General features: G+C 38.5%; 3 protein-coding genes across 3 annotated transcripts; all 3 read left to right on the top strand.

Moving 5' to 3' along the window:
- Positions 1 to 7,205: 7,205 nt before the first annotated feature.
- Positions 7,206 to 13,808, top strand: LOC116514323 (primary amine oxidase, lung isozyme-like). The gene is made up of 4 exons (XM_032225857.1): positions 7,206 to 8,778; positions 11,763 to 12,048; positions 13,182 to 13,311; positions 13,611 to 13,808. Exons 1-4 carry the CDS (start codon positions 7,206 to 7,208, stop codon positions 13,806 to 13,808), a joined length of 2,187 nt encoding a protein of 728 aa, XP_032081748.1.
- Positions 13,809 to 18,528: 4,720 nt separating this feature from the next.
- Positions 18,529 to 25,339, top strand: LOC116514220 (membrane primary amine oxidase-like). The gene is given in 6 exon segments (XM_032225694.1): positions 18,529 to 19,075; positions 21,983 to 22,081; positions 22,084 to 22,252; positions 24,423 to 24,487; positions 24,490 to 24,551; positions 25,163 to 25,339. Coding segments are annotated over 6 exon segments (1,119 nt in total).
- Positions 25,340 to 29,923: 4,584 nt separating this feature from the next.
- LOC116514219 (membrane primary amine oxidase-like) lies at positions 29,924 to 40,747 on the top strand. Its single transcript, XM_032225693.1, has 7 exons — positions 29,924 to 29,962; positions 31,390 to 31,489; positions 32,072 to 32,097; positions 34,214 to 35,792; positions 37,252 to 37,537; positions 39,693 to 39,822; positions 40,463 to 40,747. The coding sequence occupies exons 1-7, from the start codon at positions 29,924 to 29,926 to the stop codon at positions 40,745 to 40,747; spliced, it is 2,445 nt and encodes an 814-aa protein (XP_032081584.1).
- Positions 40,748 to 52,550: the final 11,803 nt, after the last annotated feature.

Raw genomic sequence — 52,550 nt, 5'->3', positions numbered from 1 at the left:
GAGCTGTATTCTTGCACTATAACATTTCTGGGATGCATTCTTTCCCCTCCTAGTAAATTACATATGCTGAATCACATTGATCATAGTCATCATCATGATGAATGTTAATTAAATGGGCTCTAATCTGGAGAGATAAATGATGAACTTATTTCTTACGATTTTTTAAAATGAAACAACTGCAGGATAACAGATTTGGGGCAGGTGATGTTTCATTTACATATATAATTGACAAGTCACAGATGGTAGTATGCAGAGATAAAGATGAACATCTTAACTCAAATGTTAATTTCATACATTATCTGTATGACCCTATTATGCCTTTCCTGGCTTTTCAAAAAGAACAAGAGAAGTGGTTGATACTCTAAGTGGTTGATACATTGTAAATTATAGTTTGTGTCCGAAAAACTCTTAATGCCAATGCCATAATATTTTTGACCAATACTAATGGTATCATAAGGATTGTGATATGTAGGGTGAGCAATGGACAGAAGCCAGTCAAATAAACTTTAACGAGGATAAATATTCTTCATCCAAGTAGGAAAAATCAAATGAATGCAAACAGGGTGGAGAAAGTGGGACAACCACACCGGGCAGTAATACATGTGAGAAAGATCTAGTGATCTTTTGGATCATAAATTGAACTTAAGCTAGGACTTGATATATTAATATATATATCTGATAACAGATAAGAGCCTGTGGCCTAATGGCTAAGATGTCTGCCTAGTATGTAATATAGCCCAGGTTCAAATCTCAATAAGGGTATGGCTAGCTGATGAGAGCTAAATAGCTTGAAATAGATCTATACTAGTCTCCCTTTATTTATTTATCAGCACAAATAAACACACACACACACACACACACACACACACACATATATATATAATTCTGAAATGCATCAACAGGATAACATGAACATCATAACATGAAAATAAACATCAAGAAAAACCATCACTTGTGTTTATTCTGCATTGGTCCGATTGCTTCTGGAATACTGCATCCTCTTCTGGGCACCACATTTTAGGAAAAACATAGGCAAACTAGAGCATGAGCTCAGGAAAGCAAACAAGAAGGTCAAGATGATAAGAAGCCTCAAAAGGGGAAAAAAAGAAAGAAAGAAACAATGATGAATGGTAATAAACATTGAGAATGAAAAGATAATAGCAACAGCACTTATACTTACAGTGCCTTACAGTCCTCTCTAAGCAGTTTACAGAGTCAGCAAATCTGGATCCTCATTTTATCGAGCTTGGAAAGATGAAAGGCTGAATCAACCTTGTTGATGATGAGATCATGATGGTAAGATGATGAGGCAAATTTGTTCAGTGTGGTTCTTAAAAATAAGAGAAAGAAAAATGGCATTACAAACATGCAGATTTGGAATGGAAGGACTATTTTCTAACATATATTTTGAAGGGCATAAGGGGCCCCTTGAGATATGGATTAGGGTTAGGATTATCTTCTCTTCATGGAAGATTTTTAATCTGTGTCTGGATAGCCTTCAGTTAGGGATGCCTTGACTGGACATAAGATTGATGATGTCCAAATTCCCTTCTAAAGCTTTCATCCTATGCATCTATGAATTGGGTAGATTTTTGATGCTATGTATGAAGTATATGCATGCTATGTATAAAAGAAGGATCATTGCCAGTTGTTCTTGCTATTAATTTGACAGTATAAATTATACTGTCAAAATAATTATAAATAGTTATAAATTAATTTGACAATATAAAAACAATTATTTTTCCTGCGCTGAAAAAACTTTCCTTGCATTGTCAAGGGAAAGAAAAAAAATTCTCCAATCATTTCTTAAGGATAGCACTTCTCATTAGCAGGGATTACGGAAAAACTACTATCTATGTAGGACCCTAGCAACTTTTAGGGATCTGAATAAAAAGCAAGCTAGAAATATTATGACCCAAACACCTCTCATGTTATGACAGTGTTTCTCAGTGTTGGCAGTTGAAGATGTTTGAAATTCAACTCTCAGAATTCCCATACTCCCACCTTGGCTGATTGGAGAATTCTGGGAGTTGAAGTCCACATTGTGGTATTACCAAAAGAGACAATCTTTCTGTCTCTGAGTTTCATTGATATGGCATTACCAGAGACCAACATTAGAGGTAGTGTAAGCATTGTTTCCCCAGAGTTACTTTGAGGTAAGATAAGCAGTCTATAAATGTTATAAACACACAAACAAACTTATGGCAGGTCATAAATGCCTTTCTTCATCCCAGTCATAATTTCAAATGGTTGCTAAACAAAAGTTTGTAATTCAAGGAGTACTGTCAATGAATGATCTGTTATGTTATTTCAACAAATTATCTTTTGTAATTTCATTGATTTTCATCTTAATAGGAATATTTTAGGAGATTTTTGAATGTATTTTAGTATACATGACAATATTTAAGTCTATTTAAATGTCCCTGTTATGATAGGTAATGGATTTGTGTGTCTTCACCCTAATAAAAACCTCTTTTACTCAATTTTAGATAATTTACACAAGTTTGGGAAGCATTGGGTAATGGGTAGAACATAGAATAACAGAGCTGGAAAAGACCTTGGAGGTCTTCTAGTCCAACCCTCTTTTCAAGGAGGAGACCCTATACCATTCTAAACCAGTGGTTGTCCAGCCTCTTCTTAAAAGCCACCAGTGATGAAGCATTTCTGAAGACAAGGCATTCTACTAGTTAATTGTTCTCACCATTAGGATCTTTTGTCTTAGTTCTAGATTGCTTCTCTCCTTGATTACTTTCCATACATTATTTCTTACTTGCTTTCTGGTGCTTTGGAAAATAGGTTGGCCCCTCCCCCCATATCTTTGTGGTAACCCCTCAAATACTGGAACACTGCTATCATCTGTCCCCTAGTCTTTCTTTCACTAGACTAGACAAACCAAATTCCTGCAACCATTCTTCATAAGTTTTAGCCTCTAGCCCCCTAATCATCCTTGTTGGTCTTCTTAGTATTCTTTCCAGTGTCTCAACACCTTTTTTATAAGTGGTGACAAAAATTGGAATCAGTATTCCAAAGGGTGGTCTTACTAAGGCTTTGTAAAGTGGTACTAATACTTCGTGTGACCTTGGTTCTATCCATCCATTAATAGAAACACAGAATGAAGCTTAAATTTGATCATCATAACTATTAACTTTCTTTTTCCCAGATTTTCATCTAAATCAAACTGTGTTGATAGTATTTCACTGTTATTTCATTGCATTTTTTGCTGATTGGGGTGAAACATCTTGGCTCATTTAGTGAGTTTGCTTTCATTCAGTTTTTTTCTTTCTGCATTGAGAAATAAAAACCCATTTTGGATTTGGAAATAAATGGAAAATACACAGCCAATGAAACGCAGACTACAAGCCTCTTCTAGACTGTCAGACAATTAAGAACCAAACAGCCTGATAACTTCAAAGGCTCCAGTAAATGCCATAAGTGATTTAAGCAGCTATTTCTTCTACCACCAACCTGCTTTCAATGCTATTATCAGTCAATCCTAAAATCCTGAAACAAATCCTATGAATCATCATTCTTATATTGGCACAAAGCAGGCATTTAAGCCCTCAACTTCTCTTGCAAAGCTCCAAACTTCCCAGAAGGCTACACATACTCAATAGCTTTGGCAACATCTTTGCCAGAAGTCACTAATGAAACTACCCTAAGATCTTCTCAACATTCCAAACATACTTACTGGCCCTCAAAAAGAGGAAAGATATCAAGAACAAAGCCACTGAATTGTCAAAATGTAATAATGTGTATGTTTTTCACTTTGACATGAAGTTCCTCACATATTTGGTTAAGGAATTTCATAGATTAAACAGTGTTTTGTATCTAAATTCCACAATTGAATAGTATTTACCTTTTTTATTAATTATTCACTTCTTATCCTATCTTACTATAAATCTCGCTTCTTCCTCATCCATCCCACAAAGAACAGAAGGATGGACTATATGGACTGTAAGATCCCTTTTGACTCTATGAATCTGTAATTTGGCTTTATTTCCTCTTCATCATATAATTTAACACCTAATTAAAAGACGTTCTTCTGACTTTCCTGGAATGATTTCTAAAGCTGTTGTTAGATTTGGGGAGGAGGAGCTCTGTTCACAGTCATTTATGCCCTAGCTACTCCTGATTTAACTAGTGTAATGCATCATACATAGGGCTGCCCTTGAAGAGTATATAGAAGCTTCTGCTGATGCAGAATACAGGGTCAGGGGCAGTTATATGTGCTTCTAGAAGAGCAATGTTACATCTCTGTCCCCAAGGCTGATTGGTTGCCCATCGGCTTCCTGGCCCAATTGAAGATGTTGATTTTAATCTTTAAAGCCCTTAATGACATGGGACTGGGTTATATAAGGGACCATCTTTCTGTTCTGACCTAGACTTCCCCAAAAAGCAGGAAGCAGATTCATGGTCCCGACAAAACCCCTTTTATTAAACGAACGTTAATTCCTCTCATTCACATTCAGCAAAGGCCTGGTAAACAGTCTTTCAAAGGTAAATTTATGACCACAGATGTTATCTAGCTTGGAAATCTGCCATGTAAGTATTTTCCACCTGCAGTGCAGTGCAAGGAAAAACTTGGCACAGAGTCTCTGAGATTCACAGACAGATCTTCACACTCCTGAAAGGAATGAATGAAAGAATGAACAAATGAATTGTTTCCTGCAAAAGCCCACTCCCTTTTCACTCCTCTTTTATTTCCTATGGGAGGGGCCATTCACCATCCACCTATGGCTTTACACCCAAGTTGACCCTGATTTCTGAGTGATTTTTTTCCTTCTGGCAGCTCTGTTCATGCACACACTGGGAACGGGCTCCAGCTGTTCCTCTGCCTCACTGTTGTCTAGCTCTGAAGGCAGCTGAGAACTGCCAGACAGCCTTGGCCCCATTTCTGCCTCTGACACAGAGCGCTCGTCTGAGTCTTCCCCAGCCTCCAGAACTGGCCCGTGTTCTTCCCCAACCTCCTCACTGTACGGCTCTGCTGGCAAGCCACAACACTTTCTTGGATTATATCTGCCTGTCAATCGTAGGTTACGACCAGTACACCCTGTTATGGGCATACCAGTGCCTGCCAGGAGCACCAGGTACTGTTCCAGTATGGTGCTCTGGAGGGCCCACCCACCCGTCCATGGTTCTTACTAGTTTATGAAATTTTCAGGGCTCCCATGTAGGCATACGGAGCGCATGGCGCCTGCGTGACACTCCGCCAAGCAGCTAGAGCGTCATAGGCAGTAAGTACGCCTACACACGCTGCGCACATGGGCGTCCATGTGGTAGGCACCCAGCCCCATTGCACCGTACCAGTTGTAACAGGATCTGGAACTCACCGCTGCTGCCTCTCCTATCAGGTCTAGCAGAGAAGATATGCTGTGGCTTCTGTCCACTATGGTCTATGCTGGTGGGTCCAAAAAGGCAGGCCATCCCTGCAGTGGCACTTGCCTTATAAAACATCTTCCCCCACATCACCCTTAATATTCAGAAAATCTGTAAAGACTTGACTCTGTTATCAGATCTGGGGGCACCAAGGAACCTGTGAAATGTTACAATGATTCCATAACTGTGGTTCATACATTCTCCACTATGTGGTTTTATTTTGTTTATAATGACTGTTTTGTATTTTTAATTATGATTGTATTTATTGTTTTAATTAATTGTTGAAACCATTGACTTTTTGATGTAGGCTTTTAAAGTAGTCATATGAAATTGACAAAGATAAATTAGTTCCACTAGGGCTAAAATCAGAAGATTGCAAAATGTAGGTGAGTCATTTTCAGGAAATCACTGGCTATTATTTGCAGCCAGGTGGGTTTCAAGTCCAAGTGTTTGCTCACTGCATAGAAATACCCTGTTTTTTCCCCATTTAGTTGTGCAATTGTTTGAATGCCACAACTAAAAATAATTTTAACAATAGAATAAATACTGATCAAAGAACAGTCCTTAAGGGCCAGGTTCAGAGGTCATATTCAGCAGGTTTTGACCAGTTCTGGAGAATCGGTAGCAGAAATTTTGAGTAGTTTGGAGAACAGGTAAACACCACCTGTGATTTGCCCCACCCCCATCCATTCTCTGCCTTCCAAGTCCCAGCTGATCAAGAGGAAATGGGGATTTTGCTCCATTCCCTTCCCCTGGAGTGGGGAGGGAATGGAGATTTTACAGTATCCTTCCCCTACCACTCCCACCAAGCCAGCCCCACCAAGCCATGCCACCCCCCACCAAGCCATGCCACACCCGCGAAGCCATGCCCACTGAACCAGTAGTAGAAAAATTTGAATCCCACCATTGGCCAGGTTCATTTAAAAAAAAAGGATAAGAGGCAATCAAAGTGTGACTCTGATTCTGGAACTTTTGTTATCTTTTAAAAAGTTGGATGGACAGACATAAATTTACCTGTTGTATATAGAAGGTAGCATCTAGCCCAACCATTCTACGATTGGGAGAAATGAATTATGTTGAACACTGACAACTTGAGAAAATGATTAAAGGGTAGCACCAGAACTTTCTTCAGCTTTTTTCAAAGCAGAAAATTATAGTTGAAAGACACATTTGCATAAGAGGTTTCCTCCCTTTTAACCTATATATAGTTTCTTGAACAAAACATCTGGCTGATTTAGAAGTGTCCAGGCATTGCCTTTTTCTGACTTCTCGGTTTTAGCTAATGAAAAAAGGAGTATCCTGTCTAGATGGTAAGATTATTGAAAATGTGAATATATGATTACCTATGAGGTTTTTTTTTAATTAGGACAACATGGTCCACCTAAATATGGGACAGAGCATACTGCTTCCTATTTCGCTCCAATCCTGCCTGCTTTTGCAGGCAGTTGCATTCGCGACAAACTATTTTGTGTTAAATTTATATTTACCAGCAAAGAAATAAAGGAAGACTAGTATAGATATATTTCAAGCTATTTAGCTCTTGTCAGCTGGCTGGTTCATCAGGTTCGAATCCCAGAAGGGTATGGCCAGCTGACGAAGGCTAACTAGCTTGAAATAGTTCTATACCACTCCCTTCATTTCTATGTTGGTAAATATAAATTTCACATATGATTGCTTATCTTTGCACAATTTCTGGAGTGTTTTGTAAACGCAAGGAATTTATACACTTGAAACTTATATGCTTTAATTTTTGTGTTTAGAATTAAAACTTGATAATTTGGGATTTAACAAACTGTTTTTTCTATGATTCTGTCAATAGGTTTGGAAAAATGAATTCAAAAGCTGTCTATTGTCTTGTAGCAATAAGCATCACCCTGGTTATTATTTTAGCCTTGAGTTTCCGAAATACAGAGGAAAAACCCACAGATTGTGAGAACTCTTCCCAAACAAAGGGGCAAGAGGAAGGTGGTCAAGATACTGACAAACAGGTATTTCAAGATTTAACCCCAGAAGAGATAATACAAGTAAAGAGGTATTTAGAGTCCAACCTGGGAGTACCACTAGTGGAGACGCCTCAAGCCAAACCATCAGACAACTGCATTTATTTGATCACTGTGCAGCTCCCTCCCAAAGCACAAGTATTACAATTCTTAGATCATCAAGGTTCTAGACCAGCACGGGAAGCTCTGGCTGTGGTCCATTTTGGAAATCAGGTGGACCCCAATGTGACAGAATTTGTGGTGGGTCCACTACCAGAACCAACATATCATGGCGATATCACGGCACAAAAATATGGAAGGAAACTGTCTTATTCTCAAAGATTTGTTTTGACAAATGAGTTTAATGAAATCAATGAATTTTTAAAGGACGAATATCCTAAGGCTCCAATATTCATGCAAGAGGTTCTAAATTACAATGGAAGCAATATTCAATACATCCATCAATTGCCACCAGGACTTAAATCAGGAGATCGCAAAATGTGGGTGAGTCATTTCCAGAATGTGACTGGCTATTATTTGCATCCTGTTGGGCTTGAGGTCCAAGTGGATCACAGTAGCCTGAATATTTCCGAGTGGAAGGTAATAAAAGTTTTCTATAATGGACAATACTTTGAAGACATGGAAGATCTTGAGAGACAATTCAATATGGGACAGGTTACAGTAGACAAGGTTATAGAGGCCCCTCCTGATGGAGGTTATTCATCACTGAAGCAAAGGATGTCATCAAATCTTACACACCCTTTGCAGTATGTACCTCGTGAACCACGCTATAGGATTCAGAATAATCAAGTCACCTTTCTGAACTGGAGTTTTGCATTTGGAATTGATGCCAGCAGGGGTCCACGTATCTTTGATGTCAGGTTTAATGGAGAAAGAATAATCTATGAATTAAGTTTGCAAGAAGCAAGTGCTATCTATGGCTCCAACAGTCCTACTTCTATGTTGATCAGATACATGAATATGGGTTTTGGACTTGGATCATTTATCTTTCCACTCACCCAGGGAGTAGATTGTCCTTATTTATCCAGTTACTTGGACTGGCACTTTTTTTATGATACTTCATTACCTGTTAGCCGTAAAAAGGCTATCTGTATCTTTGAGCAGAATGCTGAGTTACCCATACGACGACATTATGAAAGCATCCAGTCTCCTTTTTATGGAGGGTTGGCAGATTCAAAGCTGGTGTTCCGAACCATATCTTCACTTGGCAACTATGACTATGTCTGGGATTTTATTTTCCACCAAAATGGAGCTGTTGGTGTTCGAGTCCATGTCACTGGGTACATTCAAACTTCATTTTACTTTTGTAATGCCAAAGACTTTGGCAACCGAGTTCAAGAAAGAGTGCTTGGAATAATTCTCACCCACAATATTCATTTCAAGGTGGATTTGGATGTTGGTGGTAAGTAGGACAAATGCCTGCAACTTTCAAATAAATTTATTGATTTTTATGATGATTGTAAAAGTTATAATGAAGAAAGATTCAAAAGTGTGTTTACTATTCTCATTAATGTTCTTTAACAATTTTGGAGAAGAGGTTTTTTTTTAAAAAAAATATTTATTTCACTATTTATCTGCTATGAAAATGTAATTCAAGTACAATATTCACTGTCATAATAAGAAAATATGATCAGTGGCTACTCAACAAAGTATCATGGTATTAAATTCATATGCAATTATTTTGGGGGCTAAATCTGGAAATTGTTTGACTTTCAGGTGCTTTGGCAAATAAGGCTGGTTTCAGGACAGATAATATCAAAAATCTTTTATGGATTATTTAGAATACAGAATAATAGAGTTGGAAGGGACCTTGGCGGTCTTCTAGTTCTATCCTCTGCTCAGGCAGGAAACCCTATACCATTTCAGAAAAATGGTTGTCTAATCTCTTCTTAAAACTTCCAAATGTTTTCATTCTCATTCCTGAGTCTTTATTTTTTTTTAAAAAAAAGGATGTCATAAAATGAGTAATTGATGAGCTGTGTTTAGTGCTTTACTTTTAAAGAATAAATTCTGAACTAACAATAATAAAATAACGGCAATTGATCATCCACACATAGTAAACCTCAGCCAGTTTGGTCTAGCGGTTAAGGACCAGATTAGAAAGATGGGGACCCTGAAAAGTTATATTGCTCAAGCCTATACACAGGAATCTTCTCAGACTCCCAATTTATACTTGGATGAGACTAGATAAGGTTCAACAACATTCAAGGGGGGTTGTTGGATTTTACAATCTTGTACCCATGTAAGGATTCCAGACTAATTCTTCATTTGACTCCTCCTCTTGGTTTGGCCTCTCTCTCTCTCCTACATACAGCTGAAGCAATAACCACCTAGGTCAGGAGGGTGTCTTGACCTTGTTTCTGATCCAACAAGAAGCAATGGTTGGCTTGATTTGAAGATTAAGTTGAAAGCCAAGAAATATTTCATGGAAATCTGCATATGAAACCAGCAGTTCCAAACAAACATTATTTCACTCCAGTTCTTGGGTCCAATTCTATTTCTATTTCTTTCTATTGCATAGACACATTCTCTCTGTCATATTCTTTTTTACTGCTGACTCATTTTGAATGCTGATGCTTTCTGGACAATGATCCAATAAAACTCTTTTTCCAATGCAACAAAGTGAAAGTTATTATAGTGTATATAAATATTTCTTTTGTGAAGTTCTCATATTTTCTGATAGGGTAGGACACATATTCTGTGGCCCAGTTTTGCCCCTTCTGCCCTGACTGATCTTCATTGTTGAAAATGGGTAGTGGAGTTTTCTTTTATGTTAATTCAGCAAACACATGAACATTGTAATGAAAACCCTAAAATAGTTCTTTAAGGAACAACAAAAGTCTACCAGGAAAATTTTCTCCTCTGTGGCCTCAGCTATTTGCCTTAAACCCCCAGCCAATGTGGTTCTTAAGTTACTACAAAGGTTAAGGCATTCTGGATAAAAATATAGTGGATTATGCAAAATGTCTTTAAAAGAAGGATAAAGTTTACTCCTCAGTTATTCTTACTAGGTATATGTACTGACTTTACAGTGGTAGAGAGACTAACTTGATTCTGCACCTAATAACGGCAGCAAGACTGTTGGTGGCGCAATACTGGAAGAAGGAAGACCTGCCTACAACTCAAGAATGGACATTGAAAGTTACAAACTTAGCCGAGATGGCTAAAATATTGGCATATCTTAAAGATCACTCAAATGAGAGATATAAACGAGACTGAAAAAAATGGATTGACTATATACAAAATAAATACGGGACCAAGAAATTCCAGTTAGCCTATGCTTAAGATCAGAAATGATTTAAATTGTTTAAAGTTAGCTCAGCAAGAAGAAGCTAAGATCAATGTAGAGATGTCATTAATTTCTTTATTTCTTTTTTCTCAATAGATTTTAGACTGTGTTTGTTAAAAATCCATACCGTGTACGGGTTCTGGGAAGTCGGGGGGGGGGAAGGAGGAGGGGGGTTGGGGGGGAGGGTGGAGGGAGGGAGGGGTATACATTAGGCTAGACAAGAATTTGGTGGTAAACTAGAACTATTTTGACACACAAAAAATTGTACTCCGATGTCTTACTGATTGAGGAATGATGAAATGTTTGTTTTAAAAGAAATAAAACTTTTGAACCCACCCCCCCAAAAGTTACTACAAACTATCACATACAGTCTTTTGGTTCAAAGAGAGCAGTCAATGAGATGCTGCATACTTTGGATTTGCATTTCATAATGAGTTTCATAAAAGCTGTCTACATTATTTCTGGAAGAAGTGAATGTACTGAGATTACAAATTGCAGGTAGCCAAATTCTTGGACCAAGTCAGTGTATAAGAGAATGCATCAATGTAATGGTCCTGAACTAAATAATTCTAGGTGAAGTTCCTTCTCAAATAGAGAAGATGAATGTGTAGAAAATCCCTCTTTGCTAATATACAAAGACATGTTAGGGAAAGGGGTAGGTTTGTGATACCTGATTGGAAAATGTATGTTGTAAAGCCCTGAAGCTGATATTTCCCAGTTTGTTTCAATAAAGGAGAATGCATGAAATCTCTGAATGATTTGTTCTAATAAACCATTAACCCAAAATGTCTCAGTCTTATCAGTCTTATTTAGTTTTATCATTGCTGGTTTAGGTCATTGTTCAGATGGTGCTATTTAATGAATGAGCTGCTGTTTATTAAAATTGCAAAGGTTGTTTTTTTCACACCGAGTTACATTGTTCAAATTCAGTCTGGAAAAACTAATCCTGCATATTCTTATCACAATTTCATCTCCATATCAGCAAAGCTTTAGGATATAAATAACTTTGATTTTAAGAAGCTGAATATACAACAGGAATAATCTGGTTTATCATTAATTGCTCAAATTCTAATTACTATACTGATTTTCTTTCCGAGGTGTGGAAAATACCCTGGTTGTCAATGACATGGCTTTTGAAACCATGCAGGTCCCTTGGAGCCCAGAACATAACATCCATCGAATGAAGATGGTGAGGAAAGTTTTGGACACTGAGACCAAGGCGGCATTCCGTCTCCATGACAACGTGCCCAGATACATTTATTTTGCATCCAACCGCACAAACAAGTGGGGCCATGAGCAAGGCTATCGGATCCAGTTGGTCAGCTTTTCTGGAGACCATCTGCCAGAGTTGGATCCAATGGAGCCAGGCCTCAGTTGGGGTCGGTAAGTGACTATTTCTAAGTGCAGAAATAAAATGGATTCCCCCACGTCTTTGGCTTTCAGGTGCTTGAATAAGATTTATTCATTTTAAAGTAATGTACATATCCATCTCTTGGCTTCTGGCAGGCCTCCTTGCAGATGATATGTTTAAAAAGTCTGAATATTGATAAAATATTTGCTAGGGAAAATCTTTCCAATTGCAGTACTTAACAATAGAGTATATAATTGAACAAAGTGCTAGCCAAAATCTGCATAATTTCTTCTAGCTAATGTTCCTCACTACCATTCATGACAGATCTTTCAAGTCCCAGATTTTGTTTTTATTAAAAATTCATTATTGGCTTTCATAGAAATATGTAATTCCCTTGACAAATATAACATGCTTGGGTTGTAATCTATAATCATGTTTGAAAGAACAGTTAATAGTTAAAAACAGACCTCAATCGGAGAGCTATTCTTGAGGTTGATCTAAGAAAAACCCTACAGACACAGAAGTTTCCAGATGTATGGAAATAAATATAGGTTTATAGAAATAAAATTGTAAATCTTTTAGTAAATCTAAGTGATATAAATTAATGATAAATGTGGCCTGAAATACATTTTTAATTTACCCTATTATCCCAGCTATAACCATATCTGGACTAGGCAGACCAAGCTATGTATAGTTTACTCCCTTATCTGATTTCTATAATAAACTTTACAAGTGTCCTTCAATAACACTGAAAATTTCACATTGCACTGGTTGAGTATTGAAGATACCCAACCCATGTTATTGTACTCTTGCACTTTTGGACCAAATTTGAGATGCTCCTGGCAAACTTAAATCTCCTGCATTTGGGGTCAGTATATTTAATGGACCACCATGGTCCACAGTGGTCTTGGGATTCTGCGACTCATCTATGGAATTACACATGGCAGTTCATGTATAAAATCAACTCAAAAGTTATTTGTAGTTTAATAATGAGTTACAACAATGATTGTCCCTATATTTTTATAGTTGAGCTGTTCATGGAATAGCATCCTGTTGTTATATTATCTTTCAAGACTGGAACAATCATCTCTGAAAATCTTAAGAATAGAAATAATAAATTTTAATAAGAAATAAGAAATGCAAGTCCTCTTGTTTTGCCCTTTAGTTATAAACTAGCTGTTACAAAGAGGAAGGAAAACGAACCTTTTAGCACCACTGCCTACAATCAGATTGACCCATGGAATCCTCCCGTTGCCTTTGCTGACTTCATAAACAATGAGAACATTGTAAATGAGGTAAGTGACCCCAGCTACCATTGAAGCACTTTGTAGCTTATTATCCCATAATTCTGCAGAATGGATCTAAGGTCTTTGCTAACAATATTGTAATCCCAGTTTTCCATTTCTGCACATCCCTAATTCCAAGTAGACAAACAAAAAAATCACATTGTCCGATTATCCCTGCATTTTATTAAATTATCTGCTGCTTTACTTAACAAACTTAGTTTATTTCAATCCATTCCTGTACTACCTTCCGGTTTTGCAGGTCTTTCTCCTAAGATAGCACAATAATATTATCTCTTTTCCTTTCACAGGATCTGGTTGCCTGGATCAATACTGGCTTTCTCCATATTCCACATGCTGAAGACATACCCAATACTGCAACCCTTGGGAATGTGGTTGGTTTCTTCTTGAGACCCTACAATTATTTTGATGATGACCCTTCCATGTATTATCCAGACAGTGTTTTCTTCATTGATCAACAGGATTCCAATATCTGTGAGATCAATTAGTAACATGTTTGGCAAAAATAGCTTCATGTTGCCCATTTCCCCCCTTCAAAACATGACAACTTTCTAATGTATTTTACATTTTGACAGTGAATTAGAAATAGGAAACAAACAATAAATGTGTACTAGAGTCAGCTAATACTCAGGGGTTTCTGCACAGTTTTTTTGAAATCAGAATTTTAAACTGTGTGCATATATTATATTAATCTGTATCTCAATAATACTTTTGGTTTTTGCTTAAAAATGCATGGGTATAATTTATCTTACTTGCTAGAGTTCTACAATTTTCTTCTTCCTTCTGCATAATTAATGGACATTTTTTTCTAATTATTGGTACCCTTTATCTGTTTTATAAGATACCTTTAAGAAGAAGGTAAACTCAATTGGTATTACTATGATGAATATGAACTGAATGTTATTTGAAAAGATTGTTTAAAGACATGGAATAAAGTTTAAAGAGATATGCTTAGATGGGAGAAACTATAATTGATTTTGCTGGAAAGAATTTTTATACCGATTTACCATAACAACAATTATTTTAACAATTGATGCACCATTTAAACTCTGGCAGAATAATTTAAATGGCTGGGGAATAAAACATGATTAAATGATGTTACAAGATGTGAAGGAAAGAGTGGGATTGGGTTTAGATGATTTGAAATTGCATTTTGTTGTTTGGTTTTGAAAAAAGACTGCATGTTGCTGAGAAACAGAAGGCTTCTGCAGTCAGAAGGACATGACATGAGATTTTGGATAGCATGGTTATTTGTGCTACAATAAAATGAACACTAATGTAGATTTTAAAAAAGGATTTGTTGTTAGTTGCGAAGTCATGTCCGGCCCATTGCAACCCCATGGACAACGTTCCTCCAGGCCTTCCTGTCCTCTACTATCTTCTGGAATCCATTTAAGCTCACACCTACCGCTTCAGTGACTCCATCCAGCCACCTCATTCTCTGGTGTCCTTGTCTTCTTTTACCCTCAATCTTTCCCAGCATTTGGCTCGTCTCCAGGGAGTCCTTCCTTCTCCTTAGGTGGCTAAAGTATTTGAGTTTCATCTTCAGGATCTGGCCTTCTAAAGAGCAGTCAGGGTTGATCTCCTCTAGGACTGACCGGTTTGATTGTCTTGCAGTCCAATTTAAAAAAGGATAGGAGTACTGTTTTGATGTGGAATAGATAGAACTTGAGGTTGTGCCTCAAAATACCTTCTTTTTGCACTAGAATAGTTTGTGGATGAGAAATGAGAAGCAAAAACAAAAGCTATCATGAGATGCTAGAATTTTGTTCAAGGACAATGTAAGATAAAAACAAGGGAAGAACTACTTGATAGTGGTTTTCTTATGTACATTTATTATTATTATTATTTAAAAAATCAGGTTTTGAATATTTTTAAGATTGAATTTGAAATAGAATTGCATAAAATAATGAACGTGGAATTGCTAAAATGTATAAACCTTTTGAATAACCAGAATAACAAATGAAATATGATTGAGTCAGTTAAAAATTGGTTGTAATGTACAGGTGAGAAACATTGTGAAAATACATGATTGAAAGAATTGCAATTTCTATTATGTAAAAATTTTAAGGAGAAAAGTTACAAAATGAGGCATCATTGGTATGTCACCAGAGAAATTATGTGAAATGTATAAAGGCACTTCAAATTAATGTTGGGAAAATGAAAAAACAAGAAGTGACATTTTACTATGATTGGTAAACTTACAAAAAAGCCAGAAAGTTTTGGATTCAAATTCATACATAATTCAAAAGATTTTAAAGATTACTATACAATTAATTCTGGAGGCTTTTTGGAGGGACTGATAAACAAACAGTTGGGAAAAAAGTAGTGAAACTTTGTTTTTATATATGAAAACTTAGCAAGATTTTTATGTGCACAAACATGGGAAGTTTCTGTACTTATATATAAATGACATGATTCATCATTTTTATGTGTTAGACAGGATAGATTATAGGAAGAACATTTTTGTTGCAACTTTAGAGTAAAAGATAAATGTATCATTGTACTTATAATTATTGTACACAAGATCAGAAGTTACTTTTTTTTCTTTTTCTATTTTTCTTTTTTCCTTTCTTGCACTTTCAGATTTCTTTTCTATTTCTTTATTTTCTTCTTGTTTTAGTTGTATTGATTTTTATCTTTTATTTTTTTTAAATAAAATGTGTATTATATTTATTTATATAAAATGTATTTGAAATGCCTACTTCACTTTACGGTAGATACACACACACACACACACACACACACACACACACACAGAATTATATAAATTAAAATTGGCATTTTTGCTATAAATTGAAAATTTTATTGTGGGATGGTATTATCTTACTTAGCAAATCTTGAAGTATCCACTTCAAAAATATTGTGTTAGCTATGATGATATCCAAGAAAAAGCATGACTTATTTCAAATCTTCCCAAGATTAGGAACCCCATTATAAAATTATCTATAATTATTCCTTTCTCATAAATAAGGTATGTGACCTAAAATATGGAAGACGTGAGATTTAACAGAATAACAGAATACTATTCTGCTCAAAAAACCCTCTTCTCATACAATGGAGTGAGGTTTCTTTTACCTATTTAATTTGGTACATTTCTGACCAAGCTTTATTTCTTGATTAAAACTGCTGGAAGTATAAAGCTCTTTTCTTGTTTTGTGTGAGATGTTGTGGCTGAAGCAAGAATCTTATAAGGAAGGAAACCCTTTTGTATCTTTCTCTGATCCAGGTCCGATAGGAGTCCTAACTTGATAGGAGTCCTAACTCAAGCAAGTAATCAAATACACATTTTTAAACCATTATTTATACTATACTATCCCATCAGGATGCAATGCAACCACAATAAAATAATGACGTCTTTTTCCATTTTAATGAAATATTAGTCTCATTAGTGTTCCAGGTTACGTAATCTATTAAATTTAATCTATTTTGATCCAAAGAGTCTCTCAAGTTCTTTAGCTGTGGCTGTGGCTTTTATCTTCACAGCTTGGCTGAGACAGTATAAATTTTCTGTTCCTGTTCAGACTGATTTTCACTTTGCTCTGTTTCTATTGGATGTTGATTTAATTCTGCTCTACATTGGCTAATAAAGTGCTTGGCGTTTAAGACAGAATTTAATCTAAGGCTTTATAGCTGGAAGGCAAAAATTACATCTCCCTGTTTATCCCAATGAAAATGACTCTTATTCTTTCTCAAAACCTTATATAGAAAGGAATATTCCTTTCTCTTCCCTAAAATTCTGGAAGGGATCTCTTTCAAAACCATGATTTCTTTGTCATTCATCTTTAGTCTTGTGTTGTACAGCACTTGCTCTGTAGTGTTTTGCAAGAAAAAAATAAGATCATATCTCTAGGAATTATTCTTCTAGCTGCATATGAAGAACTGATTTGAACCTATCTCCCCCTCCATTTTAGACCTTTTCCATCTCAATAACTTTGACAATGCTTGTATAATAATTTTTAAAATGATCTTGCCAAGGGTATTTTAAGATTCCTTGAAATCTCAAACATAATTCTTTTTGTCTAAGCTCTAGAAATGACATTTTATCAAATTGCCTTTCTAAATCCAAATCTCTAGGGAACATTCTATTTTCCACAGAAATAGACCTCTTAACATCAGCCATCCATGCCTCCGATTTTGAATATATAGAATGGGTCATTTTTGCTGCAAAACCTTCCATAAAGATTTTTAAAGTCAAACCCTCCTGATTGCTTTCATTGTTCATGATCCAGAGACATAATAAAATAACAGTAGCACCCTCTACTGTTCCAAAGGCAAACTTGTCAGTACAAATACTATGGAACTATGAGACAGGAAATATTCAATTATAAATGTTTACAGATTCAACCCTCAGAGGAATAGATAAGGAAAAAAAGTAAAATATTACCATGGAAAGATAAGCAAAAAAATAAATAAAAATAAATTAAAATCCTCAAACAATTTTGGTAGATTTTTTTTTTTTAAAAAAGCATTTCTTAAACAGCAGTAGAGGTCTAACCCAGGAAAATACATCCTTAAAAGTCCCATTTTTGTTTGTTTGAAGTTGTTTTTTTTTTGCTTTTAAAATCCAATCCAACTTCCAAAATAATTCAAATGAAAATAAATTTAGAAAAATTGGAAATCAAACAAGAGAAGAAATATACTATAAGAAGAGAGCCTCTCTTACCCAACAAATAAATGTAACAAAAATTGTTTGAAAAATGAGAAGCCAAAATTAGTTGCTGTTCAACACACCATTGGACACGATACTCCTCCTTTTTCTTATTTCGTATTTCATCATTTGATAGCAAAAGTCCCTTCCACATCTTCTTGTCAACTTAGGCTGTCCAGAGCAGAGTCTACTGCCGGTTCGCTCACGGACATGCCACATGTGCACTTGTGCTTGATGCGTGCTGCACACGTATGCACAGTACATCCAAAATTGCTCTGTGCATGCGCATAAGCAAAAAACAAGATGGCAGTGCCATCTTCCATGGAGATCCGGACCCTCACTACCCTTCCGGCCTTTTGCAAAGCAACTAAGACCTGGCTGTTCCGGCAGGCCTGGGGCTGTTGAATTATCCAGCCCCACTTGAGGTTATGACTGTTGTTGAATTTTAAATTGCTATTTTTCATTTTTATTTTTTTGTATCCCCTCCCCTTTTTATTGTTAGTCACCCTGAGTCTCTCGGGAATAGGGCGCATACAAACCAAATAAATGGAAAAATAATGAGGTTTAATGGAGAAAGAATAATCTATGAGTTACGTTTGCAAGAAGCAAGTGCTATCTATGGCTCCAACAGTCCTACTTCCATGTTGACCAGATACGTGGATATCAGCTTTGGACTTGGTTCCCATATCTTTCCACTCAGCCAGGGAGTAGATTGTCCTTATTTATCCAGTTACTCGGACTGGCACATTTTTTATGATAGCCCATTACCTGTTAGCCGTAAAAGGTCAATCTGCATCTTTGAGCAGAATGCTGAGTTACCCATACGAAGACATTATGAAAGCATCCAGTCTCCCTTTTATGGAGAGTTGGCAGATTCAAATCTCGTGTTCCGAACCATATCTTCAGTTGGCAACTATGACTATGTCTGAGATTTTATTTTCTACCAAAATGGATTTGTTGGTGTTCAGGTCCGTGCTAGTGGGTACATTATGTCTGATTTTTACTTTGGTGATGCCAGAGACTTTGGCAATAGAGTCCAAGAGTGGGTGCTGGGTGCAATTCATACCCATAATATCCATTTCAAGGTGGATTTGGATATTGGTGGTAAGTAGAAAAATGTTTGTCACTTGCATGAAATTAAAGACTTTCTGCGTCAATTTGGCTTTTTTAGAATTGTTCTAATGGCTGTCAGAATCATAATGAAGACAAACTCAAAAGGGTATATTACTAACCTCTTACTAATGTTTTTGAACTTCAAATTAGGAGAAGAGAGGTTTTTTTTAAATGAAGAATATTTATTTACTTATTTATTTCACTGTCTTGTCACAAAACAAAGGGGAACAGAAAAGGAGAAGGAATGAAAATGGAAAGAGAGGAGGGGGAAAGCAGGAAAAAAGTGAATGGGAGAAGGAGACGGCAGAATCAAGTGGAGAAGGAAACAAAGTAAGCAGAGAAAGTGGTGAAGAGAGAAAGGGGGTGGCAGAAGGTCTTATCAGCATGTCCTGATGCCACCGCAGCACACCACCCATGCATGTGAGTAAGCCAGACATCCCAGAGGATGACCAAGATGGGTTTAGATGTGCTAATGGAGCAGAAGTGCACATGCCAGTGACAAAAGTGGGCTGACAGCCAGAGTGAGTTATAGAGAGAGGGACATTGAGATGTTTAGTGAGTGACTAAGAGCAGGGAAGAACCTCATTGCTTGGAGAAAGGGAACAGAGGGACGCAGACTCTAGTGGCCCTTTGCGATGATCTGTGGCATGGCACAGATGTAATACAGGTAGCTGGCAGTTCAACCAACCCCTTTATTTATCCAAATTTCCCCAAACGCTCCCATGTTTCTGGCAAGTCCCAGAGCAAATTGATGACACACAAACACACATCTCAAACAGCCTCTGGCTGCAAATAGTCCAACCCAATGCTATGACCACAATGGCTGCAAAGTAAGAAACAAGTTGAGGAATCTAGGAAGCAAAGGAGCAAGGCAAGTAATCCAGAAATCCAGAAAAAATGCAAGAAATCCAGGAAAATTCAAACATTGGCACTCAACACTCCATGAATTCAATGTTTGTTCCTCCCCACAGCATCTCCTTAAGTCTCAGTCCCAAGGTGTGCCTTGTGAAGAGGGGCGGAGTAGTCTCCTACAGAGTCGTCAGGTCAGTCTATGCTGTTCTTGCCTTCTCTCTACTCTCTGTGCTCGAGGATCAGGAAGGGGTGGTTCTTGCTCATCGCCTGAGCTCTGTCTCTCATGTTCACTGTTTAGCCTCTCCTGGTAATCCTTCCTCTCTTCCTCCCTGCCTACAAATAGTCCTAATCCTGAAAAGCCCTGGCCTGACTGGGCCTGCTTCTCCTCATTTGCCTCCAAAGCCAACGAAGCCGTCTCCTTGATTTCCATCACCTCCTGTTCCGGCTTATCTTCCTTTGCAGATTCAGGCTCCGACGGGGACTTGACACCCTTCCAGGAGGCAGCACTACATTAACATTGCCAAAAAATAGCATTTGCAATAGCACTTACTTATATACCACTTCACAGTGCTTTATACCCTTTCTAAGCAATTTACAGAGTCAGCGTATTGTCCCTAACAATCTGGACCCTCAATTTATCAATCTCAGGAAGATGGAAGGTTGAATCAACCTTGAGAGCCATTGAGAATCAAACTGCTGAAGTGCTGGCAGTCAGCAGTCAGCAGAAGTAGCCTGCAGTACTGCATTCTAACCACTGCGCCACCACGCCACGCAAACATTATTTCATAGCACAGGTAGTCTCTGACTTACAACAGTTTGTTTACTGACAGTACAACATTATGACAGCATTGAAAAAAGTAACTAATGACTGTTTTTAACACTTATGAATACTGTTGCATCTCTATTGTCTTGTGATCAAAATTCAGATACTTGGTAATGGATTCATATTTATGATGATTGCAGTGTCAGGGATCATGTGATCACCTTTTGCGACTCTGTGTGTGATCTCCTTTTGCGACTCTCTGACATGCAAAATCAGTGGGGAAGCCAGATTCTCTTAACAACTGTGTTACTAAGTTAACACCTACAGTGATTGACAACTGTGGCAAGAAGGGTCATAATATGGGGCAAAATTCACTTAACAATTGTCTCACTTAGTGATAGAAATTTTGGGCTCAATCGAGGTTGCAAGTTGAGGACTACCTATAGTGGTTAGGTCCAATTATATATTCCTATTCTTTTCTCTGTTACATGCATTCTGTCTGTCATATTTTTTTCTAGCACTGATTCATTCTAAATACTGCTGCTTTCTGTTCAATAAGCCCATAAAACTCTTTTGCTAATACCACAAAGTGGATGCTATTTATTGTGTTTATAAACATTCATGAAATTCCCGTGTTTCCTGATAGGCTAAGACACACATCCTATGGCCCCCTTTTTGTCTGTTCTGCCTCCACCTTATTGCTGAAAATTGTCGGTGTGGTTTTCTTGCACGCTGATGCAGCAAACACATGAACATAGAAGTGAAGATTCTAAGTCAAGGTCCCTTCTGAATATTCTTCTTGGTTAATAGGCAAAGACATTGTCAGGGAAAAGGGTGAGATTGTGTTACTTGAATGGCAAATATATATTTAAATGACCTGAAGCTGACATGTTCCTGGCTTGTTTCAGCTGCGCATTAGCTAATAAATAAAGGGAAATGCATAAAACTCCCTGAAAGGTTAGTTCTAATCAACAATTAACTGAAATATTTTACTTATGCAAAATATCTAATTCGGTTTTATCATTTTACATCATTTTCAGATGGTATTATTTAATGAGTTGCTCTTTATTAAAATTGCAAAGAATGTTTTCTCACTCTGAGTTACGTTGTTGATGTTCAGCTTGAAAAACTAATTATGCATACTCTCATCACAACTTCATATCTAGGTCAGCAAAACATTAAAGTAGAAACAATTTTTTTATTTTTAAGAAACTGCAAAAGGAGTGGACTGGTCTATCAGTAGTTGCTCAAGTACTAGTTGTTGTACTTGTTTTCTTTCTGAGGTGTGGAAAATACCCTGGTTGGCAATGACATGGCTTTTGAGACCATAAAGGGCCCTTGGAGCCCAGAACATAACATCCATCAAATGAAAATGGTGAGGAGAACAAGGCGGCATTCCATCTCCATGATGACATGCCCAAATATATTTATTTTGCATCCAACCACACAAACAAGTGCGGCCATGAGTAAGGCTATTGGATCCAGATGGTCAGATTTTCTGGAGATCATCTGCCAGAATCAGATCTGATGGAGCCAGGCCTCAGCTGGGGTCGGTAAGTGGCTGATTTTTAAGTAAAGTAAAAGTAAAGGTTCCCCTGGCACATATGTGCTAGTCGTTTCCGACTCTATGGGGCGGTGCTCATCTCTGTTTCAAAGCCGAAGAGCCAGCGCTGTCCGAAGACATCTCCATGGTCATGTGGCCGGCGTGAGTAAACACCAGAGTGCTGTTACCTTCCCACCAAAGGGGGTTCCTATTTTTCTACTTGCATTTTTACATGCTTTTGAACTTCTAGGTTGGCAGAAGCTTGGACAAGTAATGGGAGCTCACTACATTAAGCCGCGCTAGGGTTTCGAAGCACCAAACTGCCGACCTTTCTGATCGACAAGCTCAGCATCTTAGCCACTGAACCACCACATCCCTTCCGATTTTTAAGTACAAAGTAAAATAGTTTCACCCATGTCTTGGGGTTTCAGGACCTTGAATATGATAAGCAGGAGCTTTCAAATTTATTTATTTTTAAGAAATCTATATGTCGCTTTTGCTAGGCTCTGCTCTAGATTATGTTGTTTAAAAGTCTGGATAATGGCCAAATATTTGCTAAGGAAAACATTTCTGTGGAACATATAAAGGTAAAAAGCACTGTTCAAACTGTGCAAAAAAAGTTTTTTTAGCTCATATTCCTCACTATCAATCACAAAATTCACTACTGGATTGCGTAGAGAGAATCAGTTTCTTTTATAATTATGGCATGTTTGTGTTATGATCGCAGTCGTGATTGGAAGAGTAGTTAAAAGACTTTCATATTACAATGCTCCATTTCTGGGTACTTATCTAAGTCAAATGCCACAGATTATTAAAGGTTAATACCATCTAGCAAAATGAGTCTTACAATCTTGTGCTTTTCTCCAACATGTTTCAAAAAGGAAGGCAAGAAAATCCTGAACCAGATCAGTTTTGAGATGTACAGAAATAAAATTTAAATTTATTGAAGAAAAATGAGAGTATGGTATTTAGCAGATTAACAGAGTTGGAAGAGACCTTATAGGTCATCTAGTCCAACTCCCTGCTCAAGCAGGAGACTCTACACCATTTCGGACAAATGGCAATCCAGTCTCTTCTTGAAAGCCTCCAGTGATGAAGCTCCCACAACTTCTGAAGGCAAGTTGTTCCATTGGTTGATTATTCTCACTGTCATAAAGTTCCTCCTTATTTCTAGGTTGAATCTCTCCTTGGTCAGTTTCCATCCATTATTCCTTGTCTGGCCTTCAGGTGCTTTGGAAAATAGCTTGACCCCCTTATCTCTGTGGCATCCCCTCAAACATTGTAATACTGCTATCATGTCTCTCCTGGTTCTTCTCTTCACCAGACTAGCCATGCCCATTCCTGTAACTGTTCTTCATATGTTTTAGTCTCCAATCCTCCAATCATCCTGAATACTCTTCTCTGCAATTTTTCTATAGGCTCAACATCTTTTTTATAGCGGGTTGACCAAAACTGGATGCAGTACTCTAGGTGTCGTCTTACTAGGGCTTTATAAAGTGGTATTAGAACCTCACTTGATCTTGATTGTATCCTTCTGTTAATGCAAACAAATATAAATTAAAGGTAAAATTGTGGCCTCAAATTCATTTTAAGTTTATATCAGCTATAACCATATCCGGAATAGAAAGACTTGTCTATTGATAGCCATGCATAATTTTCTCCCTTGTCTAATTTTTGTAATTACCATCCAATGGTCCTCTTCAGAAGCACGGCTGGTTTCAGCATGTCTTTCCAATCGCTCTGGTTGAGTATTGAAGAAATCTGAGCCATATTATTTTGTGTGTAATCATGTATTTCTGGACCCAATTCGAAGTGCTAAACTGAAATTTCATTTTCTTTGTGGTTTGGGATCACTATATTTAATCAACTCCCTACCAGGAAGAATCCCATTCCATTGCTAGTTTGCATAGATCCCTCAGTGGTTTAGGGGTTCTGCAACTCATCAATGTAATTACATATGGCAGTTCCAGCTTAAAATCTTCTCAAATTTCAAAAGTATTTTAGTAATGAGTTAAAACAATGATTGTTCCTAAGTTTTTACATCTGTCATGGAACAACCTTCTGTCATTATATTGCCTTTCAAGACTTATGCCTCGAACAATAATCTTTGAAGATCTTAAGAAGAGAAATAATAATTGATAAATGTCAATCTCTGCAAGTCTTCTTGTTTTGCCTTTTAGTTATAAGCTAGCTGTTACAATGAGGAAGGAAAATGAACCTTTCAGCACCACTGTCTACAATCAGATTGACCCTGGAATCCTCCTGTGGCCTTTGCTGACTTCATAAACAATGAGAGCATTGTCAAAGAGGTAAGTGAAGATGGACCCCACCTACCATCGAAGCATTTTGTAGCTTATTATCCCAAAATTCTGCAAAATGGATCTAAGGTCTTTGCTAACAATTTTGTATTCTCCATTTTCCATTTCTACACATCCCTAATTCTTAGTAGACAAACAAAAAATCATATTGTCAGATTATCCCTGCGTTTTACTAAATTATCTGCTGCTTTACTGAACAAACTTAGTTTCTTTCAATCCATTCCTGTGCTACCACTGGTGGGTTCCGGATCTGGTTCCAACCAGTACGGTTGGAACGGACCCAGCGGCATCCACGTGGACGCATGCAGCACACACATGTGTCTTAGCCCCTCTGTGAGCCTCCATGATGATTCACCTGCTCAGTGGAGCGTCACACAGGCATTGTACGCGCCCTGCAGGGAAGCGGAAGTGCCAAAGACTTAAAAGACTGGTAAGGAGCTTGGGCGAGTGGGTACCAGAACAGTATCTGGTGCTCTGGGCAGGCTCTGGTATGCCCGTACTGGGGCGTATTGCCTGCAACCCACCACTATGTGCTACCGATCTGTTTAGCAGGTCTTTCCCCTAAGATAGCACAATAATATTATCCCCTTTTTCTTTCACAGGATCTGGTTGCCTGGATCAATACTGGCTTTCTCCATATTCCACATGCTGAAGACATACCCAATACTGCAACCCTTGGGAATTTGGTTGGTTTCTTCTTGAGACCATACAGTTATTTTGACAATGACCCTTCCATGTATTCTCCAGACAGTGTTTTCTTCGACAACCATTTCCTCTGAGGTCAAACAACTTGCATGTCTGGCAAAAATATCTGCCCATTTCCCCCTGTTCACTAATGAAGATTTTCAGAACATAACACCGTTCTAATGCAGGGGGGTATCAAACTCAATTTCATTGAGGGCCGCATCATGGTTGTGTTTGACCTTGGGGGTCCAGGATGGCTGTGGCCAGGCTGGGTGTGGCCAGCTTGACATCACTCCTGTCGGGGGCGCCTGTGAGCACTCTGCCAGCAAAAACGGGCTCCCCAGCTCTGTTTCAGTGGCGATAAGCAACCCTCCCAAGCTCTGTTTTCACTGGTAGAGGCACTGCGGGCCAATCCTTCACTATTCCCAGAATGGCCCCATGGGCTAGCTCTAAGCACCCTGTGGGCCAGATCTGGCCCCTGGGCCTTGAGTTTGACACCCCTGTTCTCATGCCTTTCACTGTTTTAGCTGTTTTAGCAATGAATGTGTATTACAGGTAGCTAATAGTTTCTTCTTTCTGCAGCAGAGTTGGGTTTCTACCAGTTCGCACCTATTCGGTAGAACCGGTTCGTCAAATCTACCGAACCGGTTACAAGAGGTTCCACCAGTGGACCCAGAAAGCAGGCCGCACCTACAGAAGAGGTTCCAATTTTTTTTGAAACCCACTACTGCCACACACACACACACAGACAGACAGACAGACAGACAGACAGACACACACACAGAGAGATGAAAGGAAGAAATAAATAAAGAAAAAAGAAAGAAAAAGAGTGTGAGAGAGAGATGAAAGAAAAAAAAGAAAAATGGGACAGAGAGACAAAAGGAAGGAAAGAGAGAGAGAGAGAGAGAGAGGGAGGGAGGGAAGGAGGGAGAGAGAGAGAGAGAGAGAGAGAGAGAACACATGGCCAGCAAGCCACTCCCACCAGGTCACATGGCCGGCAAGCCACTCCCACAAAGGAGGCCACACCCACAGAGTAGGTTCCAAAATTTTTTGAAACCCACCACTGTTCTGCAGCATTAATTATTTTTGTTTGTCTGAGTATTATTCCACTGTCTTCAGGAAACCATGGGTTGGAATTCTCTCAGGATTAAGAAGAATGTTGTAGAACCTTTCTTTGGTTTAGGAATACTGTCTCTAAGCATGCAAGGCTGACATTTTAACTTGACAGAAGACATTGAGAATGACATATACTGGTGTTTATTAGCTGTGATCCTCCATTCCTTTTACAATATTAAAACACTGATGAGGAACCCCCTGTTGTAAAATTATGTAGAGTTACGTGTTTTTAAGAAATAAGGCATGTGATCTGGCATATGAATGATTTGTCTTTCTTCTGGCAAAACCCCCTAAACAATGGAATGAGGTTTCTTTCATCTATTTTATCTGATACGTTTCCCTCCAACTTTTCTTTCTTAATATTGTGAAAGTGTGAAACTCTTTGGAAGGACTCTGCTATACACAGTAGGCAAGCACTGATTAGGCCCAGGTCTGCTTGGCTTCTCAAAAGGAGTTGGACTTTCATTGTAGGGATGGGAAGATTCAATCATCTAGCCAGTAATCAGTATGAGGGATTAAATCAGAATTGTAGGATGAACTCATGGATAGGATAGTTAGAATCAGGGACCCCAAATAAGCAAAAATGCAGGACTGCAAGATGTTGTGGTTGAAGCAGGAGTCTTGTAAGAAAGGAAAGCCTATTGTGTCTCTCTCTGATACAGGATAATCTAATACAAAGGTGCCCAAACTTGGCAACTTTAAGACTTGTGGACTTCAATTCCCAGAATTCTCCAGCCAGCAAAGCAAAGAGTTGAAGTCCACGATAATAGGAGGTCTAAATTGAAGTCAGATCAAACAATCAAACATGCATTTTTATCATTATTTATAATATTCCTTTTCATCAGGATGCAACCCAAGTACAATGAAAATAAACAAATAATAATTATTTTGTATTTAAAATATAGGCGGAATACATGTGGCATAATATATGCATAAGCACAGTGCAAATGATAGTATACAGTTATTAAAGCTAAGGTTAACTAATAAGATTTAGCATAGCAAAAGTTTATATTGCCATTCTTAGCATATGCTCACAATCACTTCCATTTTGTTTTGTCTCAATCCAAACACTCACAAACACAGGGGGAGCTTTGGAAACTTCACTAGGAACTTTTCAAGCAAATGAGCAAGGGAGGAGGCAAAGGTGCATGCAAATACACAAGCATACACCCACACCTAGAAGAGAAATCAAGCCGCCCCCCCCCCCCCCAGAGGTCCGGCAAGCTTGCCTTGAAAGAGACTCCAAATCCAAAACATTAGACATAAGTGAGGTCAGGGGAAGTTCTACGGTCCAATTGTTTGTCACCAGCCAATCTAAGTCCAGAATCACAGTCCAAAGATTTCAGGTTAAGGATTAAGGCACCTGGAACCAAGGTTAACAAGCAGTTGTTGCAGATGAAGAGACTTGAGCTTTCCGCTCTTATTAAATATAAGGAACACCAATGTGGCTTATTTGGAAAGACAAGACAATCATTGGCAACAATTCTTGCAAGGACCCTTGGAGAGTATGTTTGCTCTGCTCTCCCTTGCACAAGGCGAGCACTTGCACCGGCAGGCGCACAGGAAGTGGCCCCTTTTACTTTTTCTGAGACAGGTGGCAGCTGTGTCATCTGGATGGCAGACGGCGTAACCTCCTTTGCCTGCAGCTGCTCGGGATCGCCTAGCCGTTTTGGGATTGGCTGCTCTCTGTTGGTTTCCTTGTAAGAGTCTGAGCGGGCCATAATAGCAATAGCAATAGACTTATATACCGCTTCATAGGGCTTTCAGCCCTCTCTAAGCGGTTTACAGAGAGTCAGCATATTGCCCCCAACAATCTGGGTCCTCATTTTACCCACCTCGGAAGGATGGAAGGCTGAGTCAACCCTGAGCCGGTGAGATTTGAACACCTGAACTGCTGATCTATCAGTAGCCTGCAGTGCTGCATTTAACCACTGCGCCACCTCGGCTCTAATAATAAACAGGTTTTCCAGCCTTTCTGAAATGCATTTAGGGAAGTTTAAAACAGAATGAGAGGTTGGGGGGAGGGGAAGGGAAGAGAACTTCATAATTGAAGACTTTGATCTTGAAGTGTGTGCAAATGAAATGGAGCAAAGGGAGAAGAGGAAATGAAAAGGAGCCGCTGTCTTGTTATGCGAACAAAACTATAACAAGACAGAAAAAGATGTTGGCAAATAATGAGCCGCTAATCATAGGAAATTAAACACAAGCTCTGTAAATACAGGCTCTTCAAGGCTTTTCAGACAAGCTGCCAGTAAGAGAGCTTTACACTGATTGCAATCAAATGTTTCTGCTTTTTGGCACCAATCATGTACAATTCTAGTGATGCAGCACAATTATGCAGGCTAAATTAATATAGAGATTGGTTTTTTTCCCCTTTTATAAAGTTCATTATTCCCTGCTATGGAGTATGAAACTCACTTGCAATTCAAAATAATCATTGGATTACATCAGTGGTTCCCAAACTTGGCAACTTTAAGACTTGTGGACTTCAACTCCCAGAATTCCGGCAGAGCTGGCTGGAGAATTCTGGGAGTTGAAGTCCACAAGTCTTAAAGCTGCCAAGTTTGGGAACCACTGGATTACATAAATATTTGCCACATGTGTATCAGAGGTGGATTGCTCCCAGTTCGGCCCGGTTTGGCAGAACCGGTAATGGTACTTTTGCCTGGGTCGAAGACTGGCAGTGACCCAGGCTTACCACGCCCCAGAACTGGTTCTCTCGCTGCTGTTGTTGCCACCATATCATTTTGTAGTGACTGCATGTGCGCAATTCACTGCAAATTGTTCTGCGCCTGCATGAAAAGCAATTTACATTGAACTGTGGGAAGTTATCATCCAGCCCTCTCCCAGAAAAATGAAATATCCTAGGAAATATTGAAAAGGCAGAATATTTCTCTGGATGTGAAAAGAAAGAAACATGTTTTAAAAGACAGAATATTTGCCTGTAGCTTCTTGCCCATCCCCACTGTTAATGGGCCATTAAGACGGCCAAGCTAGTCCACTTTACATAATAAAGACTTCACCAGCAGCTACAGGAAAGCATGATAATATTGGCCCTTTACTCAACTGACCACATGGCATCTGAGAACTCATCCATACCTGGATTCAAAACACAGCCTAGAGAGTAGCCCCTGCATGGCCCCATGGGAGTCTGACAACCAATCAGAATACATTTCTTACACAAGAACAGGAAACAGAGAGGTAGGACTAAACAGGTTATAAAAGCCTAGCAAGCCCCTCCCTCAGCCCTTCTCTTCTTCTCCACCAACATTGAAGCATGTGATCACCTTTTCTGTTCAGGGCTCAAGCCATGTGGTCCTGTTCACCATTAAACCATCTTTCCAAGCAGCCTCCATGTCTCCAGTGTCTTTTTCCCCACTTGGAGCTGAACCCAGAAGGACATTTCTTTCATCAGAACTGTCCATGCGCACATAGCAAAACACACGTGAAGCGAACTGGTAGTAAAATCGGCAGCAACCTACCCCTGTGGTGTATCTGGATATCCTTCAGATACAGTAAACACAACCATCCAGTAAAAGAAGCTAGGGGACATTTATGAGGAAATGTGTATAGAACTCCTCTTAAATTACATCAGTATGAAGGTAATGCAAAGTTCTCCTATAACCAGCGGATATTTATTAGGAAAGAAGGGGGAGATGTGTGGTCCTTCCATAGGGGCTTTTGCTACAGCCAGCTATACATCCTTACACATCCTTCCTAAGTGAAGTGAATTTGTGGAGTCAAGTAAGGATCCCTTCCATTTGTAATTTAAGATACCTGTGCAAAAGAAAGGAGAGAGATAAGCAGCAGAGGTAGTAAAGACAATTTATTGGTGGGAATGGTACCACTTGGTATGCACAACTGATATTTTTAATTTAAGACATGATATTTAGAAACACACACACACACACACACAAACACACACAAACACACACAAAGACACACAAACAAACACACACACACACACTTTTCTTACATTTCTGCCCAACCTTTCTTTCTTGATTAAAATTGCTGAAAGGGTAAAACTCTTTTCTCTGTACAACTCAAGTTGGCAGTGGTCTAATTAATTAGCATGATCTGCTTTTGACAAATCCATGTTGGCTTCTGTTTTGTTCATCTATTTAGCACTAACAATCAATTGATCCATTTTTTAAATCCATATTTTTCTTCCATAGTCCCAATCTTGAATGGATAAAATGGTTTATTTTTGTTGGGAAATCTTACCTAGAGGTTTTTAAGTCAAAAGTTCCTTCTTTTGTTAGTCACGAACTAGACATAATTAAATAACAATAGCACCCTCTACTGACCAAAAAGCAAAATTGTCAGTAAGACTGCCATGGAACTAATTGAGACATGAAATATTCAATTAACAATTGTTTACAGATAGGATCCCCAGACAGATAGATAAGGAGGGGAAAAAAACCCCATCGGAAGCAGAAAAAAATCAAGTCAATACAAACAGTTTTGGCAGGTATTTTTTTAAAAAAACAATAACATTTCTTAAAAAGCAATAGAGTTCAAATCTAGCAAAATACAACCATGTTTTGTTTTAAAAACCCAATGCAACTTCCAAAATAATTCAAGCAAAAATAAGTTTAAAAATACTGGAAATCATCAAGAGGGAAAATATACCTTATCAAAATATCTCTTACCCAGCAAATAAATAGAACAAAAAACAGTGTTTGAAAAATGAGGAAGCCAAAACTAGCTGTCCTATTTATGGATTAACAGAGTTGGAAGGGACCTTGTAGGTCATCTAGTCCAACCCCACACCCACGCAGGTGACCCTGCACCATTTCTGACAAATGGCAGTCCAATCTCCACTTGAAAACCTCAAATGATGAAGCTCCCACAACTTCCCAAGACAACTTTTGTTCCACATTTGGGCTGTATCACAACACTGGACACGCTAGTCCTCCATTCTCTTATTTAGTACTTCAACATTTGATCGCAAAGTCCCTTCCACATCTTCTTGCCAATTCGGGCTATCCAGAAGACAATGATTCCTACAGCTCTCCTTAAAATTTAGGGAGCTTTCCAGGCTTCAGACCCTGTCTGGACCATTGATCAGTTGGATGTTGGTACAGAACAAAGTCTACATCTGTGTTACTTTGACATATTCCCTCATGGTAGGCACACAATACCCATGGATTTAATTGGATATTTGCCATCTTCTATCTAGATAACCTTCTGATGCAGTGAAAAAAATTACAGCACCTGGAAAAAGTTAGATTCATGAAGTTGGTGGACATTTAATAGCAGTAGACTTATATACCGCTTCATAGGGCTTTCAGCCCTCTCTAAGCGGTTTACAGAGAGTCAGCATATTGCCCCCAACAATCTGGGTCCTCATTTTACCCACCTCGGAAGGATGGAAGGCTGAGTCAACCCTGAGCCGGTGAGATTTGAACCGCTGAACTGCTGATCTAGCAGTAGCCTGCAGTGCTGCATTTAACCACTGCGCCACCTTGGCTCTAAGAGTAATTGCATTATAGAACTGGTCTTAAATTAAATCTATACGAATGTGCTGCACAGTTCTTCTCATCGATTACCTGAGGATATTAATTAGGAGACAAGGAAGGAAGGTGTGGTTCTTCCAGTGGGGGTGTGGCTACAGGTAGCAATTGAGCCTTGCAGTACACTGCATTTGTAGTCATGTGATGATCCCTTGTGTTTTTTTTTTATGAATCACATACCATTTGTAATTTAAGATACTTCTGCAAAAGAAAGGGAAGAGGTAAGTAGCAGTGGAAGTAAAGACTACTTATTGGTAATTTGCACCTAGTGAAGTCATACAGGGCAACATGAGGACCACATGAGGTGACTTTCTTGAATGTGAGACCAGAGGTGGGTTCCTACCAGTTTGCACCTATTTGGTAGAACCGGTTCGTCAAATCTACTGGACCGGTTAGAAGAGGTTCCACCAGTGGACCCGGAAAGCAGGCCACACCTACAGAAGAGGTTCCAAAATTTTTTGAAACCCACCACCGCTAAAGCGTTAGAGGTGCAAGGATCTTGTAACTTGACAGCTTTAAGACTTGCATGCTTCAATGCCAGAGTTCCTGAGCCAACGTGACTAGAGAGGAATTCTGGGAGTTGAAGTCCACAAGTCTTAAAGCTGTCAGGTTTGAAGACCCCTAGTTTTTTTTCTAAAGGGTTAGGGGTGCAACGGTCTTGTAACTTGACAGCTTTAAGACTTGACTACTTCAATGCCAGAGTTTCTGAATAGCTACTTGGACCGACCTAAGTACTAATTCATAATTTCATATCCGGTCACATGGGCGGCAAGCCACTCCCACAAAGGAGGCCACACCCACAGAGTAGGTTCGAACAATTTTTGAAACCCACCACTGGTGAGGTCTATTACAAGGAGTAAATACTTGCCTCTTGGCGTCACAAGTGCTGCTTTGTTGCAGATTTTCAATCCAAGTTAGACAATTATTTATCTATATAGTATTATTCTATGCCATTGTAAGTTGCCCAGAATCACTCTGGATTTAATTTATATGGGTAGCATATAAATTAAATAAATACTGTTGGTGAGAAAAAAAAACCCTGAACTCAAGAAAATGAGGTGACTTCACAGTTCCAAATTTTAAACTGTATGATCATGCTAGAGGTTTAACCTGGATTTCATAATGCATGCTCTCTTCTTATGCTTCTGTCCTTTATCTTGCAATATATCTGAATGTTTGGAATAAATATAGGAAAAAAAAAATAATCTGGGCTTTCTCCCTCTTGCTATATTATTCAGTGGTTATTTATATAAACATGAAGGATCCTAGAATTTTCCCCAGACGAGAGATAATCATTTATTCCGATTTGTTCTACATTTGATTAGTTTCAGTATCTTCAACAAGCTGCTTGGTAGTAACATAACTGCTGAAACAAGGAGGAATATTGAGATGTTTGATTGAATTTGACAGTTTTACTAGTCATCATTTATTAGAAGAAGAATATTAAATTTACTTGGAACATTATGCTCAGAAGGAATTGATATAATATATTTTATCTTTGGTATATCACTCTAGTCCTGATGCTAAAATGAATAAATCTTCCTCTAAAACATTTGAAATGTAGTGAGCAGATAGAAGGCCTCCTTTTCCCTGTAGTGGCAATGCTGCAGAGCCCAACCAAATAGTAAAATGATTTAGTTTAGAACAAATTTTGAAAGTTGGAAACCCATTGCAACCAGAGATGTTGCATGAGTTGTTTTTAAAACTGTAGAAAAATTTAAAACCTACTGAATTAAGACTGTATATTTATTAAAAGAAGCTTAATAATAGATTAAATTCCAACCAAAAAACTTCCCTTAAAAGCTAGGCTCATTAGAAAAAAAGTTAAAAGGCAATCAAAGGCAATCAGTGAGGGTCCAATCCTGGCACTTACGTTATTCTTTAAATACTTGGATGAGGACACAAGGTTAGCATCTAGTCCAATCATATTTCAGTTTGGAGAATTATGTTGGATGCTGACAAGTTAAAAAATGACTAAAGGCTGGCAAAAAAGATTTATGAAGCTTTCTAGATTGCATTTCTTCAAAACAAAAGTTATAAAAACACATTTGCATAAAAGATCTCCTCCCTTTTAATCTATATAAAATTGACTTGGTTTCAAGCTCCAGTCGGCTTAGAAGTGCCCAACCAGTGTTTTCGTCTGAGTTCTTGGTTTTAATTAATGACAACAGGAATATCATGTCTAGATGGTAAGTTTCTTGAATTTGTGACCATATCATTGTTATATTTGCACAATTTCTGGAGTGTTTTGTAAATGCAAGGGGATTTATTTGGGGCCAGGATATTAAACATATAATTTAGAATTTCACAAACTTTTATCTATGTTTTTGTCTATAGGTTGGGAAAATGAATTCCAAAGTGATTTATTCTCTCATAGCAATATGCACCACTATTATTTTCATCTTAATCTTGGTTTTCTGTACTAGAGGACAAAAACACACAGATTGTGAGAGTTCTCAGAAAAAGGAGGAAGAGGAAGGTCAGGATGTTGGCAGCCAAGTATTTCAAGATTTAACCCCAGAAGAGATAATGCAAGTAAAGCAGTATTTACAGTCCAATCTGGGAGTGCCACTGGTAGAGACACCCCAAGCCAAGCCATCAGACAACTGCATTCATTTCATAACTTTGCAGCTCCCTCCCAAAGCACAAGTATTACAATTCTTAGATCATCAAGGATCTCAGCCACCACGAGAAGCTCTGGCTGTGGTCCATTTTGGAAATCAGGTGGACCCCAATGTGACAGAATATCTGGTGGGTCCACTACCAGAACCAACATATTATGAAGATATCACAGTAGAAAAATATGGAAGGAAATTGCCTTATTATCAAAGGATGGTTTTGAGAAATGAGCTTCGGGAAATTAGTGATTTCTTAAAGAGAAATGAATATCAGAAGGCTCCAAATTTCATGCAACAGGTTCTAAATTACAATGGAAGCAATCTTCGATACAATTATCAATTTCCATTAGGGCTCAAATCAGGAGATCGTAAAACATGGGTGAGTCATTTCCAGAATGTGTCTGGCTACTATTTGCATCCAGTTGGTTTTGAGGTCCAAGTGGATCATTGTAGCTTGGATGTTTCTGAATGGAAGTTAATAAAAGTATTCTATAATGGACAATACTTTGAAGATATGGAAGACCTAGAGAGAGAATTCAATATGGGAAAGGTTAGAGTAGACAAGGTTAAAGAAGCCCCTCTTGATGGGGGCTACTCTTCACTGAAGCAGAGGGTGCCACCAAAAGATCCAGGCCCTTTGCAGTATGAACCTCGTGGACCACGTTATAGGATTCACAAAAATCATGTCAGTTTTCTGAACTGGAGTTTTGCATTTGGAATTGATGCAAGCATGGGTCCACGTATCTTTGATGTCAGGTTTAATGGGGAAAGAATAATCTATGAGCTAAGTTTGCAAGAAGCAAGTGCTATCTATGGCTCCAACAGTCCTACTTCCATGTTGACCAGATACATGGATGCCAGCTTTGGACTTGGGTCCCATATCTTTCCAGTTACCCGAGGATTAGATTGTCCTTATTTATCCAGTTATTTGGATTGGCATTTTTTCTATGATACTTCATTGCCTGTTAGCCGTAAAATGGCTATCTGCATCTTTGAGCAGAATACTGAGTTACCCATACGACGACATTTTGAAAACATCCAGTCTCACTTTTATGGAGGGTTGGCAGATTCAAATCTGGTGTTCCGGACCATATCTTCAGTTGAGAACTATGACTATGTCTGGGATTTTTTTTTCTACCAAAATGGAGCTGTTGGTGTTCGAGTCCATGCCAGTGGGTACATTATATCTGATTTTTACTTTGGTGATGCCGAAGACTTTGGCAACAGAGTCCAAGAAAAAGTGCTGGGATCAATTCATACCCATAATATTCATTTCAAGGTGGATTTGGATATTGGTGGTAAGTAGGAAAAATGTTTGTAACTTGCATGGGAGTTATAGGCTCTTTGCCTTAATTTGCTTTATCAGAATTGTTCTAATGACTGTTAGAACTATCATGAAGGCAAACTCAAGAATATGGTCACTATTCTCCTAATAATGTTCTTGAACTTCAATTGAGGAGTAGTGAGGTTTTTTTTAAAATTAAAAATATTTATTCACTGCCTTGTCAGAAAACTTAATTCAAGTTCTATCATAATAACAAGAAAATATAATGGCATCAATTTTGTAATTATGTCTTCATATATTTTGGGAGTTTGAACATGTAGTTTTACAATCAGCATTTTTGTAATTCTTACAGATGTTAACAAACTTACTTAAAGCTGAATCTGTTCATTGGATGTTTTTCAGGTAGCTTTAGAACTGGATTCTGGTTTCAGGTCAAAGAAATAAAATAAAATCAAACTTTAATAGATTATTTCCTCACCCCCACCTCTGAGAATTTAAGTCAAAAATGGTATTATAATGGAGTGTCTATAGAGTCTCAATCATCCAAATCATGGTTGTCCCAAAGATGCTTTTCCAAAAGGCAATTTTTTCCTTGAAAAAAATTGACTTCTCATTCAAGAAGCTTCTTAGGTCCATATTTTATGTCTCAAGTTCCCTCAGCTTCATTTCCTTTCTGTTGTTCAACTCTCAAAGTATTAATAGGAATGGACATGGAGAAATATGCCTTTAAAAGTCTCCACTGAAATTTGTCATCAGAAAAAATGTTGGATGATTACTTCTTCAGGTGTAGAATGCTTAAACAGTGTCCATCTAGGTTAGGAGATTTTCTAGGTAGCTTGATTGGATTTGAAGATTTAGTTGAAGGCCTGAAAATATTTTGTGAAAATCTGTCACATATTATTCATATTTGTGCCACCAACTAGAAATGAACATAAATGTAATGTTTCCAAACTAACATTACCTCATAATACTTGTTAGGTCCAATTCTATTTCTATTTCTTTCTCTCTGTTACATAGACACATTCTCCCTGTCGCATTCTTTGTAGCTCATTTAACTCATTTTAAATGCCGCTGCTTTCTAGGCAATCATCCCATAAAACTATATTGCTAATGCCACAATTGTGGATGCTCTTACTGCATTTATAAACATTCCTTTCATGAAATACCTGTATTTCTTGATCGGGTTGATCACACATCCTATTGCCCTTTTTTGCCTCCTCTGTAGCCACCTTATTGTAGAAAATTGGTTGTGTGGTTTTCTTGCATGCTGATGCAGCAAACACAAGAACACACTGTTCATATTCCACTTGAAAAACTAATTATGCATACTCTCATCATAATTTCATCTCTGGGTCAGCAAAACATTAATGTAGAAGCAACTTTGATTTTAGGAAGCTGAATATGCAACAGGGATGGTCTGATCCATCAGCAGTTGCTCAAGTACTAATTGTTGTGCTGGTTTTCTTTTTGAGGTGTGGAAAATATCCTGGTTGGCAATGACATGGCTTTTGAGACCATAAAGGCCCCTTGGAGCCCAGAACATAACATCCATCGAATGAAGGTGGTGAGGGAAATTTTGGACACTGAGAATAAGGCGGCGTTCCATCTCCATGATGACATACCTAGATACCTTTATTTTGCATCCAACTGCACAAACAAGTGGGGCCATGATCAAGGCTATCGAATCCAGATAGTCAGCTTTTCTGGAGACCATCTGCTAGAGTCGGATCCAATGGAGCCAGGCCTCAGCTGGGGTCGGTAAGTGATTATTTCTAAGTCCAGAAGTAAAATAGGTTCACCTATGTCTTTGGGTTTCAAGAGCTTGAATAAGATAGATAGGAACTGCCAAATTTATTCATTTTAAAGAGATATATTTCTTTAAATCTATTTAAAACATTTAAATATTTCAAATATTTGCTAAGGAAAACTTTTCAATTTAGAATAGAATAGAATAACAGAGTTGGAAGGTACCTTGGACATCTTCTAGCCCAACCCCTTCCCTAGACTTAACTGTGACTTAACAAGACTTCACTGTGGAAAATACAGTATAAAGAAAAAAAAAGTGCTATTCAAACTGTGCAGAATTTCTTTTAGCTCATATTTCTCACTACTGATCAAAAATTCCTTATTGGATTGCCATAGAGTGAAACAGTTCCTTTGACAAATGTAGTATATTTGAGTTATGATCTATAACAGCAATGGTGAACCTTTTTTGGCTCACATGCCATAAGCAGGGGGGGCGCAGGGGGGTTGTGCGCGGGCGTGCTACACCCATAATGCAATGAGCGATTCCCCAGTACGCATGCGCGCATGACAGGGGCTCTCCCCCATTTTTTGCGTGCTTTTTTCACCCTCTCCAGGCTCCAGAGGCTTTATAGGAGCCTGGGGAGGGCGAAAACAGCCTCCCTCACTCAGAGGCCCTCCGGAGGTTTCAGGAGCTTCCCTGAAGCCCCTGCAAAAAACCGGCCCTACAGGCAAACCAGAAGTTCAGGAACGGACTTCCGGTTTGCTCATAGGGCCAGTTTAAGCCCTCTGGAGCCTTCAGGGACCTTCAGGAAGCTTCCCTGAAGGCTCCAGATGACTAAAAATGGCTGACAGGGCAACGCCTGCCATGTGCCCTGACAAATGGCTCAGCATGCTACCTGTGGCACGCACGCCATTCCGGATCTATAATCCTAATTGGAAGAGCAGTTGAAATACTTTCCATGTTACAATGTTCCATTTTGGGGGAATTACCCTCAATCTGAGAGGTATTCTTAAACTCTATCTAAGACAAATGCTACAGATTATTGGAGGTTAATACTGTTTAGTAGTAAAACGAGTCTCACAATCTTCTGTTTTCTCCAATGTTTTCCCAAAAAACCAAAAAAATAATAATATCTGAACCAGATCAGCTTTGAGATGTACAGAAATAAAATTTAAATTATAGAAAAAAAGGAAGAATGGCATTAATCAATTCAAACAATATAAAGTAAAGATAAAATTGTGACCTGAAATACCGTTCATTTCAGCTATAACCATATCCAGAGCATATAGACCAGAGGTGGCATTCAGCAGATTCTGACCAGTTCTGGAGAACCGGTAGCGGAAATTTTGAGTAATTCGGAGAACTGGTAAATACCGCCTCTAACTGGCCCTGCAGCCATCTATTCTCTGCCTTCCGAGTTCCAGCTGATTGGGAGGAAATGGGGATTTTGCAGTAACCTTCCCCTGTCATGCCCAAGCCACACTCAACAAGCGACACCACACCCACCAGGCCATGCCCACAGAACTGGTAATAAAAAACAATTGAATCCCACCACTGATATAAACCCATCTATTAGTGGCCATACATATTTTTAACATTTATCTGATATTTGTAACCCTCACCCCCTGCACAAGTCCCCTTCAGAAACATTATTGGTTTCAATGTGTCTTTTCAATTGTACTGGTTGACTGTTGAACAAATCTGAATCATATTATTGTACCCAGTTATAACCATATCTGAAACCAACAGACCTGGCTACTGGTGAAAATTTGAAATTGCTCTGGTTGAGTATTGAAGAAACCCATGTCATGTTCTTGTAAATTTGTACTCTTCATTCTGGACCATGAAATGCTCCTGGTAAACCTTAATCTCCTGAATTTGGGATCAATATATTTAATCGACTATCTACCAGGATGGTCTTGGGATTCTGCAACTCATCTATGGACTTACACATTGCAGTTCAAGTGTAAAATCAAACCTCATTGATAGTTTAATACTGAGTTACAACAATGATTGTCCCTATATTTTTATTGTTGAGCTGTCATGGAATAGTATCCTGTGATTATGTTATCTTTCAAGACTGGAACAGTCATCTCTGAAAATCTTAAAAGAAATAATAATGAATAAACCTCAATCTCTGCAACTTTTCTTGCTTTGCCTTAAAAGTTATAAACTAGCTGTTACCAAGAGGAAAGAAAGTGAATCTTTCAGCACCACTGCCTACAATCAGGTTGACCCATGGAATCCTCCGGTGGCCTTTGCTGACTTCATAAACAATGAGAGCATTGTCAATGAGGTAAGTGAAGATGGACCCCAACTACCACTGAAGCACCCTGCATTGTATTATCCCACAATTTGGTGCTGTCCAAATGCATTGGAATTGAAGTCAAACTCACTTGGAAGACAACAGATTATGAAGGGCTGTCATCCAAAGCTTACTTTGGAAGTAGGCACATGCTGCTAAGAGTTTTAGCAGCACTTTCTCTTTAGGGGGAAAAGGAACAATCATGGTGATTTTTAGGATGCTTGTTCAGAGGACAGGTTAAATTCTCACATACCGGGATCAGCTTTCCTGTTTGCGTTTGTGTTATTTGAGGTAATTTGATCTTGGAAACTATGCATGGGATTTATGCCTTACGTTTTGCATTTCTAATGGATTTTTAATACCAAAGTTGATAAAATTTTGCAGAATGGATATAAGGTCTTTGGTGACAATTTTCTACTCCAGTTTTCCATTTTTACACATCTCCAATTCCAAATAAGTAAGTAAAAAGTTATACTATCATATTAAATCCCCCCCCCCCCGATTTTACTATATCATCTGCTCATTTACTTAACCAACTTAGCTTCTCTGAATTTATTGCTGTACTACTTTTCTTTTTAACAGGTCTTTTCCCTAAGATAGTACAATAATATTCTCCCTTTTTGTTTCATAGGATCTGGTTGCCTGGATCAACACTGGCTTTCTCCATATTCCACATGCTGAGGATATACCCAATACTGCAACTCTTGGAAATGTAGTTGGTTTCTTCTTGAGACCCTACAATTATTTTGATGATGACCCTTCCATGTATTCTCCAGACAGTATTTACTTCAAGCACATGGAGGGCTTCCTTTCCTGTAGGGCCAACCAACTTGCATGCCTGGCAAAATTAGCTTCGTGTCTGCCTAATTTCCCCCTTTTTACTTATGAAGGTTTTCAAAACATAACAACTCTCTAATATCTTCTACTTTTTGACAGGTGAATTATAAATTGGAAACAAAGAATGAGTCTGAATTACTGCTAGCTTTTATCTTATTTCTGCAGCATTAATGGATATTTTCTGTCTAATTATTAGTCCACTCTCTTCAGGAAACCATGAACTGGAATTATCTGGGGATTAAGAAGAAGATTGTAGAACTTCTTCTTTGCTATAGGAAAGAAAGCATGTATGATTCACATTTTTAATTTGACAAAGGACATCAAGAAAGATATATGCTTGCATTTATTGACTACAATTCTCCCTTTCTTTTACGATATTAAAACACTGATGTTAGAATTGAAAATTAGCTTTCTGATCCACTGATTAACAATAGCAATGGCACTTAGACTTATATACCGCTTCATAGTGCTTTAAAAAGCCCTCTCCAAGCGGTTTACAGAGTCAGCATATTGCCCCCAACAATCTGCGTCTTCATTTTACCCACCTCGGAAGGATGGAAGGATGAGTCAACCTTGAGCTGGTGAGATTTGAACTGCCAAACTGCAGCTAGCAGTCAGTTGAAATAGCCTGCAGTACTGCATTCTAACCACTGCACCACCTTGGCTCTTAGAGGTGCTCCATTCCAACACTTAGGATTAGAGGAAAACAGGGGTGTCTTTCATGAGAAAGATCATAAAATGACTGGTGGTGTCCTCTTTGTGACCTAGTAGTAATTCCATATTTTAGAAGATATGGGATTACTTAGAAGTAATCTTTCTGAAGAAGATACTAGAGAAGATAAATTGATGTCTTGGGAACTTGGTCTGCTTTGGCCAGTCTCTTCTGTGATAGTGTACCTTAGTGTCCCGGCTGTCCCTGAGGCAAAGAAAACAAGGAAACTTCATGAAACTAACTTGAAGGCCCATCAGGAATGACACCATTTTGAAGTCTCCTATGACCTTCCAGCCATAGTCATCATACTTCAAGGCACTCAGGAACATCTTGACACTATTGTAGTGGTGTAGCCCTCTTTGAGATGCACAGAATGAGCCACAGGGAGAGATGGATACATGTTCCTGTTATGAAACAGCATGGCTTTGAGCTCCTAGATAAACTGTTTATGTGTATGTGCCAATCACCTGTGACTCCTATGGCCTCGAATAGACTGGCCACATTGTTGCAAAAGCACAGCCCATCTTGCCAAGAAGTTTGGAAAACAATTGGTGATGCTTTATCTGATCTGTGACTTGTACATTTTCATCCAAAAAGTTCCACACCTTGAGCCTAGATGACAGATGCTCATCATGGGACTTGGTAAGACCAAGTTCTCCGATTGGATCATTGATGTCTTTCTGGCTGGGAAAGTATGGCTTCCTCTCCTCAGCTGCATTTGTGAAATTGTAAATTTATCTGCAATATCTTCCTTGCTGTCTAACTTACTTCTCACTTCTGAAGATGGCTGATCCCGCTTCGGAGGAGTGGGAAAGGGGAGCTCAGAGCAGTGTGGTACCTTGGCAATGGATGAAGGCAGGGGTGAGTTCCTACCAGTTTAATGGATCTGACATGCGCTGCGTGCATATGCACAATTTACAGAGACTCTTCCGCAGGAGAAAAACAGCTGAAGTACGACAACGTACTCTGGTGCGCCTATCAGCTGGGTTTTAGAAAAGGGAATATAGTATAGCGCAGGGGTAGGCAGGAGGGCCCAGCTGAAAGTCAGAATGAATCGGTTGACTCCCAGCTGACAGTCGGAGCTACCAATTTGCCCGAAATGGTCTGAACCAGTAGAATCCCACCCCTAGATGAAGGAATGTCTGGATACATGATAGTAAACAGCCCACCATTCAGAAGTAGCAGTTGCTTGAGAGGTCAGATGGTTCCTGCCAAATTCTTAGGGTAATAAACTTCATGGCCCTCCTTTCTCCCCTGTACCAGCTGGTAAACATAGCAGAATTGTATAGTGTTTTGAAAAATGATATTACACACATTACCTAATGTTGTGCAAGATATTACATAAAATGCATATTTTAATTTGCATTTTCCTAAAATATTGAAAATAGTGAAAAATTTCTTAATTACAACTCATAAACTGTAATAAACCACTGAAATTTCATCTAGCGAGCAGCAGAGTTTTCTTGCAGTGTTCATGTGTGAAAGGAAGTGCCCAGCACTTGTTTTGATCCCTGACAGATATGCTGAAGTATCGTTTTTAGGCCCCATACACCTTAACAAATGCTTTCACAGAGTACTTTTTCACTCTTGTCTTGTTAAATTGTCTACACATGTAGCAAAATGTGTCTGCTGGGTGCAAGCCACTTCTTGATACCATTTCAATCAAATATTGCTATTCATTATTCTCTTATTCAGCAATTAGACAAACTAAAATGTTGGTTAAAGGCACATGCACGTTTATGGATACTACAGGATAGTCCAAGAAAGTGCTAAAAGATTCCTGAAAGTTCTAGAAACTTCTGGCTAATTCTAGAAACTTCTGGGCAGTTCGCACAGTTCAAGAATATTCAGGAAATACACTCAGCTTTGAATGTGAATCAAAAAAACAGATTAATTTCAAAATGTCATTGTCCTGACCACAGAAGCAAAGTTTTTGTGGAGGAATAGCTATTTTCCATTTATTTTAGGCATAAGGCATTAGGAAAATACAAGTTGTACCAAGGAACAAAAATTAAACTGAAATTTGTTATGTAGTGTTATAGAAAGAAGAGAGTAAAGTTGCATCCAGAGAGTAAGAGGTAAATTAATATTGTACTTATGTTTATAGTACCATATTTTTCTGAGTATAAGACGCACCAAGATTTTGAAGAGGCAAATTAAAAAAAAAGTTTTTGCACTCTGCAAACCTCTAAAAAATGGCCCATTTTTCATGAAAATGAGTCTGTTTCCCCCCAAAAAAGACATGAATAGCCTTTAGGGGGCTTTCAGTGTGCTCCTGGGAGGGGTGGGCCCTTCCAAAATGTGCAAAACGTGGCCTGTTTTTCACAAAAATGGTTTTGTGTCAAGAATATAGGCTTATAGAGTACTGCTGGGGGCTGTGGGGGGGGGCAAAATTGAGCAAAAAATGGCCCATTTTTCACTCATTTCTGCCCTCCCCAGCCCCCAGGAGCTCTCTGAAAGCCTTCTACAGGCTCTGCACAGCCATTTTTGTGAAGTGGGCAGGGTTTTGGGAGGCAAAAAATGCTGTATTCAGGGTATAAGATGCACCAAAATTTTCAGCCTCTTTTTTTGAGGGAAAAAGGTGCCTCTTGTACTCTGAAAATATGGTAATTTACATATTAAAAGCTACTTATTGTGTCTTTTCTTTTTCTGCTTTTTTTAAACTTTATCTTCTTTGCAATTTTAGTTTCTTGTCAAATTCTTTTCTTTGTTTTTCTCATTTTTTATAAGTTTTTAATCTCTTATTTAAAAGTACATTATGTATATATGGTGGCTTTTTGCTCTGAATTGAAGACTTAGTTGTGGAATGTGCTATCTTACTCAGCAAATCTCATAGTATCCACTTCAGAAACATGATAACTATGAAGATATCCAAGATAAAGCATGGTTTATTTCAAGTTTTCCCAGGATAAGGAATCCCTGTTATATTATCTAGAGTTATGTCTCTTTCAGAATAAGGCATGTGAACTGGCTTATGGGTGATGTGAAATTTGTCTTCCCCCTGCAAAAAACCCTCAGGTAATGGTATGAGGTTTCTTTCATCTAATTAATTTGATGCCTTTCTGTCCAACCTTGTTTCCTTGATTAAAACTGCTGAATGTGTAAAACTCTTTGGAAGGTCTCTGCCATTTAGGCAAGCACTGATTAGGTCCTGGTCTGCTTCACTTCTCAAAAGATTTTTGGACTTTAGTTGTGGACCCCTTTGTAACAGTTCCCTCACACATGCATGTTAATCATTTCGGCTCTAGGGTTGGTGCTCATCTCCATTTCTAAACTGAAGAGGCAGCTCTGTCTGAAGACATCTCTGTGGTCATGTGACTGGCATGGCTAAATGCCAGAGGCCCACGGAATGCTGTTACCTTCCCACCAAAGGTGGTTCCTATTTTTCTACTTGCATTTTTACATGCTTTCGGACTGCTAGGTTGGCAGAAGCTTCCACAAGTAACAGGAGCTCACTCCATTACGTAGCACTAGAGATTCAAACCTCTGAAATGCTGACCACCTGATTGACAAGCTCAGCATCTTAGACACTGAGCCACAGCTTTGGCAGGGTGGGAAGATCCAGAGAAATCCAACCAATTATTGGTATGAAAACTAAATCAGAACTGTGGGATGAATTTAGGGATGGGATAGAATGAACCAGGGACCCAAAATAACAAAAATTCAGGACTCCAAGATGTTGCAGGAGGAGTATTGTAACCAGGAGTAGGTTTCGGCTTCTTCTACTGCTGGTTTGCTCAGGGACACTCTTTGGGTGCGCACATGCTTGATGTGCGCTATGCGTGCATGTACACTAGTAAAAAAAGCTTCTGTGCATGCGCAGAAGCAAAAAACAAGATGGCAGCACCTGTGGCACCACTGATGGAGCCAGTTTGAGGGTGGGATAGGCCAAGTTACTAGCTACTCAGCCAAACCAGTCCGAACCAGTAGGAACCGACCTCTGCTTGTAACCCAGAAAATCTCTTTGTATATTTCTCTGACACAAGGTAGTCCAATAGGAGGCCTAACTAGATAAAGAGAGGGCCAAAATATGGCTTCTAGGCTCATGACTCAGCATGAAAAATTTCCAGTGAAACAGACCAAAATAGACAGGTCCTTTTATTACCATTTCCCCCCAGAATGTTCTGATTAAAAAGGATTCCTTTCATTTGAAGAAGAAACCTTGATTCTCAGGTTTTAGTCATTTTATAGTTAACACATCAAAGGAAAGTATAAAAGTTGATTGGTCAGGACAAAAGGAACTTTCCCTTTGCATAGGAAAACAGTTACATTCAGTCAAACATGTTAACAACACACATGTTCATTTAAATGAAATCTGACAAAAGCAGGGGTGTAAAATTTAAGACATTAATGAGGAAAAAATTATCAGAAGACCCACTCCAGGCATCTTATTAAAGCAAACATGCTCCCATCCTATCCTGACCTGTGGAACAAAAACAGTCTTTTCAGTTATCTTTTCAGTTTAGAAATGTTAAAAGTTATCAACCAACCCATTCTACATTCCAATCTGCAATGGTTTGATAAACCATTAATATCATTTAAAAGTAAACCGAATTAAAATACAAAATAACTGTGTTAGCAAGTACAAAAATACTGCAAAGATCATGTTGGTACTGGAAAGTTCATCCTGTGGCCCTCAAAAGTCAGATCAAGCAAACAAATATACATTTTTATCATTATTTATAATATCCCCCTATATTGGGATGCAACAGTGAAAATAAATAATTATTTGGTATTTAAAATATAGGAAGGACACATCCAACATGTGGCATAATATATGTATAATTGCAATGCAAATTATTAAATTATTAATAATTATTAATTATTAAAGCTAAAGTTAACCAATAAAATTTAGTGTAAGGAGGAGGAGCCATGTCACAATGTCACAATGTGCGGTCTCGATACTCCAAGACCGCCGTTGACACTTTTGCTGCTGGATGGTCCATTGAGACCTAAACTGTCCCATAGAGATGGTGATAAGGAAGACAAAGCCTTGCTGGTCTCAGGGACATCGCAAAGTCCCTGATAGACCCAAGGGAAGTGCTTCAAGCCGGTGGTAAACAGGCAGCCCCCAGGCTGATGAAATCGGGATGCTCCGGAAGGAAGGAAGTGAAAAGAGAAAGGGAGTCCCTCTAGTGAGGTATTTTTTCTATTTTGCTAAAGACTGCCCAAAGAAATGTTTCTTTAAAGCCAAATTAGATCCTTAAGCAAAAGAACTGAGCAGCGAAAATAACCCTAATTGGATTGCTGTGGAAAGTTTTTTTCTTTGTAATTATTCTTTGTGGATTGAAGTGCTCGTAACATTTTTCATTTCTCCTCTTAAATTGAACGGATTGATTTTTCTTCTTCTGCTTTTTGTTGCTTTAATTTTTGATTTCTGGATTAAAACCTTCCTTCTTATTTTAACAATTCTTCCTATTACTTGTTATTAAATCTCACTAAAAGAAATCTAAAGAACTTTGTTTCCTATAAGCCAGAGATAAATATTAGAAGATGAAAAATTAGCACACTGCCACTCGGAGGTCAGAGGCTATGGTTTTTGAAACAACGTATCTCTTTTCTTTCCTTATTTGACTTCACTAACTTTGTAGCTGAAGGGCTTGCAACTTGTTTACAGAAACTGATAAAGAGCCAAGGGTACTAATTGTTTTCACAGGTGCCTCTGAGAACTATTTTGGCAGGGGAAAGAAAGGGAGGGGGAACAGAACCCTTCTCCTTTGAAGAGCATAAAAGAACTTGTGTTCAAGTCAATCTAAAATAAAAAATAAAAGAGGCCTGGAAGGCTAGAGTAGCAGTCGCTATTAGTTTTTTTCTTTTTTCTTTCTTTCTTCTGTTTTGGAAACATGCATCAATATTCAGATGAAGTAATCTTAACATTCCAAAATATCTTGGCTGGAATTCAAAATCTTTTTTTTTTAAATTTATATGCCGCCCAATCCCTAAGGCTTACAAAAAAGAGAAAAAAAAAAAGAGAGAGAGAGAGAGAGAGAGAGAGAGAGAGAGAGAGAGATAGATAGAGAGAGAGAAACAGTTTAAAATCATAACACCACATACATTCCTTCTAATCGGGGCTGGACCTCAACAGTGAGGTCAACAGCCCCAGGCCTGCCAGAACAGCCAGGTTTTTACAGCTTTCCTGAAGGCCATGAGATCCTGACCATGGGTATGGTCAGGATCTCTGGGGTTAGCTGATTCCAAAGAGTCGGAGCAGCCACAGAGAAGGCTCTCCTCCGGGGGCCCACCAGCCAACACTGTCTGTCTGATGGCATCTGAAGGAGGCCCAATCTGTGGGATCTTACTGGCTGCTGGGAGTTATGTGGCAGTAGGTGGTCTCGAAGATATGCTGGCCCTAAGCCATGTAGGGCTTTAAAGATAATAACCAACACCTTCAATTGCATCCGGAGACCAATTGGAAGCCAGTGCAGCTCGCAGAGGACAGGTGTAATGTGGGTGTACCTTGGCGCACCCAATATCGCTCGCGCAACCGCATTCTGGACTAACTGCAGTCTCTGAACGCTTTTCAAGGGTAGCCCCATGTAGACCGCGTTGCAATAATCCAGCCTTGAGGTGACAAGGGCATGAGTAACTGTTTCAAGTGCCTCCCGATCCAAATAGGGCCGCAATTGGTGCACCAGACGAACCTAGGCAAAGGCCCCCCTGGTCACAGCCAATAGATGATGTTCCAGTTTCAGCTGCGAATCCAGGAGGACCCCCAAGTTGCAGACCCTCTCTGAGGGGTGTAAAGTTTCACCCCCCAGGGTTAAGGAAGGAAGGATATGGGAGAATTGAGAAGAAGTTGGAAAGACTAGTCTTCCTCACAGCAAAAGATGAATGGGGTTAGAGCCCCCCCAAATTAAAGGGGAGAATGAAGTTATAGAAGAGAAAGATAAGACAATAGATGAATTTATTAATGGAGCAAACGTGGGTGAAAGTGGAAAGAAGGGAATATGGAAAAGGGAATTCGACGAGTTGGAACTCTACCACAGATTCCAGGACACAGAAGAAAAAAAATTACTAATGATGATAGACATAAGAAGAGAAATTTTTTCAGAAGCAAGATTGACAACCAAAGAGAAGCTAATTTTAGTAGCAACTGGTGGGCAACGAGATTATCTGAGAGACCCTTCAAGCAACAAAGTGCGGAGAGAAGTCTATAAAAACCTTATAAAGAAGATAAAAAGAAGACAAACACCACAATTGGCAAGAGAGATAAGACTGTTTTGTTACTGGAAAGATACAGGTTGACAATAAAAGTTGATAATAAAAAATCATTTGATTTTGATGATTAATAAGTAGGAATTTTGTAACTCTTAGCTTGTTTTATATTGTTATCAAATGTTTATTTGCTAACAATTAATTAACTATAATAACAATAAGGAAATGATAATGGATACAGCTTAATGATATATACATGTATGGTAATCTAGTAAAAGAAATTTGGATATAAATTGCAAATTGTGACTTGGGAAAAAGGCCTATAAAAGTTTATTAACAAATTTTTATTTAGATCTTGTTATAAAGGTGTAAGGGTTTTTTTTTGGGGGGGGAGGTTCTGATGAGAGGAGATGGGACATAAATAGTAAATGATTTTTAGCCAATTATAATAATAACAAGGAAATGTTAATGGTCATTGTTTAACAATATATACATGATATGGTATTGGCAAAAGTAATTTGGATATAAATTCTAAACAGAGAGTTGGGAGGAGAAAGGGGGTGGGAAAGGTTTAGAAACTTTATTAATTGACTTTTACTTAAAAGATGTTATAAAGGTATAATGTTATTGGAGGATTTTTTGAAATAGCTCATGAATGCCATTATCTGGTTGTGTCTTTAAGTATGAATGATTTCAGGTAAAAGCATATTCAAATAATTGTAGTCAAATGAGAATTGTGGTACATTGATAGTAAGATATACAAAGATTTTTGATTTAAAGTGTATAATGTAATATGAACTATAAGTAATGACTGTGGAAGAAATGCATGAAAGTTATCTGTAACCAATCGACACGCTTTCTACAAGATGTAATGAAGGATGATTCTTTTTTTGTGTTTTTGTTCAATTAAAATAAAAAAAATAAAAAAAGATTTAGTGTAATAAAAATTTCTACTACCTGTCAACTTGTAAAGCATAACCTCCTTTGCCTGCAGCTGCTTAGGATTGCCTGGCAGTTCTGGAATTGGCTGCTCTCTGTTGGTTTCCTTGTAAGAGTCTGAGCTGTCCATGATAATAAACAGGTTTTCCATCCCATCTGAAATACATTTATGGATGTGTGAACAAGCATGAAGTGTGGGGGGGGGGGGGAGGAAGAGAAATTCATAACTGAAACCCTGATCTTGAAGTGTGTGCAAATGAAATGGAGCAGAAGGAGAAAAGAAAATGGAAAGAAGTCCCTGTCTTGTCATTTGAAACTATATCAAGAAAGGAACTGAAGTTGGCAGGAATGAACTAATTACAGATATGTAAAGACAGGCTCTATAAAGATTTTCAGATAAGCTGCCAGCAAGGGGAGTTTAAGCACTGAACATGAGCAATTCTATTGACAACTAAGCAGGAGAAATTAATATAGAGAATGTTTTTCCTTTTAAAATTACCCACTATGCAATATCAAATTCACTTGCAATTCAAAATAACCATTGGATTTCAGAAAGCAATAGCACTTAGTCTTATATACTGCTTCACAGTGCTTTACAGCCCTCTCTAAGCAGTTTACAGAGTCAGTGTATTGCCCCCAATAATTTGAGTCCTCATTGTACCAACTTCGGGAGGATGGAAGGCTGAGTCAACCTTGAGCCTGGTGAGATTTGAACTGCCAAATTGCAGGCAGCTGGCAGTCAGCAGAAGTAGCCTGCAGTACTGCACTCTAACCACTGCACCACCATGGTTCCAGAGGTGGGTTCCTACCAGTTCGCACCTATTCGGTAGAACCGGTCGTGAAATCTACTGAACCGCTTAGAAGAGGTTCCACCAGTAGATCCGGAAAGCAGGCCACACCTACAGAAGAGGTTCCAAAAATTTTTGAAATCCACCACTGCATGTTTCATATATGTTGGCCACACATGTTTCTAGATATCCTCCTGAAACAGTAAACACAACCACTCAGAAAAAGGAACAAGGGGACATTTTTGAGGACATGTATATAGAACTCCTCTTAAATGACATCAATATGAATGTGTTGCAAGGTTCACCTATAACCAACAGATATTTATTAGGAAAGAAGGAGATGTGTGATTCTCCCAGAGGAACTTTGGCTACAGCCAGCTATTGAGCCCCACACATCCTTCCTAAATGAAGAGAATGTGTGGAGTCAAGTAATGATCCCTTGTATTTACAAATGAATCCATTTGTAATTTAAGATACCTGTGCAAAAGAAAGCAGAGAGATAAACAGCAGAGATAGTAAAGACAATTTATGGTGATTTGTAACTCATGGAGTCTTATATATCATTTTTTTATAAAAACACTATTCTTCTCCAACAACTTTTTTGTCTGTTAAGCATGTTCTCAAAATCTCAGATGTCACCAGCCCAAAAAGATGCTGTTTCTGGTTCGACATGTTCTTCAAACACAGTCAATGAAATATCTAAACGTTTTTATCGCACCATCAAATCATTCAGCAAACTTATTTTAATGAAGATGATGCCTAAACAACTGTTGTTATGCATTTATTTTTCTGCATACGCAGATGATTTTCTCCTTTTCCTTTGTGAGTTGTACATTATATAAAATCTGCTTGTTCCAGTTTTGAATCATTATTGAAGAGGAACTGCACAAGACTGAGAGTGACTGAGAGTGGATTAAAAATTACAGGCTACAAGAATATATGGAAATTGATGATATATAGGGCATACAAATGAAGCCTTAATAATTAAAAGGGATATACAACAAACCTGCATAACTTTCCTATATTGGATTTACAAAGAAGACTTCTTAAAGCTTTGAAGAATTTTTTAAGAAAGGACAATGAAAAGAAATCAAGTTTTATGAAATTATTTGAAGGGATTAAAGTTTATGCTTGTTAAAAGTAAAAAGAAGGAATATAAGGTCAGTATATTTGGTCAAAGTTAAAGATGAAGTGCTGTTTTCTCTGGTGACATTAAGTGGAACTTTTGCTGATCGTTAAAGTTCAGCAAAATGATGAATGACAGGCACTAAGGATTTGTTTATACCTGAGAGATGGGATATGGAGAAAAGAGATATTGTATTTTAAGGGAAGGCAATAAGGTACTAAACTTGGTTGCACTTGCTATGAGGGAGGAGACACATCTTTATTTTTTTCTTTACTATAATCTTAGTATTTCTTTTCTATCCTATTTTTTAATTGATGCACTTTCTTTTTATTCCTTCCTTTTTAATTTGTTAACCTTAAATTAATTTATTTTTATCTTTTTAATTGTAATGTTTAATAAGGTTACTATTTTAAAATTAAAATAAGAGTCAGTCCTGTAATAGGAGTTTCATTTCCAAGTGAACTTAATTATTTCCCTGATATTTAGAAGAAGTGGTGCCATCACTGAGAAGGTTTATGACTCTGGAGACCCATGAGATGATATTGTTTAATAGAAGGTACCCAGAGCATATCCCTCTTCTTGATCTTGTGAGTGGGCAGAAACTGGAGTGGAAAGGTATTCTGACACATAGTTTTGCCCTATGCCAAAAATAACGATGTTGTTGTGTGCTGAAAATCATGTGTGTGTGTGCCTGCACTCATTATGCAATGTGTGTGCGAGACACCACCCGCATACCCTGCCCCATGTGCATGCACATACTCACCCGTGCTCCTTCCACACCCCTGCACATTTTGGGTCTAGTAGGCCTCCCTGCAGTCTCCTGGGACCAAAAACAGGCCAGGGGGGGGCACACCTATATATGCCCCCTGCCACCCCATGTACACACACATTACTACCTTCCTGCCCATGCTGCCCGTGCACTTCCCAAATGTGCCCCATTCCTGATGCATGGACGGCGGAGACCCAAAAAACAGCTGACTGGTTGAAGGCGTGTGCGCATGCACAGTGGAGTTAAGCTGGGGCAATGACTCACGTACCCGCAGAGAGGACCCTGCATGCCACCTGTGGCACATGTGCCATAGGTTCACTATCACGGCCCTATGCCATGGAGACATTTGTAGGTGATCATCCACATCTTGAATTGCACTAGAAGCCTACTGGG

The sequence above is a fragment of the Thamnophis elegans genome, chromosome 10, assembly GCF_009769535.1.
Source record: "Thamnophis elegans isolate rThaEle1 chromosome 10, rThaEle1.pri, whole genome shotgun sequence".
NCBI lineage: Eukaryota > Metazoa > Chordata > Lepidosauria > Squamata > Colubridae > Thamnophis > Thamnophis elegans.
Note: the sequence above shows the minus strand (reverse complement) of the source record. Positions and strands in the feature narration are given on the sequence as shown.

Excerpts from the sequence above, each read along its gene's own strand:
- LOC116514323 (XM_032225857.1), top strand. The coding sequence starts at position 7,206 with ATGAATTCAAAAGCTGTCTATTGTCTTGTAGCAATAAGCATCACCCTG. Across the intron at positions 8,779-11,762 it reads GGTGGATTTGGATGTTGGTG|GTGTGGAAAATACCCTGGTT; the intron begins GTAAGTAGGACA and ends TTTCTTTCCGAG. Across the intron at positions 12,049-13,181 it reads CCAGGCCTCAGTTGGGGTCG|TTATAAACTAGCTGTTACAA; the intron begins GTAAGTGACTAT and ends TTTGCCCTTTAG.
- LOC116514219 (XM_032225693.1), top strand. The coding sequence starts at position 29,924 with ATGTGTATAGAACTCCTCTTAAATTACATCAGTATGAAG. Across the intron at positions 29,963-31,389 it reads TAAATTACATCAGTATGAAG|GGAGCTTTCCAGGCTTCAGA; the intron begins GTAATGCAAAGT and ends CTTAAAATTTAG. Across the intron at positions 35,793-37,251 it reads GGTGGATTTGGATATTGGTG|GTGTGGAAAATATCCTGGTT; the intron begins GTAAGTAGGAAA and ends TTTCTTTTTGAG.